The following is a 72,089-nucleotide window of genomic DNA, read 5'->3' on the forward strand; positions in this document are numbered from 1 at the left end:
TAGCGGATAATTTACATGATGTTTACATAGTGTGAGTCATTACGGATGCGGCGATACCAAACATATGGGGGAGAATTTATTGTTGCAATATTTTTCATTGAAAAATGTATTTACAATGTAAAAGAAAGCGTATTTATTTTACTTTTTTTTACTACTTAATAGTCCCACAAGGGGACTATAACAGACAACATTTTGATCACTTTTAAAATACAATCTTTATAGTGCATTGCATTTTAATGTCAGTGCTATACTTACATTGACCAGCAGGCTGCGCCAGAGAGGCAATCGCATTTGCATGGTGCTAATAGGAGACCGAGGGAGTCCGCTCCCTCTATCACCGCTTACATGTGGCAGGCGCCATTGCCCACGGCATGTAAAGCGTTAAACAGCCCTGATCGTCACTCGTGCTAGTCCAGGCTGTTAGAGCAGGAGCATGGCTCTCATGTGAGAGCCAAGCCCTCGCTCCCTGCTGCATCAGTCTCTGATACAACATGACAGCTACATTGTAGCTAGCTAGTAATTCATGAATTGCATACAGAGTATATATTTTTTTCTGATAAAATGCAGTTAACTTACCAGAATCTGTACGGAGTGTCTCCTGTCTGATTTCTTCATTATGATGCTGGAAGCCTTCAATAGATTATTAATAATAATTTTTTTTATAGATTTATTATAGTTTATTAATTGTTATAAAATTTTGCGACATTCATTTTACAGCACAAATAACATGATAACTTTATTCTCTGAGTTATTATGATTACATCTAGAGATGAGAGAATTTCATGTTATGAAATTCGTTCACGCTTCGTTTGGTGGTGAAAGCAGAATTGCGTTATGGATTCCGTTACTACGGACCGTAACGCAATTCTATGATGGAATGCATAGCGGAATGCCTTTTGAGGTATTCCGTTATTCATTCCTTCATAATAGAAGTCTATGGGCTGCAAAATAGATACAGTACGTCCCGTTTCCTCTCCTGCATAACGGAAATGGGACTGATACGTTATGCAGGCCATAGACTTCTATTATGATGGATAAACCAAATCCTTCATAATAGAAATCCATCCCCTGCATAACGGAAACGGGACGGATCAGTTTTGCAGCTCATAGACTTCTATTATAACGGAATGAATAACGGAATGCCTCTAAAGGTATTCCGTTATGCATTCCGTCATAGAATTGCATTATAGTCCGTGGTAATGGAATCCATAACTCAATTCTGCTTTTACCACCAAATAAAGCTTGAACGAATTTCAAAATATGAAATTCGCTCATGTCTAAATACAGTTTTTGTATCGCCGCATCCCAAGACCCATAACTTTTTTACTTTTCTTTCTACAGAGCTGTCTAAGGGCTTGGTTGTTGTGGGACAAATGACAGTTTTCATTGCCATCATTTTGGAGTACTGTGGCGAAACCAACCAAAACCCTGTGGGTGGTACTAGTGTGTAACAATGTTATATAAGAACAATAAACGCATAGCTCTGGGTGACCACTGCTTGACCCTCAATACGGAGCCTCGTCTCGTTCTTGGGGGGATTCACTGTATGCTGTTAGAGACTGATTGCTAGGAGTGTAACCCGCTTGGGTGCGTTTCCTATTCGTCTGCTAGCAGCTATTCGTGAGGTTCCGTTCTGAGTTTGGAGCATTCCCTTGTATGCCGTTACAGGTACATAACACTTTTTGTTATTTTTTTCACTGTGTTGACCATACAGAATACAATACATCATAATTGCATAGTGCAATATCAAAATAGCTGAATTGCCCGTTTTTGGACACTTTGCCTTCCAGAAAATTGATTAATAAATGATCAAAATTTGTATGTTTTCAAAATTGGTAGCAATAAAAACTACAGCTCATTCCCCAAATAAATGAACTCTCACATCGCTCTTTAGACAGAAATATAAAAACACGTGTCAGAATATGGCGGCCCAAAGTAAAAAAATATTTTGTAAAGTTTTTGCCTTTTTAAACAGTAGTAAAGTATAAGAAATACGACATAAATTTGGTATCACTGTAATCATACTTACCCTCACAATCAATGTAGTGTGTACGTTTTAGTGCACAGTGAATACCATAAAAACAAAGTCGGTGCACGTTTTTTCATTCCACCCCACAAAGATTTGTTTTCCCAATTCATGATGTGGTAAATTCAATTGTGTCTTTAAGCTTGCCCCACAAAAAACAAGCCCTCATATGGCTATGTAAATGGAAAGTTATGGCTCTTTGAAAGCAGGGATTTAAATATTTTTTTTTATAATTTTAGGACGGTGCCAAGGGGTTGTCCACCTAATAATTAAGTGATGGCCTTGGGGGAAGTCCAACAACCCACAGCCTCACAGATCAGTTGTTCGACTACAGCTCCAGTGCCAGAAGCAGAAAGCTCCGTGTACTTTGTAGTGGATGGAGCTCATCTTTGCAGCAATGCTTCCATTGAAGATAGGCCATTTTTTTTGTAAACGGAGGACAATCCCTTTAAACTGTAATAATCCTTTTATTGTCTAAAGTATAAATATTCATTTAACCCCTTTAACCACTATGACGTACCTATATGTCATGGCGGCTGAAGAATTGTATGGAACAGGCTGCTGCACTGAGCCTGCTTCATATGCAGCGGGTGCTGGCTCCATAATACAGCAGGCACCTGGCCAATGATGACTGGGATGGGCACTGTACAAATTGAGTCACTCAACCCCTCAGATGCCGCATTCAATAGCGATTGTGGCATCTATGGAGTTAGGCAGAGGAAGGGGGCTCCCTCTGCCTTCCGATCTGACCCCCTGATGTGAGATCTCAGGGCTCTGGTTGCCTACCATCATAGCCTAGGCCCTGCTGAAGGTTCCCAGGCCAGTCACAATAAACTACCTGCTAAGCTGTGCATTAGGCATGGCTTGGCAAGCAGAGCATCAAACTTTCATAGACCATAATAGATCTCTATTAAGGTCTATGAGACAAGCGATCAGAAGATCACAGGTTCTAGCTTCCTAATAGGGCTAAAAGTTATTCATCAAAAAGTAAAAATAAAGTATATAAAAAAAAATTATTTCCCCATTTCCCAATTTTACATATAAAAAATAAACAATAAAAATATAAACATAACAGTTATCCCCGCATTCGAAAATATCTGAAATGTTAAAATATAAAAAACAAATTGTTGGAGTTGTTGGAGACCATTGAGATGGAATATTTCATTAAAAAGGACTTGAACCTGTTGAAGAGCTCATGGACGATAAGTAATGGAACAAAATAAGCCACTTTAGAAAACTGATCCACCATCACCCAAAGGCCAGTGAATCACTGGGAAGGCAGAAAATTGGTAATAAAGTTCACTTGAGATGTTGGACCAGGGTTCCATTAGTATAGGGAGAAGCTGAAAAAGATCTGAAGATGCTTTCTGAGAATGTTTAAACTGGGTACAGATGGTGCAGGAAGCAAATCATTTCTTAAAGGGGTTCTGCAGTTTTTTTAAACTGACGATCTATCCTCTGGATAGATCATCAGCATCTGATCAGCGGGGGTCTGACACCCGGGACCCCGCCGATCAGCTGTTTGAGAAGGCAGCGGCGCTGGAAGTAGCACCGCGGCCTTCTCGCTGTTTACCGCAGGCCCAGTGACGTCACGACTAGTATCACTGGCCTGGGTGCGGCTAAGCTCCATTCAAGTGAACAGAGCTTAGCCCCGTCCAGGCTAGTGATACTAGTCGTGACGTCACTGGGCCTGCGGTAAACAGCGAGAAGGCCGCGGCACTACTTCCAGCGCCGCTACCTTCTCAAACAGCTAATCTGCGGGGTCCCGGGTGTCGGACCCATGCTGATGATCTATCCAGAGGATAGATCATCAGTTTTAAAAAACTGCAGATCCCCTTTAACTTTTGTCTCTATTCAGGCCACCAGTAAAAACACAGGCAGTTCACCAGCACATTTGAATCTAGGATACTCAACAATAATGAAGAATGGGCCCAGGAAAAACCCTCTGGTGATGATTAGGAGCTACAGAGTAATTACCCCTAGGAAAAACTTCAGGAGAGACATCAGCAGCGGCCAAAATGCAGTTTGATCAATGATGTGAAAAGGGCCAAAAGGAAGAGATTTAAAAGAATCAAAAACCCTAGAGAAAGGATACATGCTGCAATTCCTCTTAACTGGACAGTAGGCAAGAACAGAGTCAAACCTTGAGAAGAAGAGGACTAGGGTTAAGTAAACCCGAACTGTAAAGTTCAGGTTCGTACCGAACTTTAGGATTTTTGGACCTCGGACCTGAACCCGAACTTTTCAGGTTCGGTGTTCGGCGAGTTAGTGACGCTTTTTGAAAGGCTGCAGAGCAGCCAATCAACAAGCGTTTAACTCGTGTGCCCTTAAAAGCCATCACAGCCATGCCTACTAATGGCATGGCTGTGATTGGCCAGTGTAGCATGTGACCGAGCCTCTATATAAGCTGGAGTCACATAGCGCTGCACGTCACTCTGCTGTCACGGCTGAGGATGAGGAAAATCCTCAGCCGTGCGTGCCGGGTGATGGCTGCTCAGCCAGGAGAACAGGATAGGGAGCAGGTCACCTCCTAACAGCGTCCCTACCCTGATCCTAACTCCTAACTGCATGGGCCGACCTTAAAGGTAGGAGGACCCATGCGCAGGAACCTCGGATCCCTAACTCACCCTCCGTCCGGTCCCTGCGCTAGGAGTCAGGGTAAGACGACCTACTCCTCCTAGGCACGGAGGAGCAGGAGTCTCACTGGCCAAGCTGTTGGGAAAAGGGGAACAAAATGCAAGCCTATGTATATGGCAGGTGCTGCACTAGTTCCAGCCACCTGCCACAGCCCTGCTGACTGGATCCGTGTGCAGGAAAGCTGAAGTCCACAAATAGCAAACAGAAGTCAGCACAAACTCATCCACACACCGGAACCCAGATACATGGCAGCACTGAATCATACAAGAAAACATAAACCGAACATCACACAGACTTAGCTAAACTTAAATTTAAACTTATGACCACAGTGGTGGCTCTCACAGGCGGATAGAAAAGACAGGAGGCTGCTCCAGCTAGCAAGACTGAAACAACCTACTGAGCCCTGCTAAAGAGAGGGTCTATATAGGCCCAAGTGGCCACACCCAAGGGTTGGACACACCCAGTGAGATCACACACACACTGGGAAGGAAGTTAACCCTTCCAGTACCACAGAAGGGAAAGACACATAAAGGGGAAGTGCACACAATACATAATACACCGTGCACACAACACACACACCTAACATAAAGAAAGTCAGGTGAGACCGCATGCCAGGGTAGCAAGCTGCCTAGCGACGCTAAGGCTGCTCTGCTGCTAAATACAACACTAGTTGCCCCCGGCAACCACAAGTGAGGCCACACACAAGCGGCCCTCACCCGTGGTTGAACACCCATACAAAACCACAGGCAACTGCATGCGGTAACGAAGTCACGGTCATGGGCATGGCCGTGACATCTGCTCTTATTAGTGTAGGGATAGGATGCTGCTGCTGTGAGGGAGAGAATAGGAAAGAATCTTTTATCAGAAGTGCTTGTTAACTCAGCGATCTACAGCGATTTTGTATTGTGGGTGCAGTGCACAATTTTTTTACCCTGTCCTGAGCCCAGTGACACAGAAAAATAACTTTTATCTGTCTATTAGTTAGGTGGGTGTCGGCGGCCATTTTATGCAAGTTCAGTGCACCAGCACAGCATATGTGCATTTGTGACAGTCAAGTACAAGCTTGAAATACTCATTTCTTGTAAGACCCTACATCTGGGGCCTTTTCTGCATTTGTCACAGTGAAATACAAGCTTGAAATACTGCAATAATATTCTGGGTTTTAAAAAAACACCCATTTTTGGCAATACCCTACATCTGGGGCCTTTGCTGCATTTGTCACTGTGAAATACAAGCTTGAAATACTGCAATAAAATTCTGGGTTTAAAAAAACACCCATTTTTGGCAATACCCTATATCTGGGGCTTTGCTGCATTTGTCACTGTAAAATACAAGCTTGAAATACTGCAATAATATTCTGGGTTTAAAAAAAACACTCATTTTTGGCAATACCCTACATCTGGGGCCTTTGCTGCATTTTTCACTGTGAAATACAAGCTTGAAATACTGCAATAATTTTCTGGATTTAAAAAAAACACCCATTTTTGGCAATACCCTACATCTTGGGCCTTTGCTGCATTTTTCACTGTGAAATACAAGCTTGAAATACTGCAATATTATTCTGGGTTTAAAAAAACACCCATTTTTGGCAATACCCTACATCTGGGGCCTTTGCTGCATTTTTCACTGTGAAATACAAGCTTGAAATACTGCAATATTATTCTGGGTTTAAAAAAACACCCATTTTTGGCAATACCCTACATCTGGGGCCTTTGCTGCATTTGTCACTGTGAAATACAAGCTTGAAATACTGCAATAAAATTCTGGGTTTAAAAAACACAAATTTTTGTCAATACCATACAACTGGGGCATTTGCTGCATTTGTCACAGTGAAATACAAGCTTGAAATACTGCAATAATATTCTGGGTTTAAAAAAACACCCATTTTTGGCAATACCCTACATCTTGGGCCTTTGCTGCATTTGTCACTGTGAAATACAAGCTTGAAATACTGCAATATTATTCTGGGTTTAAAAAAACACCCATTTTTGGCAATACCCTACATCTGGGGCCTTTGCTGCATTTGTCACTGTGAAATACAAGCTTGAAATACTGCAATAAAATTCTGGGTTTAAAAAACACAAATTTTTGTCAATACCATACAACTGGGGCATTTGCTGCATTTGTCACAGTGAAATACAAGCTTGAAATACTGCAATAATATTCTGGGTTTAAAAAAACACCCATTTTTGGCAATACCCTACATCTGGGGCCTTTGCTGCATTTGTCACTGTGAAATACAAGCTTGGAATAAGGCAATAATATTCTGGGTTTAAAAAAACACCCATTTTTGGCAATACCCTATATCTGGGGCTTTGCTGCATTTGTCACTGTAAAATACAAGCTTGAAATACTGCAATAATATTCTGGGTTTAAAAAAAACACAAATTTTTGGCAATACCCTACATCTGTGGCCTTTGCTGCATTTGTCACTGTGAAATACAAGCTTGAAATACTGCAATAAAATTCTGGGTTTAAAAAACACAAATTTTTGGCAATACCCTACAACTGGGGCATTTGCTGCATTTGTCACTGTGAAATACAAGCTTGAAATACTGCAATAATATTCTGGGTTTAAAAAAAACACCCATTTTTGGCAATACCCTACATCTGGGGCCTTTGCTGCATTTGTCACAGTGAAATACAAGCTTGAAATACTGCAATAATATTCTGGGTTTAAAAAAACACCCATTTTTGGCAATACCCTACATCTGGGGCCTTTGCTGCATTTGACTAAGTGAAATACAAGCTTGAAATACTGCAATTAAATTCTAGGTTTAAAAAAACACCCATTTTTGCAATACCCTACATCTGGGGCCTTTGCTGCATTTGTCACTGTGAAATACAAGCGTTAGATAGTGCTGTTATATTCTGTTATAAAAAAAAACACCCATTTTGGGCAAGATAATAAATTTGCACCCTTTGCTGCATTTGTCACACTGAAATACAAGCGTTAGATACTGCTGTTATATTCTGTTATTAAAAAAAACACCCATTTGGAGCAAGATACTAAATTTGCGGCCTTTGCTGCATTTGTCACAGTGAAATACAATCAGTCAATACTGCAGTTACATTGTCGGTTGACAAATTAAAAAAATTTGGGACTGTGAAGTAATTGTGTGACCTCAAGAAACTTTTCCTCTTTATGACACCGGCACTGCCTTACTCTCAGTGAACTTAATTGTTGACTATTGGCGGTAAAAAAATTTGCCTGACATAAACAATCTGTTAGTTTGGTGGGTGAACGCAAAGAATGAGGAGAGCGTCAAATAAGGGACGTGGCCTAGGTCGTGGTGCTGCTGGTGGAGCTCCTGTTGCAGGGAGAGGACGTGGTCAATCTGTGCCAGCTACACGCACAAGTGAAACACCTTCCTCAGGTGCGAGTAGGCAACAGAACCTGCGTTATTTGGTAGGGCCGAATGCGGCTCTACGAATAGTGAGGCCAGAACAAGTACAGGCGATAGTAGATTAGGTGGCTGACAGTGCCTCCAGTTCCTTCACATTGTCTCCCACCCAATCTCCTGCTAAAAGATCAGAGTTAGCACCTACAGCCCATGTCCATCAGTCCTTCACCTCACCCCCTTGCAAATCAGCCAAGCAGTCTGAGCCACAAGTCCTGGAGCAGTCTCTTCTGCTTTTTGATGACTCTGCTAGCAGGGTTTCCCAGGGCCATCCACATAGCCCTGCCCCAGAAGTGGAAGAGATTGAGTGCACTGATGCCCAACCACTTATGTGTCAGGATGAGTACATGGGAGGACCACCGCAGCACGTCAGATGATGACGAAACACAGGTGTCAACTGCTGTGGCTTTCTGCAGTGTGCAGACCAACAAGGAGGGCAGGGGTGAAGACTGGGTGGAAGATGATGTGGAGGACGATGAGGTCCTCGACCCCACATGGAATCAAGGTCATGTGAGTGACCTGTGTAGTTCGGAGGAAGAGGTGGTGGTTGCACAGAGCCACCAGCACAGCAGAAGAGGGAGCAGGGTGCAAAAGCGGAGCAGCCGTCCCCTAGACAGTACACCTGCTACTGCCCACCGCAGCAAGGGACCGAGCACACCAAAGCCAGCTCCAAGGAGTTCCCTGGCATGGCAGTTCTTCAGACAATGTGCTGACGACAAGACACGAGTGGTTTGCACGCTGTGCAATCAGAGCCTGAAGCGAGGCATAAACGTTATCAACCTGAGTACAACCTGCATGACCAGGCATCTAAGTGCAAAGCACGAGCTGCAGTGGAGTAGACACCTCAAAAAATAAGAAAGGTCTCTGGCTCCTCCTTCCTCCTCTTCTGATGCAGTCTCGGCCTCTTCATCCACCTCTGGAGTGAAAGTGGCACCTGCCACCCCGCAAACAGAGGATCTGCCAGCAACGCCACCACCTGGGTCACCAAGCTTCTCCACAATGTCCCATGGAAGCGTTCAACTCTCTATCTCCCAAACACTGGAGCAAAAGAGGAAGTACCCCCTACCCACCTACGATCCCTGGCCCTGAATGCCAGCATTTAAAAATTACTGGCCTTTGAAATGCTGTCATTCTGTCTGGTGGAGACAGAGAGTTTTAAAAGCCTTATGGCGGTGCCCGTCCCACAGTATGTCGTGCCCAGCCGCCACTACTTTTCCAGGCGAGCCATCCCTTCCCTGCACAATCAAGAGGGGGACAAAATCAGGTGTGCACTGCGCGATGCCATCTGTAGCAAGGTCCACCTAACTACGGATACGTGGACCAGTAAGCACTGTCAGGGATGTTATATCTCCCTAACAGCACTCTGGGTAAAAACAGTGGCGGCTGGGCCTGAGACGGATAGCAGTCTGATGCAGTTTGAGGATTGCAGGACGCTTCAGTTTGCCTCCTGTTGCTTCCTCCTCCTACTTTGCTTCCTCATCCTCTACCAGCTCCTCATCAGGTCAGCGTAACACCTTTATCACCAACTTCAGCACAGCCAGGAGTAAATGACAGCAGGCAGTTTTAAAACTTATCTGTTTGGGGGACAAACCCCACACCGCGCAGGAGCTGTGGACAGGTATGGAACAACAGACCAATGAGTGGTTGGTGCCAGTGAGCCTCAAGCCCAGCCTGGTGGTGTGCGATAATGGGCGAAATCTCGTAGCAGCTCTGGGACTATCCGGTTTGACGCACATCCCTTGCCTGGCGCATGTGCTGAATTTGGTGGTGCAGAGGTTCCTTAAAAATTACCCCGATATGTCAGAGCTGCTGCAGAAAGTGCGGACTGTCTGTGCACGCTTTCAGCGTTCTCACCCTGCTGCTGCTCGCCTGTCAGCGCTGCAGCTTAACTTCGGCCTTCCCACTCACCGCCTCATATGCGGCGTGCCCACAAGGTGGAACTCCACCTTGCACATGCTGGCCAGACTGTGCGAGCAGACACAGGCGATAGCGGAGTTTCAGCTGCAGCACGCATGGGTGAGTCACTCTGCGGAACAGCACCACTTAACCACCAATGACTGGGCCTCCATGCTAGACCTGTGTGCCTTGTTGCCCTGTTTCGAGTACTCGACCAACATGGCCGTTCTCAGCGTTACTATCCCACTTCTATGCCTCCTTGAAAAAACACTTCGGGCAATGATGGAAGAGGATGTGGCACAGGAGGAGGAGGAAGAGGGATCATTTTATAGGGTTTCAGGCCAGTCATTTACAAGTGGCTCCAAGGGTGGGTTCCTGCACCCACAAACGCCAGGTACACAATTGTCCAGCCAGGGCACAGTTCTGGAGGATGACGAGGTGGAGGATGAGGAGAAGGAGATGGAGGAGGAGGAACCGTGTTCACATCAGGGTGGCATCCAAACCAGCTCATGGCCATCACTGGTGCATGGCTGGGGGGATACAGAGGACACAGACGATATACCTCCCACAGAGGACAGCTTTTTGTTGCCTCTGAGCAGCCTGGCACACATGAGCGATTACTTGCTGCAATGTCTCCGCAACGACCGCCGAGTTGCCCACATTCTAACTTGTGCTGATTACTGGGTGGCCACCCTGCTGGATTCCCATTACAAGGACAACGTACCGTCCTTAATTCCGTCACTGGAGCGTGATCGTAAGATGTGTGAGTACAAGCGCACACTGGTAGACGCCCTGCTGGTGGCATTCCCACCTGACAGTGGGGGCATAGTGGAAGCACTAGGCGAAGGCAGAGGATGAGGAAGAGGTTGCCAACGCAGCTTGGGCACCACCAGCACCTCAGAAAGCAGGGTTAGCATTGCCGAAATGTGGAAAAGCTTTGTCAGCACGCCACAACCAGCACCACCAGCTTATATGGAACGTCTTAGCAGGAGGCAGCATTTCAGCAACATGGTGGAGCAGTATGTGTGCACACGCCTACACGTACTAAATGATGGGTCTGCCCCCTTCAACTTCTGGGTCTCCAAATTGGGCACATGGCCTGAGCTTGCCCTTTACGCCTTGGAGGTGCTGGCCTTCCCTGCAGCCAGTGTATTGTCTAAACACGTGTTTAGCACGGCAGGGGGCGTTATCACAGACAAGCGCAGCCGCCTGTCCACAGCCAATGTGGACAAGCTCACATTCATTAAAATGAACCAGGCATGGATCCCACAGGACTTGTCCGTACCTTGTGCAGAATAGACATGCATTGGCCTTACCCAGCCATTGTTATACTACAGCGCAATTGCTCATTGTTGTATTTTTTATATTTCCCACTCTTTTGGGGTGTACCCTAATTTAAAAATTAAAATTAAAACCAAAAACCAGTGTTGGCTACCTGGTCCTCCACCGCCGCTTCCACCTACACCGCTACGTCCACCGCCTCCTCAACCTCCTACTCCATTTGGACCTCCACCTCATACATCAAGATTATTTCTTGTTAAAGGGTTTCTATCACTTCGTATGCCATAATTAGCTCTCAGACACTAGCGATCCGCTAGTGTCTGCTCTGGCCAACCATCCTAATATAAGAGCTTTTTGGGCAGCCGTTTTGCTAAAAAAATAACTTTTATAAATATGCTAATGAGCCTCTAGGTGCTATGTGGGCGTCATTAGCACCTAGAGGCTCCGTCTACCTTCATACACAGCCACCGCCCAGCGCGTCCCTCCAGCCCGCCCATCTCCTGATGAATGCGATCCTCCGTGTGACGCAACGGACGAATTCTCGCGCATGCGCCGTGCGCGGCTGTATTCGGCGCATGCGCAGAGAATGTCTGACCGCTTCCCTGCTCAGATATCTCCACTGCGCCTGCGCCGATGACGTCATAGTGCTCCAAGGAACAGGCGCAGTGGAGATGTCTGAGCAGGGAAGTGTCAGACATTCTCTGCGCATGCGCCGAATACAGCCGCGCACGGCGCATGCGCGAGAATTCGTCCGTTGCGTCACACGGAGGATCGCATTCATCAGGAGATGGGCGGGCTGGAGGGACGCGCTGGGCGGTGGCTGTGTATGAAGGTAGACGGAGCCTCTAGGTGCTAATGACGCCCACATAGCACCTAGAGGCTCATTAGCATATTTATAAAAGTTATTTTTTTAGCAAAACGGCTGCCCAAAAAGCTCTTATATTAGGATGGTTGGCCAGAGCAGACACTAGCGGATCGCTAGTGTCTGAGAGCTAATTATGCATACGAAGTGATAGAAACCCTTTAATTTTTACATATTTTATTTTATTTTATTTTAAATCATTAAATAAATTTCACTAATTTATCTATTACATTGTTGGGTGAAATTCACAAATTTTTGCCTGTGATATACCCCTGCTCTACCTAGTGGACAGGTTAATAAATTTCACAAATTTTTCTGTCACATAGTTGGGTGACATTCACCAATTTTTGGCTGTGATATACCCCTGCTATACCTAGTGGACATGTTAATAAATTTCACAAATTTTTCTGTTACATTGTCAGGTGAAATTCACAAATTTTTCCCTGTGATATACCCCTGCTCTACCTAGTGGACAAGGAAATACATTTCACTAATTGGTCTGTTACATTCTTGGGTGACATTTTACAATTTTTTCCGTGAATAAACCCCTGCTCTGCATAGGTGACAGGGACCTAAATTGCAAAAAATCGTCTGTTACATTGTCAGGTGACATTTTACCAATTTTGCCGTACACAAACCCCTGCTCTGCATATGTGACTGGGACCTTATTTTTTGTAAAATCATCTGTTGAATTGGTGGGTGACATGATCACAGTTTTGCTGTGAATAAACCCCTGCTCTACATAGTTGACAGGGCCCGAAATTTTTAAAAATCGTCTGTTCCATTGGTGGGTGACATTAACCCATTTTTGCAGATGAAAAACCCCTGCTCTGCATAGGTGACAGGGACTTAAATTTCAAAAATTTGTCTTTAATTGACGCGCGCCACCTCCTTTCATTTGATCCTTCCGCTTTAACAACTTGTCCCACATTTCCGCTCTATCACATTTCAGTAATTGACCTCCCTTGGATGTGGTATCCCTTTCTCACGCTCCCTCTCCAGCATAGAACCCTGATTTGCCGCTAACCATGATCAACATGGCAGGCGCAGAAAAAAACATCAAAAGTTGATAGAGAAGATATCCAATTGAATCGAGGACGTCACAGGGACCCGCGATCAAGCAGTTATCTAGAGTTATCTAGAGTCAACAAAGCGACAGCAGGGCCTCTCCTGTCTAACGTTTCCAAATCCAAAATACCCCAGTGATATTCCCTATAATTATTTACTAATCATTCCAATAGCAGGGCATCTTAAGAGTCCTGTATTGTTATTTATCGTCACTTCCACCCCGAGTCGGGAGTGGGTAATTGCCGCACACCCCCTACTTTACTTGGAAGCTTCGGCTTCAATAATTTGTCCCACATTTCCGCTCGATCACATTTAATTTCATCCATTGACCTCCCTTGGATTTGGTATCCCTTTCTCACGCTCCCTCTCCGGCGTGGAACCCTGATTCGCCACTAACCGTGATCAACATGGTAGGCGCAGAAAAGAACATCGAAAGTTGATAGAGCAGACATCCAATTGGATCGTGGACATCACGGGGACCTGCGACATGGTGGAGCACTATGTGTGCACACGCCTACATGTACTTACTGATGGGTCTGCCTCCTTTAACTTCTGGGTCTCCAAATTGGGCACATGGCCTGAGCTTTCCCTTTACCCCTTGGAGGTGCTGGCCTGCCCTGCAGCCAGTGTATTGTCTGAACGTTTGTTTAGCATGGCTGGAGGGCGTTATCACAGGTTATATTTCCCAATGTTTTGGGGTGTACATTAATTTAAACAAAAAAATTAAAAATATAAATTAAAACCAAAAACCAGTGTTGGCTACCTCCTCCTCCACCTCCACTTCCACCTACACCGCCACATCCACAGCCTCCTCAACCTCCTACTCCATATGAACCTCGTCCTCCTAGATCAAGATTAATATTTTTTATTTTTGCATATTTTATGTTATTTTAAGTCATATCCCTATCCACATTTGTTTGCAGAGCACTTGCCATGCTCGTAACCACATTTTGATGCCATTTGCAGCCCTCTAGCCCGTTCCATTTATTTTTTCAGAGCCATTTTAGTGCTCCAAAGTTCAGGTTCCCATTGACTTCAATGGGGTTCGGGGTCAAGTTCGGGTCCCGAACTCAAACTTTTTTGTGAAGTTCGGCCGAACCCGTCGAACCCGAACATCCAGGTACCCACTCAACTCTAAAGAGGACCCAATGAATTTGGTGAGGATAAAGTCTGTGGGCAAACTGTAGATTCTTGTGATTGGTGAAGGATGTTACTGGAAATCTGACATCCTCCAAGACTGTTCTTCAAAAGTGAGTTTCACCACTAGCAACTCTTGATCAAGAACTATATTTCTTGATCGAAGAAGATTTTTAGAGATGGTATTTATTTCTTCTGATTGCAGAGAGTGAACTGTTCCAAAGTCATTTAAGAAAGCAGGCTTCCAGATGACTGAAATCTTGGATCACTGAATTAGGTCAATCTGAGATATTAGCTCCTTTCCAGATTAATCTGTTGTGGTGAGGCTACCTGAAATAAATTTGTGGTGATTTGCTGTTTGCTGATAATAATTTGTAAAGCCCAGACACCTTTGAAGAGTTTTGCGACCAACAAAAAACTCCCTCTTGAAAGCATTTGATCCTTTCTCTGGCACAACCACCCACCAATACTTAAAAAATTGTGCCACCACACAGTAGCATTCCCCTTATTGTACAACCTTCACAGTAGTTATGTTAAGAAATGTTCCCCCTAATAATATCCACATTGTGCCCGCTCACGACAGTTATGCCCACACTGTGCTCCCTCACAGTATTTATGCCCTCATTGTACAATCTTCACAGTAGTTATGCCCACATTGCCCCCCCTTTCTAAAGTACTTATCTCTTTATTGTGCCCCCTTCACAGTAGTTATGCCCTCTCTGTACCCCTTTCACAGTAGTATTTCCCTATCTGTGCCCTTTCACAGTGGAAATGATGTCTTTGTGCCCCCTCACAGTAGTTATGCCCTCTCTGTACCCCCTTCACAGTTGTAATGCAATCTTTGCCCCTTCACAATAGTAATGCCTATTGTGCCCCCTTTATAGTATTAATGCCCACTGTGCTCCCTTCACAGTAGTAATGCCCACTCTGTGCCCCCATAACAGTTATCCCCCCTCACAGTAGTTACGTCCTCTCTGTGCCCCCTTCACAGTAGTAAAGCCCTCTGTGCCCCCTTCACAGTAGTAAAGACCTCTGTGCCCTCTTTATAGTAGTAATGCCCTTTGTGCCCTCTTTATAGTAGTACAGCCCTCTGTGCCCATTTATAGTAATAACGCCCACTGTGTCCTCTTTATAGTAGTAATGCCTCTGTGCCTCCTTTATTGTAGTAATGCCCTCTGTGCCCCTTTATAGTAGTAAATCCCTCTGTGCTCTTTAATAGTAGTAAAGCCCTCTGTGCCCCCTTTATAGTAGTAATGCCCTCTGTGCCCCATTTATAGTAGTAATGCCCTCTTTGCCCCTTCACATGAATAATGTCCATTGTGCCCCCTTTATAATAGTAATGCCCTCTGTCCCCCTTCATAGTAGTAATGCTCATTGTGCCCCCTTCACAGTAGTAAAGCCCTGTGTGCCCCCTCTGTGTTAAGCTCACATCCAGCTCGCCCCCTGCGGACAGCCATGCACAGATTGATTTGCAGCACTGTGTGGCAGTAACACAGGCAGATTCCCAGGCTGCAGGCTCCTCCCACACAGGCCAGCAGTTTTATCTCTGCCTGCAGACTGAATGTAGGAGCAGGCACAGTGCGGGAAAGAAGGAGAGCGGGAAGCTGAGCGGTCAGTGAGCGACAGAACCGCAGCTCCCCAGCGTTCCAGCAATGAGCGCTTAAATCTCTTTTGATCGAATCGCTCATTGCTTCTGGCACCCCACTTAGAGCAGACACCCGGGGCGGAGATTCACCCCCCCTCCCCTTGGCACTCCATTGCTCATGAGCTGTGGCTCAGTGATTCAGCACAAGCGCAGCGTGAATCTGTGCTGCTCAATAAGCAGCAGCAGACCTAGTGCGCAAGTGCTGAGTCACTGATCCGTGGTGCATGAGTGAAAATAGAAGTCTAGCCATGTAAATTAAAGGGGAGGGGGAGATGTGCATTAGAATAGCAGTGTTCCAAGCATTGAGGCCGACCCCATGGGACTCAAAAGAACAAATTTGCATAATAATAAAAACATTGATGTATCAAGTCTGTGAAGGTTCTCATCTATCCAGGTCATGGTATATCTGTAAAGAATAAATCAAGGCAACTGGACATACTGTAGATTTCTTGAAAACGTTTCACTCGTTCTTCCAACGAGCTTTCTAAATTATGAGTGACTGTACAAGAATTCTCTGGGAATAAATATGTACTGTAACTGAATCAACATCTGGTAATTATACCCAGCATGGGGTCAGAGGTCATTATACCTTGTAAAAATGGAGAAGCCAAGCTTGAATAGAGGCGGGGGGGTTAGACATCTATTGTCTGCCACATACAATGCTGTCTTGACACCTTTTTCTGGGAAGTCTTTATCACCTACTGACTCCAATTAGGATAATGTAATCAACAACTTTGACCCCATGCTGGGTATAATGACCTCTGACCCCATGCTGGGTATAATTGCCAGATGTTGATTCAGTTACATATTTATTCCCAGAGAATTCTTGTACAGTCACTCAGAATTGAGAAAGCTCGTTGGAAGAGTGAGTGAAACGTTTTCAAGAAATCTACAGTACGTCCAGTTGCCTTGATTTATTCTTTACAGATATATTGATGTATCAAGAACACTGCTACACAGAAATATAACTATGGCAGAGTTTTAAAATAGAAGATACCACAGCACTAAATGGGAGCTTGCAGCAATATGCTTGCTTTATTTTACACAATAGTATGTAGCCACTCATGAATAGGGATGTTTTGGTCTTATACGAACTTCCTCAGCAACATGAGTCTGTCACTATAGTGAAGCAGTCATGGAAATACTATAACATAACTCTACAGTCTAGTATTTACATGACTGCTTCACTCTAGCCACAGATTCATGTTGCTGAAAAAGGTTGTCTAAGACTGAACCATCCCTATTCATGAGTGGCCACATACTATTATCATATGTAATATTGTGGACCTCACTGGATTGTGTGTAAAATAAAGCAAACATATTGACGCAAGCTTCCATTGTGTGACCTTCTATTTTGATTGTTTGACCTTACAAACCCTCCACCTGGCACCACCTAATACTCGGAGTGCAGGTGACAATAAGATATCGTTTTAATCAGCATGATTAACCCTACCGTGCAGGATATTTGTGGTTTCATAGGGTTGATCTTGCTGACAGATGCTCTTTAAAGGTTTGAGCCAAAAAGAATGCCAATTGGTGTGTTTCTTTTCCTGTGACCTTTCCCAGAAATGGAGACCCACTCTGATAGCTGAGGAGATTAGGTAGTCAAGAGCTGAGAAAAGGTCACAGCCCATCAATCTGTCCTTGAAGTGGTCATATAAACCTTCTTAGAAAGCAACCAGCAAAGCCCTGTTGTTCCATGCTAGGAATTTGATAGCATACTGACCAACTGTTTCAGGCACTACAGTACAGAGGCTGTAGAAGAGATTCTACCAGGATCTTTAAAAACATTTTGAAATAGGCCAGGAAAGTAGTCAGGTACAACATAATTGGGTCGCCTCGCCCAAGTTAAAGATTTTCTTGTGAGGAGCTAGGTTGTATAGACTAACTTGACATGGTCTTAATAGATTATCACAAAGTTTAAAGTGTATAGTACAGAGACTGATCCCCATCATACCTCAGAGTTGTAAGAAAGTGAGGCATAAAAAAAGGTGGTAGAAGGCTCTGGGTGGATAGGCGCATGGCCAGTTTGCTGAACAACAGAAGCAGTAGGTGGAATCGTGGCAAGCAGTTGCAGGGCATCCAGATGACTGGAAATTCCCCAGAGAGCCTGTATGATTTCTTGCTGAAAGGAGTCTTGCTGGACCACTTATTCAGGAAGTTCATAGACATTAATAGGGTAGACGTGGCAGCATTTTGGAACTGATGACATGATGATACTGTTACAGTCATGTACATGAGAGTGAATTTACTAGTCCATTTGGTGCATGCTAAACTGGGGTAAGAAGTACATTGGACTCCCTGACCCTATATCCCATGCAAGGAGGTATGGACATTGATTCAGCAGGACCTCCAGATAAGTCATGGATTAGTTGCAGTAGTGTTGATGAGACAACAAGCATGGTCACCACCAGGAAACCAGGACAGGGCATACAAAAGACATTACAGGTGCCACAGTATCTAGTGAGCACTTGCCATAGAAACCAATCAGTGAGTAACACATACAGTATCATCTTTCATAATGATGTAGTCTCATGTTAAACATATACCATCAACAGCAAGGTATTTCTAACCAATGTTAAAAAACACAACTGCTTATTCATACTGTTATGATGGCGACCCATGCCCGCTGCCCTTCCGCATCATCAGGCGGGCACAGACACAGTTCCACTTACCCTGCTGCTACTGTTCCTGCAGTCCAGACCTGCTGACCCTCCTCTGCCTTCCAGCAGTGAGCCCAACTGCTGGAATCCCCTGTGATATGTTCTGCTGCAGGCCAGAGCTTGCCATGTACACCCCTCCACGCTGCCTGTAGGGCACATCACATGTGCCCCCGGCTCTCATAGGGCCAGAATGTGCACTTTTATACTAGCATTCCCTTGTTCAGGTCCCTTGCCGCCAGATCCACGTTCGCTTGTGGGACCGTGCGGAAAAATCAACGCGGCCTCCCTGCCCACCCCCTCCAGGTACCTATCCCCAGGAGTGAGACCCGTGCCCTTACCAGTGGAAACCTGTTGCTGGTCAGGTATAAGGACAAGAGGGATGTCCTTATGCTGTCCACAATCCACGGTAACAGCACCACCCCCGTCTCTGTGCGAGGTACCGCGGCAACGGTCCTCAAGCCCAATTGTATCGTCGACTACAATCGGTATATGGGAGGAGTTGATCTCTCTGATCAAGTCCTCAAGCCATATAATGCCATGCGCAAAACCAGGGCATGGTACAAAAAAGTTGCGGTCTACTTGGTACAGGTTGCCTTGTACAACTCTTTTGTACTATCCCGAAGCGCTGGCAGCACAGGGACATTCCTCCAATTCTATGAGGCAGTCCTCAAAGACCTGATGTTTTCGGACCGGGAAAGAGCAGGCCGGAGTACCTCGGAAATTGGAGGCGTCCGGATTTTCCCTGGCCAACAGGATCGTCCCTGGCCAACATTTTCCAGGTGTGGTCCCCCATACTGGAAAGAAGGGACGAACCCAAAAAAGATGCAGAGTGTATCACAAGAGGGGGATACGGAAGGACACCACCACTCAGTGTGACACTTGCCTTGATCATCCAGGCCTCTGCGTTATCGATTGCTTCAGAGAGTATCACACTTCCATGGAGTACTACATTTTTATAATCCCCAACAGTCCCCTAGAGAACATAAAAAACTATGGGTCTCAGACTTTGGAGACACGGAAACAATTTTTTTTCCCAAAAAAATATTAGTTTTAGTGAAGGCATCCTCAAACTGCGGCCCTCCAGATGTTGTAAAACTATAACTCCCAGCATGCCCAGACAACCTACAGCCATCAGCAGGGCATGGTGGGAATTGTAGTTTTACAACATCTGGAGGGCCGCAGTTTTAGGATGCCTGCTTAGTGTCTCCAAAGTCTGAGAGCCATACATATTAGGCATCGTCGCGTGCGTAAAAATAGTCTCTATAAAAATAACATTTAACCCAACCCCCCCGGATGAACAGCGTTAAAAAAAAAAAAAACGTGTAAAAAAAGCAATTTTTTGGTCACCTAACATCAGAAAAAGTGCAATAGCGAGCGATCAAAATGTGATATGCACCCCCAATTAGTGCCTATAAAACCGTCATCACCTCCCGCAAAAAATGAGCCCCTACATTAGATAGTCACCCAACAAAAAAAAAAAAACTGTAGCTCCCAGGCTATGGAGATACAAAAAATTTTTTGGGGGTTCCTAAAATGATAATATAGTGTAAAATCTAAATACATTTTAAAATGTAGACATATTAGGTATCACCGCGTCCGTAAGAATCTGCACTATAAAAGTAACATTTGACCAAACCCCTCGGATGAACAGCGTTAAAAATATAAAATAAAAACTGTGCCAAAACACCAATTTTTGGGCAAAATTTCCATTTGAATCCTTTTTTCCGGTAATAAAGCATGGGTTAACAGCCAAACAAAACTACATTTTTATGGCCTTGATTCTGTAGTTTGCAGAAACACCCCATATGTGGTCGTAAATGACTATATAGCCACACGGCAGGGCATAGAACGAAGGGAACTCCATATAGTTTCTGGCAGATTTTGATGGACTGTTTTTTTTTGACACAATGTCCCATTAGAAGCCCCCCCTGATGTAGCCTAGACTAGAAACTCCAAAAAAGTGACCCCATCTAAGAAACTACACCCCTCAAGGTATTCAAAAGTTACTTTACAAACTTTGTTAACCCTTTAGGTGTTCCACAAAACTAAATAGCGATTGTAGAAACAATTTTATAATTTTAATTTTTTCTTACCTTGCCTCAAAAAAGAGTAATATAGAGCAACCAAAACTCATATTTACCCCTAAAATAGTCCCAAAACAACAACCACCTTATCCTGTAGTTTCCTAGATGGGGTCACTTTTATGGAGTTTCTACTCTAGGGGTGCATCAGGGGGCTTGAAAGGGTACATGCAGTGAATAAACCAGTCCAGCAAAATCTGCCTTCCAAAAACTATATGGCGTTCCCCTTCTTCTATGTCCTGCCGTTTAGTCAAATAGTAGTTTACGACCACATATGGGGGTGTTTCTGCAAACTACAGAATCAGGGCAACCCATATTGAGTTTTGTTTGGCTGTTAACCCATTTTTCCAGTAATAAAGTAAGGGTTAAAATGGAAAATTTTCCAAAAAATAGAAATTCCAAAATTGTTTCTCCATCTGCCATTAACTCTTGTGGAACACCTAAAGGGTTAACAAAGTTTGTAAACCCAGTTTTGAATACCTTGAGAGGTGTACTTTCTTAGATGGAGTCACTTTTTTGGAATTTCTATTCTAGGGGTGCAAGGGGGGGGGGCTTGAAATGGGACATGGTATAAATAAAACCAGTCCTGCAAAATCTGCCTTCCAAAACCCATATGGCGTTCCCCTCTTTCTATGTCCTCCCGTTTGGCCAAAAGTTTACAACCACATATGGGGTGTTTTTGCAAACTACAGAATCAGGGCAACCCATGTTGAGTTTTGTTTGGCTGTTAACCCTTACTTTATTGCTGGGAAAAATTGGTTAAAATGGAAAATATTTAAAAAAATGGAAATTTCTAAATTGGTTCTCCATCTGCCATTAACTCTTGTGGAACACCTAAAGGGTTAACAAAGTTTGTAAACCCAGTTTTGAATACCTTGAGGGGTTTACTTTCTTAGATGGAGTCACTTTTTTGGAATTTCTATTCTAGGGGTGCAAGTGGGGGGGCTTGAAATGGGACATGGTATGAACAAAACCAGTCCTGCAAAATCTGCTTTGCAAAAACCATATGGCGTTCCCCTCCTTCTATGTCCTCCCGTTTGGCCAAACAGTAGTTTACGACCACATATGGGGTGTTTCTGCAAACTACAGAATCAGGGCAACCCATTTTGAGTTTTGTTTGGCAGTTAACCCTTGTTTTTTTCCTGGAAAAAATTGATTATATTGGAAAATTTTCCAAAAAGTCTTGTGCCATGAAGTATTGTGGAAGACCTAAAGGGTTAACAAAGTTTGTAAAAACAGTTTTGAATACCTTGAGGGGTGTAGTTTCTATAATGGGGTCATTTTTGGGTGGTCTCTATTATGTAAGCCTCACAAAATGACTTCAAACCTAAACTGGTCCATAAAAAGTGGGATTTGGAAGATTTCAGAAAAATTTCAAAATTTGCTTCTAAACTTCTAAGCTATGTAACATCCCCAAAAAATAAAATATCATTCCCAAAATGATACAAACATGAAGTAGACATATGGGGAATGTAAAGTAATCACAATTTTTGGGGGTATTACTATGTATTACAGAAGTAGAGAAACTGATACTTTGAAATTTGCTAATTTTTCCAAATTTTTGTTAAACTTGGTATTTTTTATCCCAAAAAATTAACTTTTTTGACCCAATTTTAGCAGTGTCATGAAGTAAAATATGTGACGAAAAAACAATCTCAGAACGGCATGGGTAAGTCAAAGCGTTTTAAAGTTATCAGCACTTAAAGTGACACTGGTCAGATTTGCACAAAATGGCCAAGTCCTTAAGGTGAAATAGGGCTGAGTCCTTAAGGGGTTAAGACACAAATTTAGTTACATTTGTGCAATATAGAATAGGTCACATACTATATGCTGTCTACATTTGTGAGATGTGTATATTGTGATGTAGCATACTTTTTATTGTCTTTATAAACATCTAAGTTTGCTTTTTTATACCTTATTAAGAAAACTAAATAATTGCGAAACTAAAAAAGAATTTGCAGCTCCAACAGCTCCAGATTTCCCGAACTTCTTATTAGCTTATGGGACAGAGATAGATTGTAAAATAGTCATCTTCTTGTAATAAACTTACCTGCCCGGGCTCGGGCCTCGGCACGGCTGAGTGGGTAAAGATGCGCTGCATAGCCACGCCCCCTGGTGATGCGACTGCATGCTTAGTAACAGAATGCAATGCTCTGTTTCTCAGTGTAGCGGGTGTGTGCTGGGGGAGATTAGCAATGGGCTGATTAGCGAAGCTGCTCTATTACTGTGCACTAGTGTTTCTGACTAATGGAGAGCCGAGTCAATGGACCTATCAAGTTCGGATCCATGGACTCAGCGCTCTATTCAAATCCCTTCCTGGCCATATACCATTTCCAGTGATAGTCTTGTTTGGCTTACTAGCTAGGTTCCTTGCTCCCTGTCTCTGCATTTGCTCACTGATTCCTCTGTGCTTCTGACCTCAGCTTGTCTTCTTCTGACCACCCTCTGTCTTTCATTTAGTACTGCACAGCCAATCTGGTTCAGATCTATTTCCGTACGACTCTGGTGTTTGTTTTTCTGTTGGTGTTTGTCCATCTCTGCACTTATTTAGAATAGGGACCATCATCCAGTTGCGGTTCTGCCAAGTAGGGCTCATACTGCAAGTAGGTAGTGAAAGCGGGTTGGGTTCTAGGTTAGGGCACACTGTCCTTGTCTCTCCCTACAGGCATTACACATCTATTGTAGTCATCATCAAGGCATGGACTGCAAGGAAGTTGTGACAAATTTAAAGTTTCCTAGGGACTGTCAGACTGGGATGCCTAGGGTCCACCAGTAAAATTCATTCTTGGGGCCCACTGCATAGAATCTTACAAATATTAAATGCTCACACAGCAGAGGAAGGCAAGATGCTACAAGTTCAACACTCAATATGTGGGTCCAAGCAGTGACTTCAAGAAGCCGGGATACTGTCTGGCCTAACTCTATACCTAGAAGTCATCTCAGCCACCTGATGCATCTATAATAGTAAACAGGGTGGTTTGTGAAATAATCTACCCATTTTTTATATGAACATAGGCTAGTTGAGATGCTGTACGCTACCTATCTGTATGCAGTGCAGTCACCCTGCTGTGCCAAGTGCCACTTGTGAATGGGGTGGGGGAATAGGGGTCCCTCTTTCTCAGGCGCTGATCAGTCTATTCACCAGTACCCATGTAGGCTAGGCCAGTCCGAGTCTGTTTCTAGGATAAGAAAATAATTCTTCTCCACTCTACAGGTTGTTCTCAGAATCCTTCATGCACTACACCCCTGAAACAACACTGAATTGTAACTATTTTAATGGTAGTGATGGATGAACATCGGCTGGGATGTTTCGCAAACGTGCGTTCGCAATCAAATGTTCGAGAACCGCGCGTTCGCAGCGGGCCCCAGGTCATATTTGCAGCCACCAAATACTTACTAGAAGTGCACAAATAGTCCCACAACATGGACAGTGACATACCAGAGGGGGATCAATGGCAAAAATTCCCACAAAAAATATGTATTTTAATCAGGGGTCATTTTTATGCGTCTTAAAGGGAAATTCTCCAAAATGTGCCCTGCTGGAGCCTAGAAATTTTTTATTTTAGGCCACGAGAGTACGGGCCCCAAAAATGAGGTATTCACCTGACAGAAAAAACAAGTGATTATGTGGCTGGCGATATATTAGATGGTCAGTGGATAACAATTTTACTGTAGGCCAGTGGAGTACAGGCCCTAAAAATGATGCATTCACCGGACAGAAAAGAACAAGTGATTATGTGGCTGGAGGTATATTAGACGGTCAGTGGATAACAATTTTATTGTAGGCCAGTGGAGTATAGGCCCCAAAAATTATGCATTCACTGGACAGAAAAGAGCAAGTGGTTATGTGGCAGGAGGTACATTAGGCAGTCAGTGGATAAAATTTTTACTGCAGGCCAGTGAAGTTCAGGCCCCAAACATTAGGCATTCACCGGACAGAAAAGAACAAGTGAGTATGTGGCTGGAGGTATATTAGACTGTCACTGGATAACAATTTTACGGTTGCCAGTACAGGCCCCAAACATTAGGCATTCACCTGACAGAAAAGAACTAGTGATTATGTGTCTGGAGGTACATTAGTTGGTCACTGGATAAAATTTTTACTGTAGGCCACTGGAGTAGAGGCCCCAAAAATTAGGCATTCACCTGACAGAAAAGGCCTTTTATGCCGCTGTATATACATAAGACAAGGACCATTCTTTGTTTTCTGTGGTGGCGGATATGTGTGGGCTGGCATGAGGAAATTCGATTACACGTGATCGTCACAGGTGTTGAATTCCTCCGAGATCCATGCATCATTCATTTTTAGAAATGTTTGGTAGTCCACACTGTCGTAAGGCAAGTGCGCTTATCGGTTACGATCCCCCTGCTGTGCTGAACGTCCTTACGGACAGGACACTCAACGAGGGGCAAGCCAAGAGTTCCATGGTAAATTGTGCCAGCTCTGGCCACAGGTCAAGCCTGCACACCCAGTAGTCTAGGGGTTCCTTGCTTCTCAGAGCTTCCACATCGGCCGTTAACTCAATGTAGTTGGACAAATGTCGGTCTAGGCGTTCCCTGAGGTTGGATCTGGAGGGCGGCTGTCGATGGGTTGGCAGCAAGAATGATCTCATATGCGAAGTGACCAACACATCTACAAACCGCCCTCTTCTAACAGGTGCGGTAAGATTGCTACCCGCACCTGTTTCGCTGTGGGTGGAAATTCCTCTTCCAGTGCCCGCAACAGTAGAATGCAGCATCTCTCGCAGCAAGGCCTGGAAATGCTGCATTCTGACAGCCCTCTGCGATGCTGGTAACATGTCGGCCATTTTGTGTATGTACCGGGGGTCTAAGTACATTGCCACCCAGTACTGGTCCTTGCCCTTTATGCTTTTTATACGGGCGTCCCTCTTCAAACACTGGAGCATGAAGGCCCCCATTTTTACTAAATTGGAAGTGGTGGAGCGCCCTGGCTCCTGCTCATCGCCCAGGAAAATGTCGTCCTCTGTCTCCTCCCCAGCCATGGACAACACTAGGGATCCCCGAAAATTTTAAAGTCCCCCTCAAAGCCTGATCTTCTTGCTCCTCTTCCTCCCCCCAGCAACCCTCCTCCTCTGACTCCTCTTCATACTCCTGCTGACTTGTCTCAGATGGAGTAGCCCCCCCCCGGGAATTCATTCCGCATTACGACTTCCTCATCTTCCAGCTCCTGCTCCTCGATGGCTTGATCAATGACACAACACAATGCACGCTCCAGAAAGAAGGCGTAAGGTACCATGTCACTGATGGTGCCCTGGCTGCGACTGACCAGTTTGTTGATCTCATCAAATGGCAGCAGAAGTCTGCATCTGTCGCGCATGAGCAGCCACTGGCGCGGTGAAAAGAAACCAAGCTCCCCAGAACCTGTCCTGCTGCAGAGTTTGTACAGGTAGTCGTTAACGGCACGTTGCTGTTGGAGCAGCCCATCAAGCATTTACAAGGTGGAGTTCCGGCGCGTCGGGCTGTTACAAATAAGACTTCTGACGGGCAGGTGGTGTCGCCGCTGAACATCACCAAGGCGAGCCATGGCCATATAAGATCTTCTAAAATGGACAGAGATTTTCCTAGCCTGCAGTAAGACGTCCTGGACCATGACTAAATTCAGGACGTGTGCCAATTTGCCCTGTTTCAGAGCGCTCAGCAGATTGGCACGGTTGTCACACACCAATTATCAACTGTCAAATTGAGCGGGGTTAGCCACTGATCGGCCTGTGACCGCAGAGCTGAAAGCAGTGCAGGACCAGTGTGGCACTTGGCTTCCAGGCACAACAGCCGCAGCACAGCATGGCAACGTCTCACCTGGCATGTCAAATAGGTTCTGGGGAGCTTGGGGAGTGCAGCGGAAGAGGAGGTAGCAGTGGAAAAGGAGGAGTCAACCAAGGAGGAGACGGAGGATGGAGTAGGAGGAGGAGAAGAAGAGGCCTGCCTGCATGCAATCCGTGGCGGTAACACCAAATCCACACGGGTGCCACGGGTTACATGCTTGACAGCCCTCAGAAGGTTCACCCAGTGGGCAGTAAAAGTTATGTACCTTCCCTGCCCGTGTTTGCTAGACCACGTGTCTGTGGTCAGATGTATCTTGGCACCAATACTGTGCCAGAGATATATTAAATTGCCACTGAACAAGGCCATATACCTCTGGGATGCCCTTCTGGGAAAAATATTTCCTTCCGGGGACCTTCCATTGCAGTGTGCCAATGGCCACCAAGTTCACCAGTTTATATGGCAGTAGTTTGCAGGCTAGCAGTTCTGACAAGCCAGCTATCAGCCATTGGGCAAGAGGGTTATCCGGCGTCATCAACTTTTTACACTCGAACATTTGGGCCACGGAAGCCTGCCTTCTGCCAGATGACCGCGACGACGGCACAGTGGAAGGTGGAGTGGAGGACAAATAGGAGGAGAGAGGAGAAGGAGAAGAGGCAGAATGTAGAGCGCTGGAAGTGTGGCTTTGTGGGTTCTGACGGCGTTGCTCCCACTGGGCTCGGTAATGGGAGACCAGGTGCCTTCTTAAGGTAGTCCTCCCTAGGTGAGTGTTGGGTTTACCGCAACTTATGCATTGACAGCACAGGCTGCAGACAGCAACACTATTGTCAGCAGCTGACACGTTAAAAAAGCCCACAATGCGGAGCCATGTGCCGGCGTCCTGTGAGCTCCAGAAGTGATCGTGCAGGGTGGATGGCTCGCTCCAGATACATTTGCAGTCTGCTTTTTGCCTCCTGTGCCCTGCGAGCTCTGCCTGCTTCTCCTCCTTCTCCTCCCTCTCTTCTGCTCCGTCTCTCCCTCTGAACTCCCCTCCTCTTCCTCTCTTGTGGGCACCCATGTGACGTCCATCGACATGTCATCATCGTCACCTTCACCACCACTGATATTTGATATCTCGGAGTAGGCAGCAACAGCAGGGACCACCCTCCTTGGGCTGATTTGGGTACTGTCGTCAGACTGCTGGGTGGCGGGCGTTGCCACCTCCTCTTCCTCATCCGATGTCAAGAATGGCTGCGCATCGGTAAGGTCTGGGAATGGATGGGAAAATAATTCCTCTGACTCGACTGGAGGGGCTATGGTTGTGGTGGTGGTGTATTTGGGGGTGCACACAGCAAAGAGTGTGGAGGGTACAGATACAGAAGATGAGGAGGGTACAGAAATGGAAGGCTGAGTGAGCCACTCAGCCAACTCTGGTGCGTACTTTGACGTAATCGCACGCACCTTCACCAGCTTCTAACTTAGGCTCTGGCCTGGTGCATCTGCCCGACCTCTGCCACCCCTGTGGAATGGACTGCCTCTTCCTCTGCCTGTCATTTTCAAAATTACCCTGTGCCAAAGTCCCTAGAAAAGAGCAGTATTTGTGAAAGCGTGTATATCGCACCCCTCAATCAGTATTTTGTAGAAGCAGGTATATCACACCCCTCAATCAGTATTTTGTGGAAACAGGTATATAGAACACCTGAATCAATATTTGGTGGAAGCAGGTATATCGCACCCCACAATCAGTATTTTGTGGAAGCAGGTATATCAAACCCCTCAATCAGTATTTTGTGGAAGCAGGTATATCACACCTCTTAATCAGTATTTTGTAGAGGCAGGTATATCGCACCCCTCAATCAGTATTTTGTGGAAGCAGGCATATAGAACCCCTTAATCAGTATTTTGTAGAAGCAGGTATAACGCACCGCTCAATCAGTATTTTGTGGCAGCCGGTGTATCGCAGGTCTCAGTCAATATTTGGTGGAAGCAGGTATATCGCACCCCTCAATCAGTATTTTGTGGAAGCAGGTATATAGAACACCTGAATCAATCTTTGGTGGAAGCAGCTATATCGCACCCCTCAATCAGTATTTTGTGGAATCAGGTATATCAAACCCTTTAATCAGTATTTTTTGGAAGCAGGTATATAGCACCCCTCAATCTGTATTTTGTGGAAGCAGGTATATCGCACCCCTCAATCTGTATTTTGTGAAAGCAGGTATATCAAACCTCTTAATCAGTATTTTGTAGAAGCAGGTATATCGCACCCCTCAATCAGTATTTTGTGGAAGCAGGTATATCGCAACCCTCAATCAGTAGTTTGTGGAAGAAGGTATATAGAATCCCTTAATCAGTATTTTGTGGAAGTAGGTATATCGCACCCCTCAATCAGTATTTTGTGGAAGCAGGCATATAGAACCCCTTAATCAGTATTTTGTAGAAGCAGGTATAACGCACCCCTCAATCAGTATTTTGTGGAAGCCGGTGTATCGCAGGTCTCAGTCAATATTTGGTGGAAGCAGGTATATTGTACCACTAAATCTGTGGAATTTTGTGGAAGCAAGTATATCAAACCCCTTAATAAGTAGGTATATTAAAACCCTTAATCAATATTTTGTGGAAGTAGGTATATAGAACCCCTTAATCAGTATTTTGTAGAAGCAGGTATATTGCACCCCTCAATCAGTATTTTGTGGAGACAGGTATATAGAACCCCTGAATCAATATTTGGTGGAAGCAGGTATATCACACCCCTCAATCAGTATTTTGTGGAAGCAGGTATATCAAACCCCTTAATCAGTATTTTGTGGAAGCAGGTATATCGCACCCCTCAATCTGTATTTTGTGAAAACAGGTATTTTAAACCCCTTAATCAGTATTTTGTGGAGGCAGATATATCGCACCCTTCAATCAGTATTTTGTGAAAACAGTTATAGCGCACCCCTCAATCAGTATTTTGTGGAAGCAGGCAAATAAGACCCCTTAATCAGTATTTTGTAGAAGCAGGTATATCGCACCCCTCCATCAGTATTTTGTGGAAACATATATATACTGTAAAACAACTGAATCAATATTTGGCGGATGCAGGTACATCGCACCCCTCAATCAGTTTTTTTGGGCAACAGGTATATCACACCAGTTTCAATTAGTTATTCCAATACCGTTTTCCCCTCTATATAGCTGTGGTATCGCAGCAGAACCGCACACAACTGCTGCACAATAAAATTGCACTATAATATACTTTCTATGTTAGAAAGTATATAAGTATATCACACCCCTCAGTATATCACACCTATTGATAGCACACCTATACTAGTCCTTAAAAGGACTTTTGTGGCCTGATTAGCTAGTGTTTTGTGTCCCTAACAGTCTGTCCCTGCTCCACAAAGCAACTTCTCCCTACACTGGCAAAACACAGAATGTAAAATGGCTGCTAGATTGGTTTCCATGTGCTGAAACGTCTCAATTGTCTGTCCTGTCCCACCTGATGGATGTGTCATGGGTCAAAGTTTGGCGCAATGCAAAAGAATATGGCGCATGCGAACATCACCATATGTTCGCATGTTTGGGGAATCGCGAACGAGCAAAGTTCGTCGTGAAACTACTGCCAGGCGAACCGCAAGGCCATCTCTATTTAATGGCTGATAGCCTTCAGCTTGGCAACCAGTTTCCTGATGGTCTATCTCCGTGATATGTTGACTTCCATCAGTCAGAGCACCGTAGATAGATTACAGATAAGGTTACTTCAGTTATTTCTATTTTTATTGGCCTGATTATTTAAAATCTTTGTCCATTCTACAAGGATCCCATTAGTTAATTCAGTGTCACTGATAATTAGAAACAATATTTAAAGGGATTTTCTAGGTTATAGATATTGATGGTCTATCCTATCAATGTCAGATTGGTGGCAGTTCCAGCACATCAACTGATTCAGCAGTTGCCAGCTCCATAATTAACAAAGTAGTAGAACGAGAATCACAGGTCCGTCCTTTGTGTAGTGGCCGTGCCAGGTTACTGCTTCCTACTCCATTCTCTGTGTTAGTTCCAATGCTGGCAGCTGCTGCAAAAAGTTAATCGATGGGGGTACTGATCTAATATTGATGACCTATGTTATGGATAGGTCATCAATATCTATTACCCAGAAAACTCCTTCAATGAATTGCATGATTATAAATAACTTTTATATTGCTATGGGGTTTATGAGTATAATAGCAACTTTTCAGTGTAGCATGTGTCATATTCTCCAGCAAAGTGTATGTGTAAGCACACAACCTGACAGAAAAATGGCTGGGCTGTCAACCATCTGTAAATTTATGGACAGTCCACAAAAACATTTTTTCAGGATAGGCGAAACTAAACCAATCTCCCCATTGATTAGGGAGGATTTTCACTGTCTGCAGTAGTGTTCATACCTTTGTTAATGAATGATAATCTGGTTTGGATTTGTTCTGTGCCAATCTTTGCTCTATTTTCATGACCTATTAGAGGAATTGCAATATGTTATTATGTCATTGTATAAGCTTAACCCCCCCCCCCCACCACCACCCTTTATCTACAGAAGATATAAACTCCTATCACCCACAATAGTCCAGATCTTAGAGAACACATTACTTATTTCTATGGGTTTTATGAGTTTATGAGCAGAGGAGTGATTTTCACTGTAGTGTGTACCATATTCTCCAGCAAAGTGTAAATCAATTTGGAGCATTATGTTGCACACAAACTAAGAGAAATGTGGCTGGGTTGTCAACCATCTATACATTTATGGACAGTATTTTCAGGATAGGCAAAACTCAACAAATCTCCCATTGATTGAGTCTCCACTGTCTGCAGTAGTGTTCGTACCCTTGTTAATGAATGATAATCTGGTTTGGCTTTGTTGTGTGCCGTTCTTTGCTCTGTTTTCATGACTTGATAGAGGACGTGCACTATGTTAAAGTGTCATTGTGTAGGTGTTACAGGTACAGACGATATCACCCACAATAGTCTAGAACAGGGATGGCCAACCTGCAGCTCTCCAGCTGTTGCAAAACTACAACTCCCAGCATACCCAGACAGCCTACAGCTATCAGCCTACAGCAGGGCATGGTAGGGAATTGTAGTTTTACAACAGCTGGAGAGCCGCAGGTTGGCCAGCCCTGGTCTAGATCTTAGAGAACCCATGATTTGTGATGACTCACCGAACCTGTGCTTATTTTCTTCTACGTTTTCCTTGTTTATCTCATTTTTAAAACCTGAAATATCCACAGAGAGGATTGTTATAGATTAATATTAGTGATACTACATAGTAACTTAGTTGATACGGTTGAAAAAAGACATAAGTCTATCAAGTTCAACCAAGGGATAGGTGGGGACGCGAATCCCAGAAGGACGTGACAGATTTCTTCACATTTTCATATTACATTAGCTGAAAAGATAAGAGTGGATTTTATTGGTGTCTGTAAATGGTTGTAAAAGTAACCTTTATTTCTATGGGGTTTATGACTTTATGAGCACAGCATCAAATTTCAGTACTGTGTACTATATGGAGCGAACAACTGAAAAGTATCAAACATTGGCTCAAATCTGTATACCTGCCTCAGGAAATCTCCCCATTGATTAGGGTAGCTTTTTCAGTGTCAGCAGTAATGTCCATACCTTTGTTAATGAATGATAATCTGGTTTGGTTTTGTTGTGCGTCATTCCTCACTCCTTTTTCATGACCTGATAGAGGAAGTGAGCTGTATTAATATATAATTGTACAGGTGTTACCCTCCTTCTTGAACAGAAGATATCATCCACAACTAGGGATAAGCGAATCGACTTCGTATGAAACATCCAAAGTCGATTCGCATAAAACTTTGTTTCAATACTGTACTGAGCGACCGCTCCGTACAGTATTAGAATGTATTGGTTTAGATGAGCCGAATTTATCACTTCGCGAAGTCTTGCGAGACTTTGCGTAATAACTTCATAAATTGATTTCTACTGTAAAAAAAAACATTTCCCGAATTCGCCGCTCGCTCCGTACAGTATTGAAACAAAGTTTTATGCAAATCAACTTCGGATGTTTCATCCGAAGTCGATTCGCTCATCCCTATCCACAACCATCCAAATCTTATGGAACACTTATGATTTGTGATGACGCACCTGAGCTTTGCCTGTTTTCTTCCACATCTTTCTCTTTTTTATCTTCTTTAAGACCTAAAACATAACAATGAAGAGGATTGTAACAAATCACTATCACTGACACTACGCAACTACACTCGTCAACATTGAAATTGTAACACCAGAAAGGAAAAGTCATAGAATTATGGAAATCACAGGATCGCTAGACATATTAATGTCATGTAAATTATAAAAAAATGAAAACAAAATTTTCAAAACATCTCAAATTATTCAGTATCGAGTATAAGCACTACATAAAGAAATGCATGCACTTACACACCATGCTATTAATAGGCTATGAATGTTTTTTGATTACTAGAATGCAGGGGCGGATTGGCCAAAGACCTTACAGGAAATTTCCCAGTGGGCCGATGCCCATGTAGCCACCCAAGCCCTACTCTCTGCCGCTGGCCGGTACATAATGAGCTCTTAGTGGTAATTAACACTGAGAATCAGGTACTCATGTAATCGGCCAGTGATAGCCTATGTCCTCCTGAATTCAACTGCTGTGGCCCATATCTCACCTCCTAAGCCCCCTGCTCCATATTTTAATCAGAGACAACTAGAGATGGAGGACAGAAAATGGCATCTAATGATGGCCACAACAGAAGGACAGCTTTTGGGGCAGTATATTCTGCTGCTCTGTGGTATATGTTTCTGTTGGGACAGTATTTTGCACTATGGTATTGCTTGCCCTGCCTATTTGTGTTGCCCCACCCTCTGTCAATTTGGACACCCCTAAAACATGGGGCCACTTTTAGTTTTTTTTTTCAGGGCCACTCTAAGTTCCCAGTCTGTCCCTGCTACAATGGTTATTAATGGAATGTTCTGCCACACTGGGTGCACTTGAGTACAGATCTGCTTCTGGCAGATCCCTTTTCATTTGCAAACCAATGATGTCCCAGATGTGCTCGAAAGGAGACAAGTCCAGAGATGCTGCAGGCCATGGAAGCACATTTCAGCCACATAGGCTGCGCACAGTACCATGAGCAACATACGACTTGGTGTTGTCCTGTTGAAAATGGCTCCTAGGATACTAGAACTGCTGTGACATTCCCTTGTTAAGGCCTCTTCATGGCATTGCCCACCTCATCTCCAGACCATTCTCTAGCTGTTATTGCATCCAATACAGAAGTGGGGCTCATCACTGAAGATAGACATCCATAGAACACCTGTAGCTGGACATGTGGCTCGTAGCCCAATGTCATTCAAACCCCTTCTGATGTGCAGACACTATTTGCTGCCCTAGACTTGGGATGTAACATCCAATTTTAATTGCAGAACAGAATCAGACAATCCGTCTGTGCAGAGGTTCACACTAGCGTGTTTTTTTCTGGTATTTAGTTCTGTCCTAGGGGCTCCATCCCGGAAATAAACTGATCAGTTTTATCCTAATGCATTCTGAATGGAGAGCAATCCGTTCAGTATGCATCAGGATGTCTTCAGTTCAGTCACTGTACGGTAACACTTGCCGGAATGCCGGATTCTTCATTATTTTACATTGAAATGCATTAATGCCGGATCCAGCCCTAAGTGTTCCGGAAAAACGGATACGGTTTTGTGGTCTGCACATGCGCAGACCTTTAAAAATGTGAAAAATGGTATCCGTTTGCATACAGATTGCCAGCGACGAAACTGCCTGCCGGAATCCAGCGACGCTAGTGTGAAAGTACCCTTAGGCCTCTTTCACATGGGCGTGTCCGGATTAGGTCCCGATGCGTCCCGGTGCATTGCGGCAAACCCGCGCGAGTAGGAACGCAATTGCAGTCAGTTTTGACTGCGATTGCGTTCCGATGTTCAGTTTTTATCGTGCGGGTGCAATGTGTTTTGCACGCGCGTGATAAAAAACTGACTGTGGTACCCAGACCTGAACTTCTTCACAGAAGTTCAGGTTTGGGTTAGTTGTAGTGTAGATTGTATTATTTCCCCTTATAACATGGTTATAAGGGAAAATAATAGCATTCTGAATACAGAATGCATAGCACAGTAGGGCTGGAGGGGTTAAAAAAATTTTAAAAAAATTTAACTCACCTTAATCCACTTGTTCGCGCAGCCGGCATCTCTTCTGTCTTCAACTGTGAGCAATAGGACCTTTGATGACGTCACTACGTTCATCAAATGGTCAATCACATGATCCATCACCATGGTGATGGATCATGTGATGAGCGTAGTCACGTCATCAAAGGTCCTATTGCTCACAGCACAAATGAAGACAGAAGAGATGCTGGCTGTGCGAACAAGTGGATTAAGGTCAGGGCCGGATTAAGAGCATCATGGGCCTGGTGCTGAGGATTTTGCTGGGCCTTTTTATGGAACTGCACTCAGTGTCTTAATTACATATATATTTTATCGATACCATTAAAGTATTTTGTTCCTGCAACTACCCCTTCATTTGGCGTCTATCTTGGCAACATGGAGGGGGACCACGGGAGGGGGACCCTGAGGGTGGGGCACCCTCAGGGCACTATAGTGTCAGGAAAACCGCTTTGTTTTCCTGACACTATAGTGATCATTTAACATGACTATGAAGATTACTGTTTTCTAGCTGCTGTGGACTGTGGACAACAGCAGCTAGAAACAGTAATTTTCATAGAGCTGTGTTATGATTTATGGACACAGCACTCAGCATGCTTAGCCAGTCAGATAGAAGGCTGGCTAAGTATGCTGAGAGCTGTGTCTAAATAACATAACACATTAAAGGGTTTCTATCACTTGGTATCACATATTTAGGTGTCAGACACTAGCGATCCGCTAGTGTCTGCTCTAACAAACCATCCTAATATGATAGGTTTTGGGGCAGCCGTTTTGCTAAAATAACAACTTATATCTATATGCTAATGAGCCTCTAGGTGCTATGGGGGCGTCATTAGCACCTAGAAGCTCCGTCTACCTTCCTAAACTGTCGCCGCCCAGCGCGTCCCTCCAGCCCGCCCATCTCCTGCTGAATGCGATCCTCTCCGTGCGCGTCTCTGTTCTGCGCATGCGCAGTGAATGTCTGACCGCTTCCCTGCTCAGACATCTCCACTGCGCCTGCGCCGATGACATCATAGTGCTCCGAGGAACAGGCGCAGTGGAGATGTCTGAGCAGGGAAGCGGTCAGACATTCACTGCGCATGCGCAGAACAGAGACGCGCACAGAGAGGATCGCATTCAGCAGGAGATGGGCGGGCTGGAGGGACGCGCTGGGCGGCGACAGTTTATGAAGGTAGACGGAGCCTCTAGGTGCTAATGACGCCCCCATAGCACCTAGAGGCTCATTAGCATATAGATATAAGTTGTTATTTTAGCAAAACGGCTGCCCCAAAACCTATCATATTAGGATGGTTTGTTAGAGCAGACACTAGCGGATCGCTAGTGTCTGACACCTAAATATGTGATACCAAGTGATAGAAACCCTTTAAAGGGATTCTGTCACCAGGTTTGACCCCTGTCAGCTAAAAATATGCTGATGTTCAGGGCGTCTTCACGATTCCTAATGTGGGCTGATAAATGTCATCTGTGGGCTTATTTAGCTAAAAAACAGCTATTACTAACCTGTCAGTCAAACAAATAAGGTGCCCAAGGGGATGTTAATGAATGCAAGGTGTCGGCCGCACCCACCGCCGTTCGTGCCCAGCGCCGCCTTTCCGGACTTCTGCGCCGCCTCCTAATCCTCTGTGCCGCCTCTCGCTCTCCCTCCCTCCCCCCTCCTCCTGCTGTAAGATCTCGCGCATACAGGGGTTGAGCGAAGTGCCGGCGCATGCGCACTTCGCTGTAAGAAGCCAAATGGAGAAGTCTGCACGGGCGCATCAGGCAGAGCCCTGTGCGCAAGCGCGAGATCTTACAGCAGAAGGAGGGGGGAGGGTGGGAGAGCGAGAGGCGGCACAGAGGATTAGGAGGCGGCGCAGAAGTCCGGAAAGGCGGCGCTGGGCACGAACGGCGGCGGGTGCGGCGGGCATCTTGCACCCATTAACATCCCCTTGGGCACCTTATTTGTTTGACTGACAGGTTAGTAATAGCTGTTTTTTAGCTAAATAAGCCCACAGATGACATTTATAAGCCCACATTAGGAATCGTGAAGACGCCCTGAACATCAGCATATGTTTAGCTGACAGGGGTAAAACCTGGTGACAGAATCCCTTTAAAGAAATTACTGTTTCTAGCTGCTGTGGACTGTGGACTAGCAGCTAGAAACAGTAATTTCTTTAATGTGTTATGTTATAGAGACTGAGCCCTCAGCATGCTTAGCCAGTCAGTAATTTTCATAGTGCTGTTATGATTTATGGAGACAGCTCTCAGCATGCTTAGCCAGCCTTCTATCTGGCTGTGCTTCTTGAGAGTCACAGTCCACAGGCTCAGAAACAGCCAGATAGAAGGCTGGCTAAGCATGCTGAGAGCTGTCTCCATAAATCATAACAGCACTATGATTGCCCTCCCTTCCAACTGGATGAGTTTATCTGATACCTGCCCTGCTCCAGAAGCTCCTGCTGTCTCACGGGCTGGTGTGGCTGAGCGCTGTGGGCCGTGTGCTGGTCGAAACTGCTGAGTAGGTTGTACACAGCGCAGCGTGCAGGAGGGATAACCACGGGCGCACTGAAGTCATATCCGGCAGGCCTGCATTACAGGAACCGCACCAGCTGCTCTGACGTCCTGCCGCCGGATATCCTGTGACGTATATCCGGCGGCAGGACGTCAGAGCAGCTGGTGCTGTTCCTGTAATGCTGCGGCCCGCCGGATATGGCCTCAGTAGTGATGGGAAGTTCGGATCTTTCAGATGAATCGCTTAATTTGAACCAGCTCATTCAAATGAACCGATTCATGAATCGGATCTTGGGTTCACTTGCTGAGTGACTAACTGCTGAGCTGACTCGCAAGTGAACCGAAGACTCTAGGTGCCGGTGCGCATGCGCAGATGCTATCCATTCGATTCACTTGCTGCTGCTGACTCAGTCATCTCTTCAGCTCTCTAATGAGTGAGTCCGGATCAGGAAGAGTGATTGATTATAGTGATAGTGAAGGGAAGCTGAGGCTGACGCCGGACAGGAGGACTCAGGAGCTGTCACTGTGGTGTGCATTGTTGTCTGTTGTGCATTGTTACCCACAGTGACAACAGTCTGACACTGACAGTAGTACAACCAACCAAGTGAAATGTGAATGCACAGGGAAAACTATGTGCTGAATTGATAACAGTATTACAGTAACACAGTCACTGGCTGATAATAAAATAGTCCCCACTTAATGGAATCCATAAAGGAGATGTGAACCCACCCTTAGTTATATAGCTACTGAATGAGATGCCTTTAACATATATATCTCCTGAGAAGCCAATTTGATCCTAAAGGGTTAATTCAACCTGTAATCTAAACTCTGTGTCATCTGTCACTTCTCTTATCTCTCTGCTCCTGTCAAAGGCGTACATAGAAATCACTGGGCCCCATAGCAAGAATCTAAATTGGGCCCCCATTCCCCTTTCATAGCCCCTCCCACTACCCATTCCAGGCCTCTCTCTTTGTTCCATGAACTATGTTCGCTGCTGTTTTATAATTTATGCCATCAGGGCCGGATTGGGATTACAAAACAGGCCTGGCACACAAAAGAGGCATAATAGATACAGTGTGTACAGATGTATAGTGTATACAGCAGTGTACTGATATGTGAGGAACGTGGTATAATATATGCAGTGTGTTCAGGTATATAGTATACACAGCAGTGTACTGATATGTGAGGTACGAGGTATAATAGATGCAGTGTACAGATATATAGTATATACAGCAGTGTACTGATAAGTGAGGTACGAGGTGTAATAGATGCAGTGTACAGATATATAGTATATACAGCAGTGTACTGATATATGAGGTATAAATTACAGCTCGTACCTCACATATCAATCCAATACTGTATATACAATATACCTGTACACACCATCTATTATACCTCGTACCTAACATATCAGTACACTGCTGTATATACAATATATCTATACACACTGCATATATTATACCTTGTACCTCACATATCAGTACACTGCTGTATATATTATATATCTGTACATATTGCATCTATAATACTGTGCAATATATGCAGTGTGTGTATATATATAGATGTGAGGCATACAAGGTATAATACTGTAGATGCAGTGTTTACAGAAATATGTGGTCAGTTATGCATGTGTGTGTGAAGTACATGAGGTTGTGGTCACTGTACCTGTCTGAAGTATGATACATGAGTGAGCAATGAGTAAAAACAGGGCATGGAGGGGGGGGGGGGGGTAAATGATGAAAAGTGGAGGACCTCCTCTTACCACTCCATTCCAGTCTGTATGGATCAATGCAGAGCTGATTGTGAACTTCTAATACTTGCTGTTAGGGGTTGAAGGACCTGTGATGATGTCATCACAGGTCCTGGCAGATGTACCTTTCAAACCTAGGAACTACACCATTTTTGGTGCAGTTCCTTTGCTAGATTCTGCAGGACCTGTGATGCTGAAGATGATGTCATCACAGGTCCTGGCAGATGCACTGTTCTAACCTGGGAACTACACTTTACACTGTGCAGTTCCCTTACAGGACCTGTGAAGACTCCCTGTACTACTCAGACAGCTCAGAGCTGCTAGGGCTTGCCTTGCCTCAGCTCTGATTGGTTGGTGGGCGGGGAGGGGAGGGGCTGGCAGAAGCAGCTTCCACTCTAGGCTCATATTACGCTCCTCCCGAGTCCCTCCCTCAGGCTCCCTGCTGCCTGCGTCATTGTCTGTGTGCTGCTATGTGACGCTGCGCTGTGTACAACACAGGACTTTTAACCCTCCCGACGGCCTTTTGGCTGGCAGATGGGCCTATTTTATGGTAGGGGCCTGGAGCTGCAGCTCCATCAGCCCCTACGTTAATCCGGCCCTGATTAAGGTGAGTTAAATTATAAAAAAAAAAATGTAACCCCTCCAGCCCTATTTTACTATGCATTCTGTATTCAGAATGCTATTATTTTCCCTTATAACCATGTTATAAGGGGAAATAATAATGATCGGGTCCCCATCCCGATTGTCTCCTAGCAACCGTGCGTGAAAATCGCACCGCATCCGCACTTGCTTGCGGATGCTTGCGATTTTCACGCAACCCCATTCATTTCTATGGGGCCTGCGTTACGTGAAAAACGCACAAAGAGGTGCATGCTGCGATTTTCACGCAACGCACAAGTGATGCGTGAAAATCACCGCTCATGTGAACAGCCCCATAGAAATGAATGGGTCAGGATTCAGTGCGGGTGCAATGCGTTCACCTCACGCATCGCATCCGCGCGGAATACTCGCCCATGTGAAAGGGGCCTTAGTGACACATGCTACTTCCTTGCTTTGAATAACCTTACGGCTTGTTCTTGGTTTTGCAATTTCAATGTTAAGGAGTGTATATAGATAAGAGTGGACTTTATTAGTGTACTAGCTGAAGAACCCGGCTTCGCTCGGGTATATTTAATCTATTTCATTTAATGTTAGAGTGTCGTTAAAAGATATCAACACTATCCACTATAACAGTGACATCTACAGCACCCCGCCCCCAAAACAGTGACCTCCACAGCCCCCCACCGCTTAACACTGACCCCCCCCCCCCCCCCACAGTGCCTCATCCCTTAAAATTTCACCTTCATGGCAGCCCACCCCCTTAAATTTGACCTTTACAGCAGCCTTCCCCTTTAACAGTGACTTTCACAGCATACCACCCCATTGACAGTGATCTCCACAGGGGCCCACCCCCTTAACAGAAAAAATGGCGTGTTGTTAAACAGGCAGGAAGTGCTCCAACCCATATGCAGTTGTGCATGTGTATACAGGGGAGCAAATCCTGCACTTGTGGCCCGTTGCTAATGGCGATCCCCAGCAAAAATGCATATAGTGGAGAATGCCTGCAGCGGACCACAAGTACCACAATAGACATCCTACACAAGATAGCAATTATGTGGATGTGATAACCAATATAACAATATAATAACATTTGCAAAGACAGGTGCACACTGCAGTCTTACTAAACCCTCATACTGATGTTAAAATTGAGAGATTAGCCAACATATCCTACTGTGGAGGACATGTCTGAGCCCGAGCACCGTGACAAAGTTTCTCAAGTAGCTCAGGACGTAACACTCACCTACCTGTGCCATATGGACAATACCAGGAGCCAGTGGGCGAATTATAGGAGTGTAAGGTCTGACTCATAGCCAACTGACCAGTTACCTCCAGCATGTAGCCATGCTTGTAATGAGAGGCTTCTGGTATTGCCCATATGGCTCAGGTAGTTGAGTGTTAGGTCATGAGCTACTTGAGAAACCTTGGTGCGGTGCCTGGGCTCAGACATTTCCTCCACAGTAAGATATGTTGGCTAATCTCTCCATTTTGACATTTGTATGAAGGTTTAGTAAGACCGCAGAGTGCACCTCTCTTTGCAAATGTTATTATATTGTTATATTAGTTGCTATCTTGTGTAGGATGTCTATTGTGGTACTTGTGGTCTGCTGCGGGCATCCTCCACCGTATGCATTTTTGCTGGGGATCGCCATTAGCAACGGGCCACAAGTGCAGGATCTGTTCCCCTGTATGCACATGCACAACTGCATATGGGTTTGAGCCCTTACTGCCTGTTTAACACCACACCATTTTATTCTGTTGGTATGTAGATATAGAGAAATGCTGTCTGGTTAGTGAAAATATGTAGACCTGTAGATATGCAATGAGGTAAATACTTTCAGAACAGATAAACTGAGGTGTTGAAATCAAGCAACAGCCAACACTTGTTTAACAAATGAATTGACACAAGGATCCTTAGGGCAAGTTCACACACTGTAGATGAAATCGGCAACAAATCTGTAGCAAATCCACAAGTAAATCTCCAACACACTTATCAGTTTCAGAATTGTGAATTTATACTGAAATTAAGTTAATGGAAAAAAAATTCTAAATTTTCCAGTTCGTATGAGCATATCTGCACCATGCAGATGGAGACTGGAAGATTCCTTAGACTTGTACTGTACTTTGCTGTGGATATGAAGGGCAGAAGACATTTACGGTACAACATGTTAACTTAGCCTCAAGGGGGTATTCCAGTTTTAGGCAACGTTTTACCTTTGGTCAGTACTTCGCTGTACCTAAAAAGTCTGCTCACCTGCTGCCCGCCGTTCTTTTCCAGCACAAAGGTTCTTCTCAGCAATGCTTCTGGTCGCAGGAATGTACACATTCAGACAGGATCAAGTGTGCCAATGTGGCCAATCGTTGGTCTCAGTGCTGAAAAGTCCCCAAGTGGCACTTCACTTCTGCATCACATGACATTTAGGGATATGTCCCCACAGTGACCAGTGATTAGCTGGAACAGTGAACGTGACCCCATCTGGATGTATACATGTTTGGGACCTAAAGCGTCACTAAGAGGAGCCTCTGCTCTGGAACTGAGCGGCAGGAGGAGATTAGTGGATTTGTTTTCTATAGGTACAGCACAGTACTGGCCAAAAGTAAAAAGTTACCTAAAGATGAAATAACACTTTAAATGTAATGCTTGCTTTATTTAGTTCTTAGGCCTCATAAACACTTTTAGCAGATAAACTAGTTCTAGACATTGAATTAAAAGATGTCTGCACTTTATGCCGGGTCAATTGTGTTTGTTCAATGAAGAATTGGAGTAGTGAGAAGATGCTAGACACTTTAAGTACTGCTTACCTTAGGTCTAATGCACACTGGCGCTGAGCCTGTATCATGTAGCACGGAGAGCAATGCAGCCTATTGGTCTCCTTCCCCTACATTTTGCTAACATAAATTTTGTACATAAGCAATAAGTAGGGGAAAGTTGAAAGAAAATATGATTTCAGAATCAGACTACACAGGCTTAGTCTGCAGTCTGTTACCATGAAGATGAATAGATGCTGTAGACACAAAGTGATTTTTATTCAAAACCATTTGAACATTAGCTTTATTTTTCATTTACGATGCATTTAATCAATAATAGCATTGGAGGAGAGTCTTTAATAGAGTCCTAAATTTAGATGGCATAACACTATATACGACAACGTGCTTTTTGCTATACATATTAGACAATTTCCCTTACTTATGCCACCTGTTGGTAGACTTATGTTATGTCTATATTTTGGTGCCAAAATATGACACTGGCCTATAAAGAAAACTGGAGCATTTTTGACTTCTCTAAAATACATAATAATCTGGAACAGATCATGTATGGCAAAAATTTTGGCAAAATTTGAGCCAGAATTATTGTGCTCTTTGCTTTGCCTGTGAAGGTAGGCATAGGCCGTTCCCTGCATGTGTTCTCCCTAGAAACATCTGAAGAACACAGGAGTGCTCAACACCACTCAACTCAACGTTCTCTGAACACCATCTGCTCACCTGCCATGCCCATTGACAGAATCCATAAACATTGCTCTTTACTAAAAGTATGTGATGCAAAAACCCAACATCAAAGCAATGGTGATGGCCAGAATATTGTACATTTAGTATATTCTAGCCAAAAGCTAAGAATACCCTGTTTGACAAGTTTTTGATAAAACTTAACCTATAATTATTTTAAGTAAAAGGTGACAATTTAAGTGCCCCAAATAGTGCAGTCTAAAATGACATACCCTCACAACTACTAAGTACTGTAGCTGCATCATTGGCAATTAGTATGGTGTTAGCGCTATTATTGTAGGTCTGGCTTTGGATATTTCACAAATGTATTGTCTTCATATATCTGTAACTGGATAACCTGTGATGTATCACTGTATGCAATAGCTTTCAAAAAGGAGTCAGTAAGAGAGATGTTTTGATTCCTAATAGTTTTTTTTTTATATTATACCCTGTTTGGGGCCCTGGGAATTATGTGTAATTATATTTCATAATTAGGCTTGTGTGAATCGACCTTCAGATAGTAGATCCGAAGTTCATTTGTTCAAATACTTACATTTTAATGCTGTATCCGTACAGCATTAAAATGTATTGATTCAGTGGAGCCAGGGTTCTTCTCGACCGAAGTCAGGAAAGACTTTGCTTAATTCCCGAAGTATGCATATCTGCGTATTGAAAAACAATTTAAAATAGCAATCTGAACTGGGCTTTGGTACCGAGGTACCAGCCAGTACCAAAGCCCAGTTCGGATTGCAATTTTAAATAGTTTTTCAATACGCACATATACATACATTAAGAATTAAGCGAAGTCTAGCGCGAAAAGAACTTTGGCTCCACGGAGCCAAGAGATTTTAATGCTGTACAGATACAGCTTTAAAATTTAAGTATTTGAATGAATCGACTTTGGATCTATGATCTGAAGGTCAATTCGCTCAAGCCTATTAATAATAGAGAATTTTTACTGCTAGTGTCAATAATGGCAGATAGCCATCCTAATGTAAGGACGGCTGAGTCTCACTGCCGTTACTGATGCTAACAGTCAAAATTACCTATTATTAAATAATAAAACAGGGTATTATGCATAAAAAAAACTGTTAGGGATCAAAACATCTCCCACACTGGTTCATTTTATAGATTTTTTTTAAAAGCTATTGCTTTCAATAAGTTTTATCAAAAGTTGGTTAAAAACAGGGACTTTATTTTGGCTATTTGCTTTTTCTCATTCAAATATACCCTAGTCTATAACTTTGGGTCATTTAAATTTCATTATAGCATATTTTATTTTAGATCTTGTTGAATAAATCATGTTCTCCTAGAATAACATATAATGTAATGATACATAATAATAATATTAATAATAATAATGCACATAGAGGAGAAGAGGGTCTTGTACTCACATAAGCAGTAGACACACAGGTAGAAAGGTAAAAGAGGGAAGCAGAAAATCCCAAGTAAAATCCTTTGCCATGGCTTGAGACGCTCATGAAATGCAGCCATCTTTTGCGTTACCTCAAGTGAAAGACCATTTTTTGCTTCCTTGTTCTACGTTTCAAGCTGTAAGAACTATTAACATTCTCTTCCTTGATCTAACCTAAGATACCGGCCTCTATTGACAAAGTGCAAATAAGAGCGTGTCTCTAGGTATTATTGTGTGACCTATGACTAATCTGCAGCTGAGAAGTTTCTTACTGCATAATGAAAGTTACGTGATATTTTACAGGAGGATTTCAGTTGAAATAGTAACTTATCGTATTTTTCGCCCCATAAGACTATTTTCACATTAGCGTTAATATTTTCCGGTATTGAGATCCGTCAAAGGGTCTCAATACCGGGAAAAACGCTTCCATTTTGTCCCCATTCATAGTCAATAGGGAGAAAACAAAATCCAAAATCCATTCTGTTCCGTTTTCATACCGGAGAGTAAACCGCAGCATGCTGCGGTTTGCTTTCCATTTTGGGATGCAGAACAAGATGGAACTGACATGACCCACAATGCAAGTCAATGGGGACGGATCCGTTTTTTCTGACACAATAAATAACAAATCCATCCCCCATTGACTTTCAATGGAGTTCATGACGGATCCATCTTAGCTATGTTAAAGATAATACAACCGGATCCGTTCATAACTGATGCAGATAGTTGTATTATTAGTAACGGAAGCATTTTTGCTGATCCCTGCCAGATAAGGCAAAAACACAAGTGTGAAAGTAGCCTAAGACGCATCCCCCAAAAGTGGGGGGAAATATCCCTGCATCTTATGGGGTGAATACTAATGAGCGCTTTCATTATGGAAGTGCCCATTAGTACTGGAGGACCAGGAAGCAGTGAAGGATCTAAACTCACCGCTTCCTGCCCTTCGTCTGTCGGCTCTGCTGTGGCTGCGCACAGCACGAGGGCTCCCTGTGACCTCACGCTGTGTGCATCAATTCACAACACAGCCGGCAGCAGAAAGAGCAGGAGGAGCACTGGCGGTGAGGAGCGGTGGCATCCAGAGCAGGAGAGGTAAGTGTTTTTTTATTTTATGTGCGCTGTGGCATGGGGGCTGATGAGAGGCTTATGGGGGCTGAAGAGAGGCATATGGGGGCTGATATGGGGCTGATGAGAGACATATGGGGGCTATGAGGCATATGGGGGTCGATGAGAGGTATGGGGCTCTTATCTAAGGTATGATTGGGAGTCATTCACATTGGGGTCTGAGCTGAGGTCTGATTAGGGGTCTGATCTGAGGTCTTATTTGGGTCTTATTATCATTCGGGGTCTGATTGGGGATGTCAGCTGAGGTCTGATTAACATTGGAAACATAATTTTTAGGAAAACCTATCTCTTTTCATTTATTTTTTGTGAATTTTTTTGTGTTAGGGTCCATTCACATGTCCGTAGAATGGGTCCGGATCCTGCGGAACGAATCCAGACCCATTCATTCTCTATGGGGCCGAAAGAGATGCGGACAGCACACAGGTCCGCGGCTCCCGAAAAAAATCGAACATGTTCTATTCTTGTCCGCAATTGCAGTTCTATGGGGTGCCGGCCGGGTTGATTGCGGATCCACAATACACTACGGATGTGTGAATGGAACCTTAATGGTGGTGGCAGTAGGGGAGCAGTACCAGCTGAGGCAGCGGCGGCTGCAGCAGCCATATGGTACATGTTGGCAGGCAGAAAGCAGCATGATGGAAGCAGCAACAGCCTTACAGAAGATGATGGTCAGCAGGTGGTGGCAGTGGCATGATGGCGGCATTGGCTTGATAGAGGTGTCGGCAGCAGCAGCCGTACAGAACGCGATGGTTGTAAAGTGGTATAAGTGGCATGGTAAGTGGCATGGTGCAGGCCACAGCAGCTACTGTACAGAATATGATGGTAAGCAGTAAGTGGCAAGATGGGGCACAGTCAGCAAGGCACAGTCTATTCATCGGAATCAGCCTGAGGAGAGAGAAAATGTTGGTACTGATTCAAAAATTACAAACATGAAATTGAAACCGTGTGGAAACTGAATACATGCAAACTGATGACTGAGACTTTAGTTGCATGGTTCATTTTAGCAAAAGTGATGATTTGGACACGGGTGGAGAACAACTTGATCCGTTTGGGTGTCGCCATGCCAATTCCCCCCCCCCCCCCCCCCCCCACGGCACTGAAAACCCTCTCTGAGATGACACTGGAGGCTGGGCAAGAGAGAAGAAAGAGAGTGTGCTGTGCCAGTTCGGACCACTGCTCCAGTCTGCCTACCCAGAAATCCATGGGATCAGGAACAGAGTATGCGATAAAGACTGGCCATAGTTTAGGTAGGCCTGAACTTGGGCATTCACTGGCCTCAGCCTAGTGCGGCACGTGGAAAAACTGTTCCATCATGTTGCGGAGACTGAAACGACTGCTGCTACTGCTGCAGTGGCTTCTGCTGCTTGTGGCAATGGGAGGGTGATGACTCTTCGGGGGGCGCAGAAGGTCCTCTCTTTCAGACATGCTGGCGGCAGGCGTCTGCTTACCGTAAGCTGCAGCAAGTTGTGTACACAGTGTTTCCTGGTAATAATGTAATTTGGACTCCCTTTCTGTGAGAGGAAAACATTCCCCCGTTTTGCCTTGGTAGCGAGGGTCCAAAAGCATGGCTATCCAGTAATCATCATACTGCTGGTTGTCAGTCATACACATGTCACTGTGTAAGCAAGCAAGCATACAGATCGCCATTGTGGCCAGTGTGCCTGAGGAGCCATTTATTTCCATCTCTGTCCCCCACTAAGACAAATGGGTGTCATGAGCTTAGATCTGGTGCTGTAGTTATGTAATGATCTTGGTTCTGGATCTGTATTTATGTAATGAGCTTGGTTCTGGTCCTGTAGTTATCTAATAATAGGCTTGGTTGTGGTGATGTGTTTATGTAATGAGCTTAGTTTTGTGCTAGATTTATGTAATGGGCTTGGTTCTGGGGCTGTATTTATATAATGAACTTAGTTCTAGTGGTGTATTTTTGTAATGAGCTTGGTTCTGGTGTTGTACTTATGTAATGAGCTTGGATATGTTGCTGTAGTTATGAAATGGGCTTGGTTCTGGTGCTGTATTTATGTAATGGCTAGGTTTGAGTGCTGTATTTATGTACCATGCCTGGTTAGGGTGCTGTTTTTATGTACTGTGCTTGGTTCTGGTGTGGTATTTATGTACCATGCTTGGTACTGGTGCTGTATTTGTGTAATGAGCTTGGTTCTGTATCTATGTAATAAGCTTGGTTCTGGGGCTGTATTTATGTTCTTGGTTTATGTAATTAACTTGGTTGTGGTGCTGTATGTATTTTATGAGTTTCATTCTGGTGGTTTATTTCTGTAATGAGCTTGGTTCTGGTGCAGTATTTATGTAATAGACTTGGTTCTGGATCTCTATGTATATAATAGGCTTGGTTCTATGTAATAGACTTGGTTCTGGATCTCTATGTATATAATAGGCTTGGTTCTGGTGCTGTATTTATGTAATGAGTTTGGTTCTAGTGCTGTATTTATGTAATAGGCTTGATAAGGCTTTACTACTACTACTGTATCTGAAATAGCTCCATTTACTGCTGTGGGACTTCAGAAAATAGCTGAGCCAGTCACATAGTGGTGAATGCAGGGGGGGCCACACATGTGCGGCTTGCTCTCCATTCACTTTGGGACCCTGTTCTTTAGATGGTAGAGGATCTCCCAGAGGTGAGACCTGGACTTGCACCTGTCAGACTTAGACATATATTGCATATCCTATTCATAGGTAATAAATGTCTCAGATGGGAAGACACTTTAAGCATTAGCTGTACATTATTTTCTCAATAAAGTTGTTACATTTTAAAATGTATGTAACTAATTCAGTGTATTTGATTCCCTAAAATGGTTGGAGAGGTTTGGGGGGGACGGGTGGGCGCCAAAAAGTATTCTGGCACAGGGAGTCATGATGTAACCTATGGCCAGCCCTGCTGGCAAGTACAATACAATGCAATAGATAACTATTGCAGTCTATTGTACCAGCAATCGGACCACTGAATCTTCAAGTCACAGGTGGGACTAAAAAAAAAAAGATTTGAAAAAATTAAAAAAATTAAAGTAAAAAAAAATAGCTTTTCCCCGTATCTGCTTATTTATAACTGGTTGCAAAAATAAATGAATAAAATGCACATAATTGGTATCGCCACATCCATAACAACCTGGTCTATAAAAGGATCATGTTACTTATTCCGCACAATGAAGCCCATTAAAAAAAAGACGAAATTAGTTATCTCACCTTTAGTACAGTGATGAGCGGCAGGGGCAATATTTGAATTTGCAATATTTTTCGAATATTTGGGCGAATATTCGTCATATATTCCTGAATTCGTGAACTCAGCATTATTTTCTTGATTGCGAAAATTGGCAATACGAAAATTTGCGATACGAAAATTTGCGATCAACACTACTCCTAAAGTCAAAGATATCGCAGCCTTCTTATTGGCCCACAAGCAAGAAGCAGTGAGGGATCATGGGTACTGATGGAAAAAAATCTAGAATATTCGCGATTACAAAGATATAGCACTATATTCTAGATATATGCGATCAACACTACTATAGTATAAAAAGCTATCAAAAATTCATATGTACCCCAAAATGGTACCAATAAAAATTATAGCCCGTCCTGCAAAAAAAAAAAATCCCCTCACACAACTACCTTGATGGAAAAATAAAAACGGTATGGGTCTTGGGATATGGAGATGCAAATAAAAAATTATTTTTAATAAAAAAGCTATTTTATGATGCAAAATTAGTAAAATGTGAAAAAAGATATACATTTGGTATTGCCATAATCATATCGATCCGGAGAATAAAGTTATTATATCATATATACCACATGATGAACCCCATATGGTATTAACACTGACGGAATTGCAATTTTTGCCCACCTCACCTTCTTATAAATGAAATAAAAAGAGATCAAAACATCATATGTACCCCAAAATTATACCAGTAAAAACTACAAACGTCCAGCAAAAAATAAGCCCTAACACAGCTACATTGATGGAAAAATAAAAATGTTATGAATGTTTATAATTTAAAAAAAATGGTGATTTTACACCCAGATAGGATGTTCAATACTGTGCTGCATATGACTGACACTTTCCTTGTTGTCACCAGTTTGGAGTGCTCATATTGTGGATGAGAGATGGTGGATGTGATCAAATACTATTGTTGGCATAAACACCTCATCTCCTCTAAAGTAAAGACTATATTTTGTAATTTTTATTACCTGGAGGCTTCATGTTAATATGAATATATAGGCTATCAAATACTATGGCTATGGCTTTTATGTTTTATGATTATACAATGGATCCATGGCTATTTTAGCTGCTGGGCCTCCATCTAGTAAATACTTATTTTCACGCTTGTTTATTCTGGACTTATATCACGTTCTTGTTTTGTTTAATGGTATTTGATTTGATCTGTATTGTATCTCATTTATTTTATCTGGTCCTTACACATAAATATGATATATCATTTTCATTTTATGCCTTGAGGACTAGAGTTGAGCGAACACCTGGATGTTCGGGTTCGACGAGTTCGGCCGAACTTTCGAAAAATGTTCGGGTTCGGGATCCGAACTCGACCCGAACTTCATCCCGAACCCGAACCCCATAGAAGTCAATGGGGACCCGAACTTTTGGGCACTAAAAAGGCTGAAAAACACATCCGGAAAGGGCTAGAGGGCTGCAAAAGGCAGCAAAATGTAGTTAAATCCCCTGCAAACAAATGTAGATAGGGAAATGATGAGTTAACATAAAATAAATAAAAATTAAACAATATTAATTGGAGTGAGGTCCCATAGCACAGAATCAGGCTTCAAGTCACCCACCAATGGAGAAGGTCACTTACTATTATTTTGACCACAGCACCCAGACAAAGGAGAGAGGTCCCACAGCAGAGAACCAGGCATCATATCACCCACCACAGGAGTAGGCCACCATTTAGTTACTTTGACCCCTACACCCAGACGGAGGAGAGAGGTTACACAGCAGAGAATCAGGCATTTAGATCACCCACCACAGGAGTAGGCCACCATTGAATCAGACCCCGGCAACCATGTCAGATGGCACAAGCATAAGCTTTATATCAATCAGCACAGGAGAAGGCGACTTTGACAGACTTTGACCCCTACACCCGGACGGAGGAGAGAGGTTTCAAAGCAGAGAATCAGGCATTTAGATCACCCACCACAGGAGTAGGCCCCAATTTAATGGGACCCCGGCAACCATGTCAGATGGCACAACCATCAGCTTCATATCAATCAGCACAGGAGAAGGCGACTTTGAAAGACTTTGACCCCTACACCCAGACGGAGGAGAGAGGTTTCACAGCAGAGAATCAGGCATTTAGATCACCCACCACAGGAGTAGGCCCCCATTGAATCAGACCCTGGCAACCATGTCAGATGGCACAACCATCAGCTTTATATCAATCAGCACAGGAGAAGGCGACTTTGAAAGACTTTGACCCCTACACCCAGATGGAGGAGAGAGGTTTCACAGCAGAGAATCAGGCATCATATCAACCACCACAGGAGAAGCCACCATTTAGTTACTTTGACCCCTGCACCCAGGAAGAGGAGAGAGGCACCACAGCACATATTCTGGCATCATATCAGCCACCACAGGAGAAGCCACCATTGAGTTACTTTGACCCCCGCACCCAGGAAGAGGAGAGAGGCACCACAGCACATATTCTGGCATCATATCAGCCACCACAGGAGAAGCCACCATTGAGTTACTTTGACCCCCGCACCCAGGAAGAGGAGAGAGGCACCACAGCACATATTCTGGCATCATATCAGCCACCACAGGAGAAGCCACCATTGAGTTACTTTGACCCCTGCACCCAGGAAGAGGAGAGAGGCCCCACAGCACATATTCTGGCATCATATCAGCCACCACAGGAGAAGCCACCATTTAGTTACTTTGACCCCTTCACCCAAACAGAGGAGAGAGGTTCCACATCAGAGAATCAGGCATCATATCAACCACCACAGGAGTAGGCCACAATTTAATGGGACCCCGGCAACCATGTCAGATGGCACAACCATCAGCTTCATATCAATCAGCACAGGAGAAGGCGACTTTGAAAGACTTTGACCCCTACACCCAGACGGAGGAGAGAGGTTTCACAGCAGAGAATCAGGCATTTAGATCACCCACCACAGGAGTAGGCCCCCATTGAATCAGACCCTGGCAACCATGTCAGATGGCACAACCATCAGCTTTATATCAATCAGCACAGGAGAAGCCACCATTGAGTTACTTTGACCCCTGCACCCAGGAAGAGGAGAGAGGCCCCACAGCACATATTCTGGCATCATATCAGCCACCACAGGAGAAGCCACCATTGAGTTACTTTGACCCCCGCACCCAGGAAGAGGAGAGAGGCACCACAGCACATATTCTGGCATCATATCAGCCACCACAGGAGAAGCCACCATTGAGTTACTTTGACCCCTGCACCCAGGAAGAGGAGAGAGGCCCCACAGCACATATTCTGGCATCATACTAACCACCACAGGAGAAGCCACCATTGAGTTACTTTGACCCCTGCACCCAGGAAGAGGAGAGAGGCCCCACAGCACATATTCTGGCATCATATCAGCCACCACAGGAGAAGCCACCATTGAGTTACTTTGACCCCCGCACCCAGGAAGAGGAGAGAGGCACCACAGCACATATTCTGGCATCATATCAGCCACCACAGGAGAAGCCACCATTGAGTTACTTTGACCCCTGCACCCAGGAAGAGGAGAGAGGCCCCACAGCACATATTCTGGCATCATACTAACCACCACAGGAGAAGCCACCATTGAGTTACTTTGACCCCTGCACCCAGGAAGAGGAGAGAGGCCCCACAGCACATATTCTGGCATCATATCAGCCACCACAGGAGAAGCCACCATTGAGTTACTTTGACCCCCGCACCCAGGAAGAGGAGAGAGGCACCACAGCACATATTCTGGCATCATATCAGCCACCACAGGAGAAGCCACCATTGAGTTACTTTGACCCCCGCACCCAGGAAGAGGAGAGAGGCACCACAGCACATATTCAGGCATCATATCACACACCACAGGAGAAGGCCTCTTTCAGTGATTTAGGCCTTTGGACCCAGACAGAGGAGAGAGGCACCACAGCACATATTCTGGCATCATATCAGCCACCACAGGAGAAGCCACCATTGAGTTACTTTGACCCCTGCACCCAGGAAGAGGAGAGAGGCCCCACAGCACATATTCTGGCATCATATCAGCCACCACAGGAGAAGCCACCATTTATTTACTTTGACCCCTTCACCCAAACAGAGGAGAGAGGTTCCACATCAGAGAATCAGGCATCATATCAACCACCACAGGAGTAGGCCACAATTTAGTTTATTTGACCCCTGCACCCAGGAAGAGGAGAGAAGGCCCCACAGCACATATTCTGGCATCATATCACACACCACAGGAGAAGGCCTCTTTCAGTGATTTAGGCCTTTGGACCCAGACAGAGGAGAGAGGTCAGAGATTAGCTTCATATCCCCCAGCACAGCAGAAGACCGCTTTATTTGACTTAGGCCTCAGCACCCAGACAGAAGACAGAGGTAGCATGGCAGAGGTTATGGCTTCATGTCACCCGTTAGTTTAACCGGCCACTTTCATCTGGTTAGGCCCCGGCGCCCAGACAGAGAAGAGTTTCATTCAACTGTGGGTTTCATAAAATTTGTATCAAATAAAGAAGTGGCCCGTAGCACAACAAGACATGTTTTAGGCAGTTAATAAGGACTACTCTGCACAAGGGAGGGACAGGTCCTGTGGGATCCATGCCTGGTTCATCTTTATGAAGGTCAGCTTGTCCACGTTGGCTGTGGACAGGCGGCTGCGCTTGTCAGTAATGACGCCCCCTGCCGTGCTGAATACGCGTTCAGATAAAACGCTGGCCGCCGGGCAGGAAAGCACCTCCAAGGCATAACATGCTAACTCTGGCCACGTGGACAATTTCGAAACCCAGTAGTTGAATGGGGCCGAACCATCCGTCAGGATGTGGAGGGGTGTGCAGACATACTGTTCAACCATGTTAGTGAAATGCTGCCTCCTGCTAACACGTTCCGTATCAGGTGTCGGTGCAGATAGCTGTGGCGTGGAGACAAAACTTTTCCACATTTCTGCCATGCTAACCCTGCCCTCAGATGAGCTGGCCGTGACACAGCTGCGTTGGCGACCTCTTGCCACTCCTCTGCCTTCACCTTCCACCTGTACCCCTGTGACATGTGGGAATGCTCTCAAGAGCGCCTCTATCAGCGTGCGCTTGTACTCGCGCATCTTACGGTCGCGCTCCAGTTCAGGAATTAAAGTGGGCACATTGTCTTTATACCGGGGATCCAGCAGGGTGGCCACCCAGTAGTCTGCACACGTTAAAACGTGGGCAACTCTGCTGTCGTTGCGCAGGCATTGGAGCATATATTCGCTCATGTGGGCCAGGCTACCCATGGGTAAGGACAAGCTGTCCTCTGTGGGAGGCGTATCGTCATCGTCCACCGTATCCCCCCAGCCACGCACCAGTGATGGGCCTGGGCTGCCACCCCGCTGTGAACTTGCGTCATCCTCGTCCCCCTCCACCTCCTCCTCCTCATCCTCCTCGTCCTCCAGTACAGTGCCTTGGCTGGCGACTTGTGAACCTGTCCTCTGCTGCTTAAACAAACCTCCCTCTGAGCCACTTCGAACAGACTGGCCCGAAAGTGTTAGAAACGAGCCCTCATCCTCCTCCTCCTCCTCCACCTGGGCCACCTCCTCTAACATCATTGCCCTAAGTGTTTTCTCAAGGAGACATAGAAGTGGTATTGTAACGCTGATAACAGTGTCATCGCCACTGGCCATGTTGGTGGAGTACTCGAAACAGCGCAGCAGGGCACACAGGTCTCGCATGGAGGCCCAATCATTGGTGGTGAAGTGGTGCTGTTCGGCAGTACGACTGACGCGAGCGTGCTGCAGCTGAAACTCCACTATGGCCTGCTGCTGCTCGCACAGTCTCTCCAGCATGTGCAAGGTGGAGTTCCACCGGGTGGGCACGTCGCATATGAGGCGGTGAGCGGGAAGGCCGAAGTTCCGCTGTAGCGCAGACAGGCGAGCAGCGGCAGGATGTGAACGGCGGAAGCGCGCACAGACGGCCCGCACTTTATGCAGCAGCTCTGACATGTTGGGGTAGTGGTGAATGAACCTCTGCACCACCAAGTTCAGCACATGCGCCAGGCAAGGGATGTGCGTCAAACCGGCTAGTCCCAGAGCTGCCACGAGATTTCGCCCATTATCGCATACCACCAGGCCTGGCTTGAGGCCCACCGGCAGAAACCACTCGTCGGTCTGTTGTTCAATACCCCGCCACAACTCCTTTGCGCTGTGGGGCCTGTCCCCCAAACATATGAGTTTCAGAATGGCCTGCTGACGTTTACCCCGGGCTGTGCTGAAGTCGGTGGTGAAGGTGTGTGGCTGACCGGATGAGCTGGTTGAAGCAGTGGAGGAGGAAGCCGAGTAGGAGGAGGAGGCTACAGGAGGCAGAGAATGATGCCCTGCGATCCTAGGGGGCGGAAGGATGTGCGCCAAGGAACTGTCCGCCGGGGGGCCCAGCCGCCACTACATTCATCCAGTGTGCAGTTAGTGAGATATAGCGTCCCTGGCCGTGCTTACTGGTCCACGTATCTGTGGTTAGGTGGACCTTGCCACAAATGGCGTTGCGCAGTGCACACTTGATTTTATCGGACACTTGCATGTGCAGGGAAGGCACGGCTGTCTTGGAGAAGTAGTGGCGGCTGGGAACCACATACTGCGGGACAGCCATGGCCATCAGCTGTTTGAAGCTGTCTGTGTCCACCAGCCGGAATGACAGCATTTCAAAGGCCAGCAGTTTAGAAATGCTGGCGTTCAGGCCAAGGGCTCGAGGGTGACTCGGGGGGAATTTGCGCTTCCTCTCTAAGGTTTGAGATATTGAGAGCTGAACGCTGCTGTGTGATATAGTGGAGACGCTAGTTGACGGTGGCGGTGGTGGTGGTGTCGGTGGCACATCCTCTGTTTGCTGCTCGGCAGGTGGCAACATTCCTCTCGAGGCGGAAGCCGAGGCAGCAGCGGTAGAGGGAGCAGGGGGAGCCTCAGCGAGTGCCTGGTTTTTAAGGTGTGTACCCCACTGCAGTTCATGCTTTGCATGTAGATGCCTGGTCATGCAGGTTGTGCTGAGGTTCAGAACGTTAATGCCTCGCCTCAGGCTCTGATGGCAGAGCGTGCAAGTCACTCGGGTCTTGTCGGTAGGACATTGTTTAAAGAAGTGCCATGCCAGGGAACTCTTTGAAGCTGCCTTTGTGGGGCTGGGTCCCTGTTGGCGATGTCCAGTAGCAGGCGAACTCTGGGGGCGGCGGCTCGTCTGCTTTGGCCCCCTGCTCCCTCTTTGGCTTCGCTGTTGTCTCGGTCTCACCACTACCTCTTCCTCTGAACTGTGAAAGTCATCGCCACGACCTTCAGTCCATGTGGGGTCTAAGACCTCATCGTCCTCTGCATCGTCTTCCACCCAGTCTCCCTCCCTGACCTCCTCCTGTTCAGTCTGCACACTGCAAAAAGACGCGGCAGTGGGCACCTGTGTTTCGTCATCATCAGAGAGTCGGTGACTCTGCTGTGGTGGTATTCCCATGTCCTCTTCATCTGGAGACATAAGTGGTTGTGCGTCAGTGCATGGTATGTCTTCCTCCACTGGGGAAGGGCTAGGTGGACGCCCCTGGGAAACCCTGGAAGCAGAGTCTTCAAACAGAAGAAGAGACTGCTGCATAACTTGTGGCTCAGACCGTTTCCCTGATATGCTTGGGGGTGATGTGACAGACTGATGGGCTTGGTTTTCAGGTGCCACCTGTGCGCTTTCCGCAGAAGACTGGGTGGAAGACCATGTGGTGAACGTGCTGGAAGCACTGTCGGCCACCCAATCGATTAATGCCTGTACCTGCTCAGGCCTTACCATCCTAAGAGCGGCATTGGGCCCCACGAGATATTGCGGTACATTCTGCCGGCTAGTTGAGGGAGTTCGTTCCCTACTGTGTGCGCCTGGGGCCGAACGGCCACGTCCTCTACCAGCAACAGAGGCTCCACGGACACCACCACGACCGCGTCCTCGTCCCTTAATAGTATTTTTCTTCATTGTTGCGATTCAACTCGCACCACAATGAAATATATTATTTTTTATAAGCAAAATCCCCTCACTGGAATACTTTCAGTCTTTTGACTGTATGGATTACAGATGGAATGACTGTTATATGTGAGTACCGCTTTCTTTGACAGATTCTAGTATGGGTACATATATGTTTTCCCAACCCCAGCACATTAGTTTGCTAATTCCAGATGTATGAAACGCAGGCCTAACTGTATCTAGTATATTGAACGCCAGATAAACTAACTTGGCCTTTTTTAAATAAAAAAAATCCCCTCACTGGAATACTTTCAGTCTTTTGACTGTATGGATTACAGATGGAATGACTGTTATATGTGAGTACCGCTTTCTTTGACAGATTCTAGTATGGGTACATATATGTTTTCCCAACCCCAGCACATTAGTTTGCTAATTCCAGATGTATGAAACGCAGGCCTAACTGTATCTAGTATATTGAACGCCAGATAAACTAACTTGGCCTTTTTTAAATAAAAAAAATCCCCTCACTGGAATACTTTCAGTCTTTTGACTGTATGGATTACAGATGGAATGACTGTTATATGTGAGTACCGCTTTCTTTGACAGATTCTAGTATGGGTACATATATGTTTTCCCAACCCCAGCACATTAGTTTGCTAATTCCAGATGTATGAAACGCAGGCCTAACTGTATCTAGTATATTGAACGCCAGATAAACTAACTTGGCCTTTTTTTATTTAAAAAAAAATTCCCTCACTGGAATACTTTCAGTCTTTTGACTGTATGGATTACAGATGGAATGACTGTTATATGTGAGTACCGCTTTCTTTGACAGATTCTAGTATGGGTACATATATGTTTTCCCAACCCCAGCACATTAGTTTGCTAATTCCAGATGTATGAAACGCAGGCCTAACTGTATCTAGTATATTGAACGCCAGATAAACTAACTTGGCCTTTTTTAAATAAAAAAAATTCCCTCACTGGAATACTTTCAGTCTTTTGACTGTATGGATTACAGATGGAATGACTGTTATATGTGAGTACCGCTTTCTTTGACAGATTCTAGTATGGGTACATATATGTTTTCCCAACCCCAGCACATTAGTTTGCTAATTCCAGATGTATGAAACGCAGGCCTAACTGTATCTAGTATATTGAACGCCAGATAAACTAACTTGGCCTTTTTTAAATAAAAAAAAAATTCCCTCACTGGAATACTTTATGGCTTTTCACTGTATGGATTACAGGTGGACTGGTATTAGTAGGGCTGACACAAGCACACCCAAGTCCCTGATGTAGGATTTCTATGGCACAGACCACTATTACAAGTGATTAATGGACGTTGGGAGAGATTGTGCTGCAGCACTAGTCCCAAGATGGCCGCCGCCTATCAGCCCAGTAACATGTGCCACAAAATGGTCTGCACAACCTTTAAAAAAAATAGCCTTGGACTGTGCTGCTAAATCGCTATTGGTCTGAATCCCAGGTGTAGATGTCTGACTTGTTTGGAGCTTTGGAATGCACACTGTGGCAGCTTCTGCTGCAGCACTACAAGTCGCAAAATGGCGGCCGGCGGTCAGCCCGGGTACATGTGGATGGAAAAATCACTCTGGCCACTCTAAAAATAGCCAATCCCTATCAAAAAAGCTGCTCAGCTGCAGTTGTTCAGATGAATCACAGGTGGAGGAGAGAAATTTGCTTCCAGTTATTCAATTATCCCTGCCTATTCTCGCCCTAGCATCAGCTGCGTCTATCCCTGTTCTATTCACATCGGGAGTGAGCACGTCCCGACGTGCGCACAAGCTTATAAAGAGGCTGAGTCACATGCTGCACTTGGCCAATCACAGCCTTGCCAATAGTAGGCATGGCTGCGATGGCATCTTAGGGCAAGTAGTATGATGCATGTTGATTGGCTGCTTTGCAGCCTTTCAAAATGCGCCAAAATACATGCCGAACGACGAACCCGAACCCGAACTTTTACGAAAAAGTTCGGGTTCGGGTCCGTGTCACGAACACCCCAAAATTCGGTACGGACCCGAACTATGCTCGAACTGTTCGCTCAACACTATTGAGGACCTTACCGCTATATTTTCATTCTCAAGTTAGAAAATATTAAAAACTGTGTAATTTTCTAAATTTGAATGTATCTGCTTTTAAGCCCGGTAGTCATACTGTACATCACAAAACTGTTAATGATTAACATTTACCAGACAGTGGATATAAAAAGTCTACACACCCTGTAAAATGGATTATATCATGTACAAAAATCAGACCAAGAAGAATCACTTCAATTTTTTTTACCTTTAATGTGACCCAAAATCTGTACAAACTGAAATCATTTGGAGGGGGGGGGGGGGGGGGGATAAAAATAACACAACTAAAATAATAAATAAGAAAGGTAGATTGATAGTTCTGATGAACATTTGCCATGTCTTATATTGGAGTGTCCGATTAATTTCCTGTAGCCATGAAATCAAGACAGATTCTATAGTGATATAAAATTTGTGTGAAAAGAATGATATTATACAGTATATGTTAATGGTGGCTAATCCACATATCAAGAGGGCTCAGATACACAAGCCTATTACGATTCTTTCATATGATCCTCGGGACTAAATGAATTTGCCTACATCTAGTGGTGGCACATCAAGTACACCAGGTCCGCTAGTTGGGCTTTATACAGGTGAAATTCAAAAATTTAGAACATCGTGCAAAAGTCCATTTATTTCAGTAATGCAAATTAAAAGGAATTGCATTCACGCAGCTTAAAATTAGAATTTTGTGAAAAGGTTCAATATTCTAGGCTCAAAGTGTCACACTCTAGTCAGCTAATTAATCCATACCCCCTGAGCAAAGGGTACCTCAAAATTGAGACTTTGGGGGTTTTATAAGCGGTAAGCCTTAATCATCCAAATTATACCAAATAAAGGCTTGAAATATCTCACTTTGCATGTAATGAGTTTATCTCATTTTAAGTCACCTTTTAAATTACATTACTGAAATAAATTAACTTTGCACGATATTATAATTTTTCGAGTTTACCTGTGTGTATATATATATATTGTAAGCCTGCAAGGGGGGTAGCTTATGGTTCTGGACATTCACTGAGGCACAGATGACATAAAGTTCACGTCACTTTTATTTAGGGTCCGGTTTCAGGAGGTTTACATCAACACATGCTTTTTAGTGGAACCCAGGATATCCAGTATTGCAGTAACAAATTACTAAACAAAAGCCTTCCCGTCTGGGACTAACTAATAACACAAAGAGTTTGTCTCACCTAGGCTACAGTTGTTAGGCTGACGTTCACAAAGCATGTAGTTTGTTAACTGGTCCTTAGGTTTCACAGCAGCGTGTGCTGTCCTTGCAGGCCTCTACCTAAGTGAGCCACAGCACTCTGTATATAGTAACCTAACGAGGTTAACTGCCTTAAGGTGTTTCAGAGCATACCAACAAACTGGTCTGGAAGGAGGGGAACGGTTGCTCCCTCTACCAACCTTAACAACCATTCCGCATAATCCAGGCCCCACGTATTTCCAGAAAGAATCCTGCCTAAACAACTAAGTTTGTTCAGGCCACAGCACTCCCTGGATTACACTTACTTCACCCAGGTGAGAAATCTGGGTTTAAAATAACTTACTTCCACCAGTATTCCACCTGCATAACCACATACCCCCCCCCCCCTCTTCTCCAGACCGGAGGACTGGGTACCTGTTACCCACATGCAATGCACCCTTGACAACGCATCTGCATTTGTCTGTAGTTTCCCTGGCCTATGTTCCAACAGAAAATAAAAATTTTGGAGAGACAGGAACCACCTTGTGACTCTGGCATTTCTTTCCCGGTTTTGTTTCATCCATGTTAGGGGGGCATGGTCCGAGAGCAACTTAAACTTCCTCCCTAACAAATAATATTTAAGGGATTCCAGTGCGCATTTGACCGATAAACATTCCCTTTCAACTATTGCATAGTTTTTCTCTGCTGGGGTCAGTTTCCTACTTAAATACATAACAGGGTGCTCTTCCCCATTTAGCTCTTGGGACAGTACCGCCCCTAAACCTGAGTCAGAAGCATCCGTCTGAACTAGGAACTCTTTTGTAAAGTCCGGGGTCACCAGTACCGGCTGTTGACAGAGGCTAGCCTTCAATGTCTGAAATTACATTTCGGCTTGGGGAGACCACTTTATCATTACGGACTTTCCACCCTTAGTTAGGTCTGTTAGGGGGGCTGCAATGGACGCAAAAATTTTCACAAACCTCCGGTAGTACCCGGCGATGCCTAAGAATGCCCTGACCTGTTTCTTTGTCAGAGGTCGGGGCCAGATTTGAATGGCTTCCACCTTATTCAATTGGGGCTTAATCAATCCCCGGCCAATAATGTATCCCAGGTACCTGGCTTCCTCTAATCCCAAGGCACATTTCTATGGGGCTGATGGTTACCCCTGCATCACTTATAGAGTCCAGAACTTTTTACACCTTTTTTAAGTGACTCTGCCAATTTCACCTCTGGTGTTAATGGGATCTGCCAATAACCTTGGGCAAGGTCTAAGGTTGTAATGAATCTAGCCCTCACTAGATTTTCAATTAGTTCATCCACCCTAGGCATGGGGTATGCATCGAATTTAGAAATTTCATTAAGTTTCCTAAAGTCATTACAAAACCTCCAGATCTCATTGGGTTTTGGGAATAAGACAATAGGACTGGCCCACGCTAGATTCTTCTATCACTCCCAACTCCAACATTCTCTTTACCTCCTCTGACACAGCCTTCCTACGGGCTTCCGGGATACGGTAAGGTTTTAAGATTACGATCTTACTGGGTTCAGTGATAATCCGATGGCTAATCAGATGGGTTCGTCCAGGTAGATCAGAAAATTTCTCCCGATTGTGTTGCAAAAACTCTTTTGCCACTTGTTGTTTCCCCTGACAGGGTCTCAACCTATTTTCACAGGAGGAATGGGGTGGGATTCCTTCTCTATATTTTTTTTTGAACTTCTGCCAATAGGGACTCCCTATCCTTCCTGGGTTTAAGAAGGTTAATATGATACACCTGCAAAGGCTTTCTTTTCCCCGGCTGATGTATCTTAAAGTTAACATCACTTATTTTTTCCACTACCTCATAGGGACCTTGCCATTTGGAGAGAAACCTACTTTCCACTGTGGGAACTAATACCAAGACCCTATCTCCAGGGTTGAAACTCCTAATCCTTGCAGAGCGATTATACACCCTACTTTGGAAGGCTTGGGCCTTCTGCAAATGCTCTTTCACTAAGGGCATTACAATTTCAATACGCTCTTGCATATGGGTTATATGCTCAATAACACTTTTGAAGGGGGTAGTCTCGGTTTCCCACGTTTCCTTGGCTATGTCAAGAAGTTCCCGGGGATGTCGGCCATAAACTAACTCAAATGGGGAAAACCCTGTGGAGGCTTGGGGTACCTCCCGGATTGCAACATGAGGTAGGGCAATAGGCAATCCCAATCTCGGCCATCCCTCTCTACCGCTTTCTTCAACATCTGTTTTAGCGTCTTATTAAATCTTTTGACTAATCCATCAGTCTGTGGGTGATACACTAAAGTGCGCAATTGCATAATTTTGAATAGCTTGCACATATCCTTCATAACCCCAGACATAAAGGGAGTTCCCTGATCGGTAAGGATCTCCTTGGGGACTCCAGTCCTAGAGAACATAAAAAATAACTCTCTGGCAATGGTTTTTGAGGCAGTGTTTCTTACGGGGACAGCTTCCGGATAACGAGTGGCCTAGTCAACCACGACTAAAATATATTGATATCCCCTAGCGGATTTTATTACCGGCCCTACGAGATCCATAGCGACTCTCTCGAATGGAATTTAGATAATCGGTAGCGTTACCAGGGGACTCCTGAAATGAGACACGGGTGCACTCAATTGACACATGGGACAGGAGTCACAATAATCTTTTACTTCTCGATAGAGCCCAGCCCAAAAAAAATGCCAGAGAATTCTCTCCTGGGTTTTTTCTGTCCCCCAAATGCCCCACCATTGCATGACTGTGAGCTAGGTCTAAGACTATGCGTCGGTAGGATCGAGGCACCAAGAGCTGTTCAACAACCTCTCTGTTACTCTGGGTAATTCGGTAAAAAAGATTATTATTCACAGCAAAATGGGGAAATTGTCGATCAGCCCCTGTTTCCTGAGGTACGCCATTGATGACCTTAACACCTTCTCGGGCATGTACAAGGGTGGGATCCCTTAATTGCGCAGTGCCAAAATTTTCACTAGATACTCTTAAGTCAGACAATACTGGATCAAGGGAGGAGGCTTCCTCATCTCCTGCCAGTACCTGTAAAGGAAAACTATTCTCCTCAGGCTCTTTTGGCGACAATTCCGGCTCAACCTCGACTGCTCTGCAGCTAAAAGGGGTTGGCCCCTCCCCCACAACTGCCAGAAGTAGGGAAAGTTACACCCGAGGATGGCATTATGCATGAAGTTTTCCACCACACCTACATTATGGTCAATACAGCCAGAGGTAGTTTCAAAAGTCACCATGGCCACGGGATATGCCTTAACATCCCTGTGGATACACAGCACACTCAGGGATTCTCCCTGGACTTTGTCTCTGGTTATATAATAGGCATGCACCAAAGTTACGAGACTTCCTGAGTCTAGTAGTTCAGTTGCAGGTTGACTATTCACCAGTAGTGATGTCCCAAATAGTTCGCCGGCGAATAGTTCCCGGCGAACATAGCTTGTTCGCCGCGGCGGGCGAACATATGCGATGTTCGGTCTGCCCCCTATTCGTCATCATTGTGTAAACTTTGACCCTGTATCTCACAGTCAGCAGACACATTCCAGCCAATCAGCAGCAGACCCTCCCTCCCAGACCCTCCCACCTCCTGGACAGCATCCATTTTAGATTCATTCGGAAGCTGCATTCTTAGTGAGAGGAGGGACAGTGCTGCTGCTGCTGATTTAATAGGGAAAGCGTTAGCTAGGGCAGTGTTCTGTGTCCACAGACTCATCTGCTGTAAGGAGAGCGTCCTGACAGCACCCCAAAAAGCCCTTTTTAGGGCTGGTACATCAGTCTGCTTTTATTTTTTTCATATATATATATATATATATATATATTGCAGTTGCATGCCCATGTGTGAGAGGCTGCAGGCTCACCGACTGTACTGTGTGCACACCATTGATACAGGGTATCACAGACAGTACCTTGCAGATAAAAAAAAGGCAATTTTTTATATTTTTTTTATATAATCGCAGTTGCCAGACAGTGAGAGGCTGCAGGCTCACAGACTGTACTGTGTGTACACCATTCATACAGGGTGTCACTCACAATACCTGGCAGATAAAAAAAAGCCAATTTATTTTTTCTCTGTGATATAACCGCAGTTGCCAGACAGCGAGAGGCTGCAGGCTCACAGACTGTACTGTGTCCACTGGCCAGGCCACCACTCATACAGTTACAGGGTGTCACACTCACAATACCTGGCAGATAAAAAAAATCCAATTTATTTTTTCTCTGTGATATAATCGCAGTTGCCAGACAGTGAGAGGCTGCAGGCACACAGACTGTACTGTGTCCACTGGCCAGGCCACCACTCATACCGTTACAGGGTGTCACATTCACAATACCTGGCAGATAAAAAAAAAGCCAATTTATTTGTTCTCTGTGATATAATCGCAGTTTCCAGACAGCGAGAGGCTGCAGGCTCACAGACTGTACTGTGTCCACTGCTTACCACTTATATAGGGTGGCACAGTACCTTGCACGCATAGTACCACTTATCTAAAAAAAATGACAGGCAGAGGCAGGCCACCCCGCAGGGGCCGTCGTGGTGCTGTGATTTCCACTGGCCCTGGGATAATGCCCAGTGTTCAGAGGCCACGTACACTGAACCTGAAAAATTCGGAGAAAATAGTTGACTGGCTTACACAGGACACCCAATCTTCAACAGCTTCCGCTAAGAACCTTGACGCACCATCCTCCTCCAGCTCAGCTTCGGTCACCTGCTCTCAAGTTACCACTCTCCCGCCCGCCGCTACCACCACCACTACCACCACAGCCACCACAGCCGCTTTATTTGATCCGTCAGAGGAGTTATTTACACATCAGTTGGATGAAATTATTGATGCGCAACCATTATTGCCAGAGGATGTAGATAACAGGGATATGTCTCAGTCAGGCAGGATTACACAGATGGACGTACAGTGTGATGATGATGATGATGATGATGTTGTACCCGCTACTGCTTCCTTTGCTGAGGTGTCAGATACAATTGAAGTGGTTGATGATGACGATGTGTCCGTGGATGCCACGTGGGTGCCTGCTCGAAGAGAAGAAGAAGAGGGGGAAAGTTCAGAAGAGGAGACAGAGAGAAGGAGGAGACGAGTTGGAAGCAGGGGGATGCCGTCGCAAGGAGCTAGTGGCACAGTCAGACAGCATGTATCGGCACCCGGGGTCAGGCAGACAGCACGCCAATCAACGCATGCTGTTGCCACCACCAGAATGCCGTCATTGCAAAGCTCAGCAGTGTGGCATTATTTTTGTGTGTCTGCCTCTGATAACAGCAATGCCATTTGCAACCTGTGCCAAAAGAAACTGAGTTGTGGGAAGTCCAACACCCACCTCGGTACAACTGCTTTGCGAAGGCACATGATCGCACATCACAAACGCCTATGGGATCAACACATGAGTACAAGCAGCACACAAACTCAAAGCCGCCATCCTCCTCCTGGTCCAGCATCTTCAGCCACGTCAACCACTGCTGTCCTCCTTGCCCCCTCTCAACCATCCGCCACTCCGTCTCTCGCCTTGAGCAGTTCCTGCTCATCTTCCCACAGTCAGGTGTCTGTCAAGGACATGTTTGAGAGTTAGAAGCCAATGTCACAAAGTCACCCCCTTGCCCGGCGTCTGACAGCTGGCTTGACGGAACTCTTAGCCCACCAGCTTTTACCATACCAGCTGGTAGAGTCTGAGGCCTTCAAAAAATTTGTCGCTATTGGGACACCACAGTGAAAGGTACCTGGACAAATTTTTTTTTAAAAAAAGGCAATCCCAAACCTCTACTCTGAAATTGAAAAGGAAGTCATGGCATCTCTGGCATACAGTGTTGGGGCAAGGGTCCATCTGACCACAGATACCTGGTCTGCAAAGCACGGTCAGGGCAGGTATATCACCTACACTGCGCATTGGGTCAACCTGCTGACGGCCGACAAGCATGGAATGCGTGGCTCTGCAGCGGAGTTGGTGACACCGCCACAACTTGCAGGCAGGCCTACTGCCACCTCCTCTACTCCTCCTACTCCATCCTCTTCGATAACCTCCTCGGCTGAGTCCTCTTCTGCTGCTGCGCCTTGCTCCACATCAACTGCACCCCCCCAGCTCCCCAGGGGCTATTCCACATCCCGGATACGACGGTGTCACGCTGTCTTGGGGTTGACCTGCCTTAAAGCAGAGAGCCACACCGGACCAGCACTCCTGTCCGCCCTGAACGCACAGGTGGATCAGTGGCTGACCTCGCACCAACTGGAGATCGGCAAAGTGGTGTGTGACAATGGAAGCAATTTGTTGGCGGCATTGAATTTGGGCAAGTTGTCACATGTGCCGTGCATGGCACATGTGTTGAATCTCATTGTACAACACTTTGTGTCTAAGTACCCAGGCTTACAGGACGTCCTCAAGCAGGCCAGGAAGGTGTGTGGCCATTTCAGGCGTTCCTACACGGCCATGGCGCACTTTTCAGATATTCAGCGGCGAAACAACATGCCAGTAAGGCACTTGATTTACGACAGCCCGACACGTTGGAATTCAACACTCCTAATGTTCGACCGCCTGCTCCAACAAGAAAAAGCCGTCAACGAGTATTTGTATGACCGGGGTGCTAGGACAGCCAATGCGGAGCTGGGAATTTTTTGCCACGTTACTGGACGCTCATGCGCAATACCTGTAGGCTCATGCGTCCTTTTGAGGAGGTGACAAACCCAGTCAGTCGCACCGAAGGCGCCATCAGCGACCCCATCCCATTTGTTTTCTTCTTGGAGCGTGCCCTGCGAAGAGTGCTGGATCAGGCTGTAGATGAGCGTGAAGAGGAAGAGGAAGAGTTGTGGTCACCATCACCACCAGAAACAGCCTTGTCATCATCGCTTGCCGGACCTCAGAGGAGGAATGTGGCTTTGAGGAGGAGAAAGACCAACCACAGCAGGCATCCCAGGGTGCTCGTTGTTGTCACCTATCTGGGACCCGTGGTGTTGTACGTGGCTGGGGGGAAGAACAGACCGTCAATGACATCAGTGAGGACGAGGAACGGGAAATGAGTAGCTCGGCATCCAACCTTGTGCAAATGGGGTCTTTCATGCTGTCATGTCTGTTGAGGGACCCTCGTATAAAAAGGATGAAGGAGAACGACCTGTACTGGATGGCCACGCTACTAGACCCCTTGTATAAGCAGAAAGTGGCAGAAATGTTACCAAATTACCGAAAGTTCCTAAAGGATGCAGCAGTTCAAAACCAAACTAAAAAATATGTTTTACACAGCTTATAAGGGGGATGTCACAGCACAACGGAAATCTAACAGGGGAAGAGGTGAAAGTAATCCTCCTCCTCCCACGACCACGCCGGCAAGGACAAGACGCTTTACAGACGTGTTGTTGATGGAGGACATGCGGAGCTTTTTCAGTCCTACACATCGCCACAGCCCTTTGGGATCCAGCCTTAGAGAACGACTCGACTGACAGGTAGCAGACTACCTTGCTTTAACTGCAGATATCGACACTCTGAGGAGCGATGAACCCCTTGACTACTGGGTGTGCAGGCTTGACCTATGGCCTAAGCTATCCCAGTTTGCGATAGAACTTCTGTTAGGTGATTTATGCCCTTTATGGATTAAAACCCAACTCTGCGTCAACTATGTAATTTTCCATGGGAGTTTTGCCATGGATCCCCCCTCCGGCATGCCTCCGGTGTTAGTCCCCTTGAAACAACTTTTCCATCACTACTGTGGCTAGAAAGAGTCCCTGTGGGTTTTAAAATTCGCCTACCTATTGAAGTCAATGGCGGTTCGCCTGTTTGTGAACATTTGAAAAAACTCGCGTCCGCGAACTGAAAATTTTATGTTCGCGACATCTCTATTCACCAGTACGCTGCAGAACTGGAGTTCAAGTTTCACCTCCGGGGAAGCCACACAGACCGGTTCAGCAAACAAGGACATACGTCCGGCCTGCCTCGCACTCCATTGGTTCGGAAGTGAGGGGACAATTAGCCGCCACATGCCTCACTTCCCGGGACCTCCAACATCGGGGTGAGATACCGATCAACCAGGTTCGCCAGCTCATCCAGGTCTTTGGGGTCTCCCCGCCCCACCCAGCGCTGTAATGTCCTAGGTAATGCAGTCGTAAATCGATCCATTACTACCCGTTCAGTTATTTGGGCTGCTGTGCTCGTCTCAGGTTCCAGACACTTTTTAGGTCGAACATTTGGGACCAAGTAGGTTTGGTTACATCAAAGCGCCAGGTATGCACGCACCGGGCCCGAACAGTAGGGGTTACTCCTAACCATGCCAGAATTTCCACTTGTAGCTTAATATAGTCCCGGATCTCCTGTTGGCCAAGGTCCTGGTATGCCTTCTGGGGCTCCCCTGATAGGAAAGGTGCCAAGACATCGACCCAATCGGCCACCGGAAGGTGTTCCCACCCTGCTGTGCGCTCAAAAATGGTTAGATATGGGACAGTACTGTTGCACAATATTCCTGGGATTCCGGGGAGATGTTAAAGCGGTCTGGGAAACAACCGGCAGGGCTTTTGTAAGGGCGGCCATTTGTTCTGACAAAAGGCAGTTTGTCTCATGTTTGGCGTAGGTTCGCCTCAGCCTGCGCTTTAACAAACTGGGTTATGGCCGCTTCCATATTAGCGCGTGACTCCTGCAGGCCGATAGCGGGCTTTCCCCATAACATCCACTGGAGCAAAAAGTTCTTGCAGAGAACAACCATTATGCACGCATCCTCCACCAATTGTAAGCCTGCAAGGGGGAGTAGCGTACGGTTCTGGACATTCACGGAGGCACAGATGACATAAAGCTCACGTCACTTTTATTTAGGGTCCAGTTTCAGGAGGTTTACATCAACACATGCTTTTTAGTGGAACCCAGGATTTCCAGTATTGCAGTAACAAATCACAAAACAAAAGCCTTCCCGTCTGGGACTAACTAATAACACAAAGAGTTTGTCTCACCTAGGCTACAGTTGTTAGGCTGACGTTCACACAGCATGTAGTTTGCTCACTGGTCCTCAGTATTCACAGCAGCGTGTGCTGTCCTTGCAGGCCTCTACCTAAGTGAGCCACAGCACTCTGTATATAGTAACCTAACGAGGTTAACTGCCTTAAGGTGTTTCAGAGCATACCAACAAACTGGTCTGGAAGGAAGGAAACGGTTGCTCCCTCTACCAACCTTAACAACCATTCCACATAATCCAGGCCCCACATATTTCCAGAAAGAATCCTGCCTAAACAACTAAGTTTGTTCAGGCCACAGCACTCCCTGGATTACACTTACTTTACCCAGGTGAGAAATCTGGGTGAAATATACCTTCCTCCCACCAGTATTCCACCTGCATAACCTCTATATATACTGTATATATATATATATTTATATATATACAGTATATATATATATATATATATATATATATATATATATATACACTGCTCAAAAAAATAAAGGGAACACTTAAACAACACAATGTAACTCCAAGTCAATCACACTTCTGTGAAATCAAACTGTCCACTTAGGAAGCAACACTGAGTGACAATCAATTTCACATGCTGTTGTGCAAATGGGATAGACAACAGGTGGAAATTATAGGCAATTAGCAAGACACCCCCAATAAAGGAGTGGTTCTGCAGGTGGTGACCACAGATCACTTCTCAGTTCCTATGCTTCCTGGCTGATGTTTTGGTCACTTTTGAATGCTGGTGGTGCTTTCACTCTAGTGGTAGCATGAGACGGAGTCTACAACCCACACAAATGGCTCAGGTAGTGCAGCTTATCCAGGATGGCACATCAATGCGAGCTGTGGCAAGAAGCTTTGCTGTGTCTGTCAGCGTAGTGTCCAGAGCATGGAGGCGCTACCAGGAGACAGGCCAGTACATCAGGAGACGTGGAGGAGGCCGTCAGAGGGCAACAACCCAGCAGCAGGACCGATACCTCCGCCTTTGTGCAAGGAGGAACAGGAGGAGCACTGCCAGAGCCCTGCAAAATGACCTCCAGCAGGCCACAAATGTGCATGTGTCTGCTCAAACGGTCAGAAACAGACTCCATGAGGGTGATATGAGGGCCCGACATCCACAGGTGGGGGTTGTGCTTACAGCCCAACACCGTGCAGGACGTTTGGCATTTTCCAGAGAACACCAATATTGGCAAATTCGCCACTGGCGCCCTGTGCTCTTCACAGATGAAAGCAGGTTCACACTGAGCACATGTGACAGACGTGACAGAGTCTTGAGACGCCGTGGAGAACGTTCTGCAGCCTGCAACATCCTCCAGCATGACCGTTTTGGCATTGGGTCAGTAATGGTGTGGGTGGCATTTTTTTGGAGGGCCGCACAGCCCTCCATGTGCTCGCCAGAGGTAGCCTGACTGCCATTAGGTACCGAGATGAGATCCTCAGACCCCTTGTGAGACCATATGCTGGTGCGGTTGGCCCTGGGTCCCTCCTAATGCAAGACAATGCTAGACCTCATGTGGCTGGAGTGTGTCAGCAGTTCCTGCAAGACTAAGGCATTGATGCTATGGACTGGCCCGCCTGTTCCCCAGACCTGAATCCAATTGAGCACATCTGGGACATCATGTCTCGCTCTATCCACCAACGTCACGTTGCACCACAGACTGTCCAGGAGTTGGCAGATGCTTTAGTCCAGGTCTGGGAAGAGATCCCTCAGGAGACCGTCCGCCACCTCATCAGGAGCATGCACAGGCGTTGTAGGGAGGTCATACAGGCATGTGGAGGCCACACACACTACTGAGCCTCATTTTGACTTGTTTTAAGGACATTACATCAAAGTTGGATCAGCCTGTAGTGTGTTTTTCCATTTTAATTTTGAGGGTGACTCCAAATCCAGACCTCCATGGGTTGAAAAATTTGATTTCCATTTTTTAATTTTTGTGTGATTTTGTTGTCAGCACATTCAACTATGTAAAGAACAAAGTATTTCAGAAGAATATTTAATTAATTCAGATCTAGGATGTGTTATTTTTGTGTACCCTTTATTTTTTTGAGCAGTGTATATAGTATGCACTGTAATGATGTAACACCAAGACAACGCTCCACATAGTTTTGTACCACCAGGTGGTGCAAATCAGCCATTTACACTTAGTGACCATCTGCAGGACAGGGCCTGGATAATGTTTTATTTCTAAACCTCTATGTATAAATAGCTAATTCGACTGTACAGCTTCTACCCACACAAATCATGCTGCATTGTGCTACTATTTCTACCACTACAGTCATGTGCTGCTCAAACAGCTGTTCCGAATATTCCGTGTAAAGTTTGTTGTGTGATACAATTATATTGCAATGCAAAAAGTCAATCTCTAAGTTAATTATGTTATGATCTTTGTTAGAAAGGTAATGTTTCTATTCACACAGAGGAGGTTAATTCTTGAGCTAATATTTAAGTAGTGTAATCTTATTAGTGCAATTTAGTTCTATGTAGTTTTTATATGTACCAGGCATCAGGTACCTGCTGGAAATATAAAACTAGTTTTATGTGTAATATCTTCATATCCAGCCCTGCCAGCTGGTAAATCTCTTCACTGTAGGAGATTTGGAGTAGGGGAGGAATGTGTCAATAAATAGGCATTTATATGGAGTTGGGCCCCCTCCTTTGCAGCTACAGGTGAAGCTTGAAAAATTTGAATATCGTGCAAAAGTCCATTTATTTCAGTAAGGCCTCATGCACACGACCGTTGTGTGCATCCGTGGCCGTTGTGCCGTTTTCCGTTTTTCGGAAAATGCACCATTTTGCAGCCGAGACCATGATCCGTGTATCCTGTCCGTCAAAAAAATAGGACCTGTCCTATTTTTTTGACGGACAACGGTTCACGGACCCATTCAAGTCAATGGGTCCGTGAAAGAACACGGATGCACACAAGATTGGCATCCGTGTCCGTGATCCGTGGCCGTAGGTTAGTTTTTATACAGACGGATCCGAAGATCCGTCTGCATAAAAGCTTTTTCATAGCTGAGTTTTCACTTCGTGAAAACTCAGAACCGACAGTATATTCTAACACAGAGGCGTTCCCATGGTGATGGGGACGCTTCAGGTTAGAATATACTAAAAGAACTGTGTACATGACTGCCCCCTGCTGCCTGGCAGGTGCTGCCAGGCAGCAGGGGGCAGCCCCCCCTGTAGTTAACACATTGGTGGCCAGTGCGGCCGCCCCCCCCCCCCTCCCTCCCCTGTAGTTAACTCATTGGTGGCCAGTGCGGCCGCCCCCCCT

At 45.3% G+C, this 72,089-nt stretch overlaps 1 long non-coding RNA gene across 1 annotated transcript; it reads right to left on the reverse strand.

The window, feature by feature from the left end:
• Nucleotides 1-584: 584 nt before the first annotated feature.
• LOC120999968 lies at nt 585-31,675 on the reverse strand. Its single transcript, XR_005778705.1, has 3 exons — nt 31,638-31,675; nt 30,870-30,935; nt 585-630 (listed from the first exon to the last, which is right to left on the reverse strand). It is a non-coding gene; the product is annotated as an uncharacterized LOC120999968 (long non-coding RNA).
• Between the last annotated feature and the right edge of the window lie 40,414 nt (nt 31,676-72,089).

This window comes from Bufo bufo, chromosome 4 (genome assembly GCF_905171765.1).
Source record: "Bufo bufo chromosome 4, aBufBuf1.1, whole genome shotgun sequence".
Classification (NCBI taxonomy): domain Eukaryota; kingdom Metazoa; phylum Chordata; class Amphibia; order Anura; family Bufonidae; genus Bufo; species Bufo bufo.